At 39.2% G+C, this 72,089-nt stretch overlaps 1 protein-coding gene across 3 annotated transcripts; it reads left to right on the top strand.

Annotated features, from left to right (window-relative positions):
- Positions 1 to 24,961: 24,961 nt before the first annotated feature.
- On the top strand, positions 24,962 to 51,866 carry LOC137944706 (probable methionine--tRNA ligase). Of its 3 annotated transcripts, none has more exons than XM_068790426.1 (18): positions 24,962 to 25,065; positions 25,160 to 25,333; positions 25,917 to 26,061; positions 27,562 to 27,715; positions 27,850 to 28,005; positions 28,150 to 28,380; positions 28,582 to 28,725; positions 35,961 to 36,051; positions 36,193 to 36,299; positions 36,447 to 36,561; positions 36,647 to 36,765; positions 36,849 to 36,914; positions 37,013 to 37,141; positions 37,451 to 37,591; positions 37,671 to 37,785; positions 39,294 to 39,529; positions 39,638 to 39,736; positions 51,341 to 51,866. In XM_068790426.1, the coding sequence occupies exons 2-18, from the start codon at positions 25,222 to 25,224 to the stop codon at positions 51,569 to 51,571; spliced, it is 2,391 nt and encodes a 796-aa protein (XP_068646527.1). In that variant the 5' UTR covers positions 24,962 to 25,065; positions 25,160 to 25,221; the 3' UTR covers positions 51,572 to 51,866. The 3 variants fall into 3 exon arrangements, with proteins under 3 accessions (XP_068646527.1, XP_068646529.1, XP_068646528.1); XM_068790428.1 differs by having other exon boundaries at positions 24,968 to 25,065; positions 25,141 to 25,333; XM_068790427.1 differs by lacking the exon at positions 24,962 to 25,065 and having other exon boundaries at positions 25,095 to 25,333.
- The last annotated feature ends 20,223 nt before the right edge of the window (positions 51,867 to 72,089 follow it).

The following is a 72,089-nucleotide window of genomic DNA, read 5'->3' as shown; positions in this document are numbered from 1 at the left end:
GATGTAATTGCCATACATAATAGTGTCATCCCGGATAGCCCACTTGGAGTCCATGGTTCCTGCAGTGATCTTTTGAAATAGCTCCCAGAGAGTTGAGTTAGTCCATTGGTCCTCTTTAATGGAATCGAGCAAGAGAGATCTAGCCTGGCTACCCACATAGACTTGTGGCGGTTCCTCTAGACGTCGGGATAAGGCATCAGCCACCTTGTTCAATTTTCCCGGCTTGTGTTCCATGGTGAAGTCAAACTCCAATAATTTGTTGATCTAGTGTTGTTGTGGAGACATCGAGATGCGTTGTGATAGCAAAAATTTGAGGTTGTAGTGGTCAGTGCGAATGAGGAAAGTGTGTCCCCACAAGTAGGGCCGCAAGTGTTGAACCGCCTTGGCCAACCCAATCAACTGGTGATGTGCTACTAGTTGGGGGGTAAAATATGGAATGGGGCGTTCTGCTTGTTGTAGGACCACCCTTGAACCGTCACACTCCACCACAAATAGGGTCTCAAAGTCCGGTAATTGCAGGATCGGAGTGGAAGCTAAAGCCTACTTGAGTGCCATGAAGGATTTCGTTGTTGCATCCTCCCAGACGAAGGCGTTACACTTGAGAAGATTGGTCAATGGACTGGCCTGTGAGCCGTAATTCTATAAAAATTTCCAATAATAGCCTGATAGCCCCAAAAATCTTGGTAAGGCCAAAATGTTGTGTGGTTGAGGCCAGTTAGTGATTGTTGTAATTTTTATGGGTCCATTGTGACGCCTTCTGCTGAAATGATGTGGCCAAGATAGGCGACATGGGCCTTCCCAAAGAAGCATTTGGAGCGTTTGACGAAGAGGTGATGTGCTCGGAGGAGTTGGAAGACAAGTCATAAGTCTTCAAAATGTTGTGCTCTTGATTTGTTGTAAATAAGAATATCATCAAAGGAAACCAACACAAACTTGCGGAGATAACCACGGAATACCTCATTCATTAAAGCCTAAAAAGTGGACGGTGCATTGGATAACCCGAAAGGCATCACCACGAATTTGAAGTGTCCATGGTGAGTATGGAATGTGGTTTTATTGATATCTGGCGGGTGCATTCTGATTTGGTTATAGCCCGATCTCAAATCCAGCTTGGTAAAAATGGTTGATCCAAGTAATTCGTCCAAAAGCTCGGCCACCATTGGAATGGGAAACTTGTCTTTGATGGTTCTTGCATTGAGCTCCATGTAGTCCACACAGAACAGCCATGTGCCATCATGCTTCTTACTAGTATAACCTGCAAAGAAAACGAGGAATGGCTGTTGCAGATAAGGCCCTGTTCCAGCATGGTCTTGCACTGTCATTCAATTTCATCTTTTCTGAAGGTGTGGATGTCAGTAGGTCTATCCACCACTGCATCTGATCTGGCTTTTAAACAAATCCAGTGGTCACAGTGCCTCAATGGGGGAAGCCCGGACAGCTCCCAAAATGCGTCAGTGAACTCCTCTAGTAACTTGTCCATGTTGCTGGCCGGTGGTTACTGCTCGTGTAATAGGTGGACATGGGGCCCGACTTTAGCATGACTGCCCTTTAACATCACTAGTTTGCCTTCTGACACAAAGCTCATTGTTAACGCCGGGAAGTCCCACAAAATGGGGACTGATGTTTGCAACCACTTAACCCCGAGCACCATATCAAATCCGACGAGAGGGATGACAAAAAATGCAGTGGTAAAGTGAGTGTTACCAATGGGAAATTGTACCTCCTTACTGACCCCATAGCTCGGGACCTTCTCACCATTGGCGACTGAAACTATGGCAATTGGGTGACGTTGGATCCCAAGTCGGAGGTGTTTCGCCGATGTCACAGTGAGGAAGTTATGTGCACTGCCCGAGTCCACTAATCCCACCAGTTCTTGGTTAGTGACCTTGGCTCGCACTTGCATGGTTTTGGCCGACTTCTGTCTGGTAATGGCATGTAAGGAAATTTCTGGTTTGGCCTCCTATGTAGTATCCACGGGTGGTTCTTCTTCCTCTGCCCATGCTTCCAATTCCAACCAAAACAATCGTTTACATTGGTGGCCAGCCGGTAAGGTTCGTCACAATTATAGCAGAGGTTATTCGCTCTTCGGTCAGCCATTTCCATCCCTGTTAATTTTCTGATATATGGGGATGGGGAGTTGTTGCTTCTAGTGGCTGCTGCCACAGTATGGACAATCGTATATTTGGATGGTGGTGCTGGTGGCCTTGTCATCGGAGGCGAATAATTCCTCCCCCCCCCCCCCCCCTTGCTAGCCACTCCTCTTATTCTAAATATGTTGTCTTGCTTCCATTGCCCAAGCCAAATTCATCACTCGCCCCAAATCAGTAGGCACGTGGAGCTCCATCTCCAGTTTCAACATATAAATAAGCCCTGCTGTGAATAGATTTACATGTTGGTCTCTTCTAACTAGGTGGCTGGATCGAGCTAGTTTTTCTTGAAATTGAGTCTGGTATGCTTCTGTTAGGTTCTCTCACTGTAGATCGAGTCACCCGACAATCACTCCTACCTTCCAGGTTGACGTGCGATGTTGAAGAAGACTTTGAGTTTCTTGATCGACCAATAGTTGGAGCACGGAACTTACTACAGAAAGAATAATTGAGCTTACAAAGGGAGCTCAACCTGGACCTCGTTAGGGAAAGGGAGAATCCAACCTTGCTACAACTAATTGGATTAATGCTTGATTCCATACAGACTACCGTTCTTCTTATAACAAGAAGGGTCCATGACATTTACATTTTTCAAGACATACTCTTCCCAAGCCATGACGTTTTACACTCGCAAGCCATACACTTCCCACTATGACATTTACACTTCCCACACCACACACTTCCCAGCCATGACGTTTATACTTCCCAAACCTTGACGCTAACACTCCCTCGCCATGATGAGCCCCACACTTACCACTCAAAATTACATTAGACCCAACCCTTAACTTAATTTGAAAGTAACACCACTTAAGTCCTACATCTAGCAATGACTCTAGATGCTATGGAGTCCATAACATCACTCCCCTCCTGGAGAAAGAGCTTGTCCTCAAGCTCAAAGTTAGGGTAGAGGGCCTGAAATTCCACCAATGGTTCCCACAAGGCTTCCACCGGATCCATCTCCACCCACTGGACTAAGATTTCCCAACGATCAATGACGTGACGAGCCTGGAAGACGTGAGATGGAGTGAGCAAGACGTGACCATCATGGAGGGGCGACAGAGGAGTGTGCAATATAGGTGAATCGCCCTTGAATGGCTTCAATAGGGAAACATGGAAAACATCGTGAATGTGGGCATCGGGGGGTAACTGGAGACGGTAAGTCATGCTGTCGATGCGCTCCAAGACCTGGAATGGGCCATAGTACTTGGGTGAGAGTTTGTTGCGTATGGACACAGGGAGGGACAATTGGTGATACTTATGAATACGCAGTCACACATAGTCTCCTGGGGAATAAGATTGGTCACGATGGCCCTTGTCATACGTGTTCTTCATGAGCGCTTGAGCCTGTTGGAAGTTGGCTCTGACTTGGGCTATCATGCGGTCTTTTTCCTCCAATGCCTGATCGATAGAAGCAACCAGAGAAGTACCAGCAATATAAGAGACAAGTCGAGGGGGTTCCCGACCATAAACCACCTGGAAGGGAGTGGTCTTGAGAGTTGTGTGGTAGAAAGTATTGTAGCAAAAATCGGCCCACTCGAGCCAACAGACCCAAGTTTTGGGATGATCGCCCACCAAGCAACACAAATACACCTCGAGATTGTGGTTGACTACCTCTGTTTTCTCATCAGTCTGGGGGTGGTAAGCTGAGGAGAAAGCCAACTTGGTGCCCTGTAGCTTGAAAAGCTCCTTCCAGAAGTTACTAGTAAATATTGCATCTTTATCACTGGTGATGGATTCCGAAAGGCCATGAAGTCGAACAATATGATCCATGAAAATTTGAGCTATATGAGAAGTTGTATATGGATGTGATAAGGGAATGAAATGCCCATACTTCGAGAAATGATCCACCACCACCAATATGCTAGATTTACCAGATGACTTTGGAATACCATCAATGAAGTCCATGGAGATATCGGCCCAAATCTGAGTAGGGAGCTGTAGGGGTGGGAGTAAGCCTACTGGGCTTAAAGTTTCTGTTTTGTTGCATTGGCAGACTTGGCAGGTGGATACATAGTCAACTACCATTCTTTTCATACCTTTCAATAAAAGTCACGCGACTAAGGTGAAAATATGTCTTCTACTATCCTTCATGGGTACTGTCGTGATAGGTGTAAAGGATGGTGGGCAATAAGGCCGAGGTGGCAGGAAGATAAAGCCATTGCTTGTACAAGATGAGGCAGTCCTGGATTGCCCAATTGTTGTCCATGGCCTGCTGTTCAATGTTGTACAATAAGGCTAGGAGGTCCAGTGTTTGTTGAATTTCATCCCGAATCAAATCCAACAGCAAGAATCGAGGTTGATTGATGGCATTGAGTTGTGGCACTGGCACATCTCTACTAGACAATGCATCGGCGCCTTTGTTGAGCTGGCCCGGTTTGAACTCCACCCGAAAATTGAACCCCATTAATTTATTGAGTTAGTGTTGTTGTGGTGAAGTGGTAAGGCATTGCTCCAACAAGTACTTCAGGCTGCAGTGGTCGGTTCGGATGAGGAAGTGGCGGCCCCACAGATATGGCCTCCAATGCTGAATGGTTTTGGCTAAGCCAACCTGTTCTCGCTCATAGGCAGCTAATTTGTTATGATGGGTGGCTAGTTGTCTGCAGAAATAGGCAATGAGATGCCCCTGCTATTGCAACACCCCACCGATGCCGCCCCCAGATGCATCACATTCAAAAATAAATAGATCTTCAAAATTAGAAAGATGAAGCACTGGGGCGGACGCTAAGGCTTGCTTGAGTTGTTCAAAGGAGGAAGACGCTGCCTCAGACCAAATGAAAGCATTCTTTTTCAGCAAACTCGTCAATGGAGTTGCTATTTGGCCATAATCTTGTATAAATTTTTGGTAGTATTCGGATAAGCCCAATGTTATGGTCCTGGGGTTAAGTACCTATGTCTTCCGCTCCTAACAGGCCGGTCTTTTGGGTAGTATTGGCTAAGTGCTTAACATTTGGTATCAGAGCTAGCGTTGCGTCCCGACTTCGAATCCCGGCGCCCCAAAAAAAAACGGATGGGGGTGGTCACGCTCCTGGACTGACCTGGGTTCGACCCGGCTCCGGTTGCTCTGTTGTAGTAGCCTCCGCGGTCGTCGGCTCGGGGAAGGGCGGGTACTGTTATGGTCCTGGGGTTAAGTACCTATGTCTTCCGCTCCTAACAGGCCGGTCCTTGGGGAAGGGCGGGGTACTGTTATGATCCTGGGATTAAGTACCTATGTCTTCCACTCCTAACAGGCCGGTCTTTTGGGTAGTATTGGTTAGGTGCTTAACACCCAAGAAGCCTTTCAACGCAGTTGCTGAGTGGGGAGGGGGCCAGTCAGTAATGGCCTGAATTTTTGTATTGTCAACCTTGACGCCAGAGGCTGAAATAACATGGCCCAAATAAGCGACCTCCGAGCTGCCGAAAGAGCATTTGAGTGCTTGAGAAATAAGTGATGAGCATGCAATATGTGGAACACAGAACACAAGTGCTGCAGGTGGCCTTCCCAGGTTGGGTTGTGTAGAATTTAGGATCTCATGAAAGGAACTTTAGATCAACAAGAAAGAAGATGAAGAAGAAGAGAGAAGGAGAAAAAAAGAAGAAGAACATGGAAGGAGAGAGTTTGGATTAAGGAAGAAGAGGGTTGTGTCAAAAAGAAAAATGAGGGTTGGACAAATTTGTGGAAAGAGAGGAGAGTGCTTCAATGCCCTACCTCTTAGCCAATGCCTTTATTTATAGTTTTACAATGCCCTTAGGGCTACAACTTGATAAAACAAAAGACATAAAAGGAACACATATTTACACTTCTATGCCATCTTTATGGAAAGTACCATATTTTACATATATGCCACTCCTTTGACGTGTGGGCTTCTTGTCTTGAGCTTGTGGGCTTGAGCCCATCTTCCAACACTCCCCCTCAAGCTGGAGGAGAAAAGACATCATAAATACCCAGCTTGCCACATATAAACGATAGGATTTTAGATATAACAGGTTTAGTGAGAATATTAGCTACTTGCTCTTGAGATGACACATGTTTGAGAGAGATTATTCCTGCTTGAAACTTCTCCCATATAAAATGACAATCCACCTCAATATGTTTAGTTCTTTCATGAAAAACTAGATTTGAAGTGATATGAATGGCTGCTTGATTATCACAATGCAGATTCATAGACCCCTTTTTATAAAAACCTAGTTCGGTAAGAAGGGTCTTGATCCATAAAAGTTCACTAACAGTATGGGCCATAGCTCTGTATTCTGCTTCGGCGCTAGATCTTGCAACCACATTTTGCTTCTTAATTTTCCATGTAACCAAGTTTACCCCAACCAGAGTACAATATCCTGATGTAGATTTTCTATCATCAGGAGATCCAGCCCAATCTACATTTGAGAAGTCTTCTATGTTGAAGTGCCCATGTTTTTTATACAGCAATCCTCTTCCTAAAGCTCCTTTTAGATAACATAATATTCTCTCTAAAGCCTGCCAGTGGGTAGTTTGTGGTTTGTGCATGAATTGACTCACCACACTTACAACATATGATATGTCTGGCCTAGTTACCGTGAGATAAATTAGTTTTCCCACTAGCCTTTGATATTTGCCAATATCAATATCTTCTGCATTTGTGGATAATTTTACATTTGTATCCATAGGTGTGACAACTGGTCTACAACCCTTCATTCCTATTTCTTCAAGGAGATCTAAGACATATTTTCTTTGAGACAATATTATCCCATGTTTGGATTGAAGAACTTCTATACCCAAAAAATATTTAAGCATACCAAGGTCTTTAGTCTTGAATTCCTGACATATCATCTGCTTCACCTCTTGTATGCTCAAAGCATCAACACTAGATAAGATAATATCATCCACGTATATGGCCAATAATATTTTTCCTTTGACCGTATCTTTATAATATACGAAATGATCAACTGAGCACTGATGAAAACCAAACCGTAGGAGTTTGACTAAATTTATCAAACCAAGCCTGTGGGGACTGCTTAAGCCCATATAAATACTTTTTTAATCGGTATACTGACTCCCCCTCAACCACATAACCAGGTGGTTGAACCATATAAATTTCCTCACTGATATGACCATTTAAAAAAGCATTTTAACATCCAACTGATAGATGGGCCATGAAGAGTTACCAGCAATAGATAAGATGATGTGTACCGAATTCAATTTTGCAACAGGAGAGAAGGTCTCCTCATAATCTATCCCATAGCACTGCGTATAGCCCTTAGCAACCAGTCGAGCTTTAAGACGAGCAATCGATCCATCCGGATTATGTTTCATCGAAAAAACCCATCGACAACCAACCGGTCTTTTACCTTTCGGGAGTGATGTTAAGTACCAGGTTTGGTTTTCGTATAGGGAGTGCATTTTTTCATCCATAGCTGCCTTCCATCCTGGATGTCTTAGAGCCTCCTGATATGACTACGGAACGGAAGTAGAAGAAAGGGACACAAGAAACTGAAAACACTCGGAAGACAAGCAATGGTGAGACATAAAATTTGAGATAGGATGTGAAGTAGTACATGAGCGACGTTCTTTTCTTAAAGCAATAGGCCGGGTATCAAATTCAGGCCCATACATAGGAGGAGAAGGACTTACCTCGGGTGGATCCGACAACTCCACAGGTGAAGGTACGATCAGTGCATCAAGGGATGGATCCACTTTAAGATTGAACAGCACAAACGGACAAGGAGTAATAGAAGGACAAGTCCATCCTGGAAGAGCATCATGGAAGGAGTAGAAGGGAGTGTCCTCAAAGAAAGTCACATCCCTAGAGATAAACATCCTCTGAAGGGTAGGATTGTAACAGACATAACATTTCTGGGTGCAAGAGTATCCCAAAAAAATACACTTCATAGACCGAGGATCAAGTTTATTTTTATGTGGAGATGTAACATGAACAAAACACGTACATCCAAACACTTTCAAAGGAAGAGAAAAAGGATCTTCACCATTAAATAACACAGAGTGAGTTTTATGATGAAGGACTGATGAAGGTAACCTATTAATGAGAAAGCATGTTGTAAGTATAGCATGAGGCCAATAGAAATAGGGTACCTTCATGGAGTAGAGGAGGCCCCAAGCAACTTCAAGAAGATGACGATTCTTCCATTCAACAACACCATTTTGTTGAGGAGTATAGGCACATGATGTTTGATGAATAAGCCCATTACTCTCACAAAATGATTTGAAGTCATGAGACATGTATTCCCTAGCATTATCAGATCTAAGGGTTTGAATTTTTTTCCCAAATTGTATCAAGACCATAGCATGAAAATTTTTAAACAAAGGAAGAATTTCAAAACGCTCTTTAAATAGATATAACCAAGTCACTCGAGTAAAATCATCAACAAAAATGAAAAAATATTTAACTTGGAAAATATTTGAGACACATAAAGGGCCCCATACATCAGAATGTATTAGCTCAAACGGAGCAGTACTTGTGGTTGTAAGACGAGGAGAATATGTACTCCTGACATGTTTACTTAATTGACAAACCTCACAACTAAAATTAGAAAGTCCTTTTAAAGATGGAACTAAATAACGAAGTGAAGGGGTAGACGGATGACCAAGTCGGTTGTGCTAAAGTTGGGCCTCAGATGTAGTGGACGATAATGCAACTAATGGTGGAAAAGTGAAGTAGTACAAACCCCCTTTTCATGGCCGCCACTAATCACCCGCTTTGTAGTGAGATCCTGAAAGACACAAGAAGATGGGGAGAAGGTGATAAAGCAATTTAATTGTTTGGTCAATTGGCTAACCGAGAGCAAATTTAAAGGAAATTGAGGAACAAAAAAAACATCTTGAAGGGGAATAGATGAAGCAAGAGAGGAGGAACCTTTGCCAAGGACCTTGGTTTGGGTACCATCAGCAATAGTCACGAATTTATGAGGATAACAAGGAGATAAGGACTGCAGCAAGTGTTTGTTACCTGACAGCTGTTCGGAGGCCCCAGAGTTGATGATCCAAGAGGAAGAGGAAGAAGAGGAAGAAAGCATACTTGGGGCAATAGTAGTGGCAGTAGTAGATGATGAGGGAGTAGAGAATTCCATGAAGGACTTCATTTTCTAAAATGCAACATAGTCCTCAGTCGTAAGAGTCACATTTTCGGATGATGATTCAGACTCATCTTCATTTTTCTCAACGTTAACCGAGACTGAGTTAGCTGTGGCTCAATCAAGCTTGCCATGAAGTTTCCAGCATGATGCCACAAGGTGGTTCTGACGGCCACAATAAGTGCAAAGTTGAAGCTCAGTACGAAAAGAATTCTGACCCGTTCTACCACCTCTATTTTCAGCCCCTCTCATAGTTCGACCCCTTCTCATATTTCTGCCCCGTCCTCGGGATGAGAAAGATGTTCCCCGATTGCCAAAGAACATCACCGATGGAGCAGCAATAGGAGAAGGAGGGGATGGATCCGGTATTCGAAGTAATGTAGCACTAATATTATCGAAGGATGGAAGAGCAGAAGAACTTAGAAGCTGAGTTTTGGCTACCTCAAGGTATGGTTTAATATTCGATAAGAAAATGGTTGCTGCCAAAGGTTCTCTTTGTCGTTCTTGAACGACAATATCAGTGGAATATGACTGAGCTAGTTTCCATTCTTGAAGAAAACCTCGAAACCGTGACAAAAATTCGTGAATATTATCTCCTTGTTTCGTATGCTGCATGTTTTGTAATACAACATATATTTTTTGTAATGAAGCAATGTTTGAGTAAAGCTTGGCACAAGTGTCCCATATGTTCTTGGCGGTTTCCAAGTGGACCACATTGTTGGCCACCTGCTCTTCCATGCTATTAATGAGTCAACTTATCACCATGTTATCATCCTTAACCCACTTGTGGTAGGACGCATCTTCTTCGTCAATCGGAGGAGGAAAGTTAACAACGTGGCTCAAGAGGTCACGAGTAATAAGAACCCTCCGAACCGATTGTGACCAGCTCATGTAATTGGAGAGACTTCTAAGTGGAATTGTAGTAATACGGAGTATATCACTCTTATTACTATTGTATCCAATCTCCATGATGAGGCAAGTAAAATATGGAGGTCAAGGGAAAAGGTCTTCTTCAAAGAACAATTACTCAATGTAATTTGAAGAACCTGTAGACCAAATCAATCACCAACAAAAGAGAACAAGAACCAATTTCTTACACAAGGGCAAACACCAAATTATCAACAAATTTGTGCCTTTAGAAAGTGATAATAACATCCAGCCATCACTCAACTTCTCTTGTATTCATAAGAACAAAGAGAATAAAGTAGATGCAACCGATTAGGCCTTAATCCAAACTCCAACACAAACGAGCAATAGACAAAAATTTAGAGAAGATTTAACGACAAACCAAGACACTTGGAAGAGATTTATCTTCAGCTCATGGGAGACTTCAACGTAAAAAAAAATTCAATTGTTGAAGTTAAAAAAAAAGGAACTACAAAGGGTAAATGACTGCTAGAATTTCATCAAACATATAATGGGTATCCAACAACATAACACAAACCCGTGAGCAACCTTAAGTAGGAGAAGATACAGCAACATATGCTGGAATTCTACCTCAAATGAGATGGATCCAAATTACATAAAGGTAATTGAATTTCACCCATCAATCTTAATAAAATGCAAATAACAAATGATCTTGATCACTCTTGTAATTGATTTACAAGGAGTCAAGATTATAACATCAATTTAGTCATAAAATAAATCTTTACAACATATAAAGATTTATCTTGACTTGATGTGACTCAAAATTCAAGAAGTAAAGAAAAACAGTAAAAATGAGTATGTAAATAAGAAAAGGAAACAAAAAAAATGTAAATAAGAAGAGTATGAACTTATCTCTTCATGACTGAACTCTTTTTACAACTTCTTGAACAGATTTCATAATAACTCCATGAAAAGATCCTAAATTCCTTACTCTGATACCATGTAGAATTTAGGATCTCATGAAAGGAACTTTAGATCAACAAGAAAGAAGATGAAGAAGAAGAGAGAAGGAGAAGAAAAGAAGAAGAACGTGGAAGGAGAGAGTTTGGATTAAGGAAGAAGAGGGTTACGTCAAAAAGAAAAATGAGGGTTGGACGAATTTGTGGAAAGAGAGGAGAGTGCTTCAATGCCCTAACTCTTAGCCAATGCCTTTATTTATAGTTTTATAATGCCCTTAGGGCTACAACTTGATAAAATAAAAGACATAAAAGGAACACATATTTACACTTCTATGTCATCTTTATGGAAAATACCATATTCTACACATATGCCACTCCTTTGACATGTGGGCTTCTTGTCTTGAGCTCGTGGGCTTGAGCCCATCTTCCAACAGGTTGTAGATAAAAATATCATAAAAGAAAACAACTACAAAGTAAAAGGGGCCGAAATACTTCGTTCATGAGCTCCTGAAAGGTGGAGGGGCGTTGGAAAGCCCAAATGGTATGACCAGAAACTCGAAATGGCCATGATGGATACAGAAAGTAGTTTTCTCCACGTCTGCAGGGTGTACATGGATATGATGGTACCCGGAGCACAAATCCAACTTGGTAAAGAAGTTGGCGCCATGTAGTTCATCCAAGAGCTTGTCCACCACTGGAATGGGGAATTTATCCTTGATGGTGTGAGCATTTAATTCTCTGTAATCAACACTAAAACGCTAAGTATGGTCCTTTTTCTTCACTAAAAACACTGGAGACACAAAGGGAGACCTGTTGGATTGGATGAGGTCTTGCTCGAGCATTTGTTGGCATTGTCGTTCTATTTCATTTTTTTGTAAATGTGGGTAACGGTATGGCCTCACCACTACCAGCTCCGTTCCCATTTTTAGACGAATCAGATGGTCACAATTGCAGATAGGAGGGAGGGATTGAGGCTCCCTAAAGAAATCCCCAAATTCTGTAATGAAAGAGTGTAAGTTACTGCGGTCAGAGTCAGCCACTTGAAGTTGCTGGAGTGTGCACAGTGAGGGTGCATGAGTCCCATGAAGGGTGATGTGGTGCTGGTCCAAAGTGAAACTCATAGTTAATGAGGTGAAATCCCACAATATTGGCCCCAACTGTTGGTGTAAGCACGTAACCAATACAACTCGAAAAGACTAGTCGTTTAAGGTGCGAAAAGTCAAGTTTTAACACAGACCACAAACACTAACACCCACCCCACCAAATGCAAATGCAAAGTCCCCGTGCCAAACTTGCGAACGTGGAACGTGGGACAAACCTGTTCTGATACTATGTAAGCACTTAAACAATACAACCCGAAAAGACTAGTCGATTAAGGTGTAAAAAGCCAAGTCTTAACACAAACCACAAACCACAAACACTAACACCCACCCCGCCAAATGCAAATGCAAAGTCCCCACGCCAAACATGCGAATGCACGGGGATTCGAACGCGGGACGTTGGACAAACTTGCTATGATACCATGTATGCACCTAACCAATACAACCCAAAAAGATTAGTCAATTAAGGTGCAGAAAGCCAAGTCTTAACACAGACCACAAACACTAACAGTTGGAACCATTTAATTCCCAATACTATATCAAACCCAGTCAATGGAATAACCAAGAAATCCGCTGCAAAGTGATGGTCCTCAATAACAAACTGCACTACTAAACAGATGCCAACGCTGGTGAGCTTTTCCCCATTAGCTACGGAGATCAATAGTCCAGAATTCTACTGAATTGTCAATCCCAATTGATTTGCTACTGTGTGGCTTAGAAAATTGTGGGTGCTGCCCGAGTCAACCAAGGCAAGTAACATGAATTTTTGAATACCGTGTGGACTTGCATAGTATTGGAGTTGTGTAAGTCAATCATTGCATGGATGGAAATGGCCGGTTCTTCCATTTCAGGGGCTTGCTCATCTTCTAGTTGGGGGTTCTCCTCTGGGTCTTCTACTTCTAACCAAAAGAGTCGTTTGCATAAGTGACCAGGCAAATATTTTTCATCACAGTTAAAACAAAGCCCTTGTGCCTTGCACTGGTCCATTGCGGATTTTGAAAGGCGCTTAATGTATTGAGGTGGGGGAGTGGACCGGGGAAACTCTGAGGTCTAATTAGGATTTGGCCCTTGGCGCATAGGGGAGTTGTGGCCGTAGGAAGTTCCAGTAGTTGTTCGGTTTGGCCATGGTGGGCGACGCCCCATAGAGTCTTTCAGAATTCGTTGTTTGGCGTCCAACGTGCGTGCCAAATTCATAGCATGGGCTAAACAAAGGGGGGTCATGCAATTCCACCGCGAGGCGAAGTGCCTCCCCTAGGCCAGCAGTGAACAAATGGATATATTGATTGGGACACACATAGGGACTGGCTCGGCCAAGGCATTCCTGAAATTGTTTATGGTAGGTCTCTATGGAACCCGTCTGTTTCAAATTGACTAAATCACCCAGAGGATTGCTGCTGGCGGGGTGGACCGAATCTTAACATACAAAAATCTCGAAAAAAGTCCCAATCATGCACCGGATGTTCAGACTTAAATTGATGATACCACAGGTTGGCTTCATCGAGCATGTGGAATGCTGTTAATGAAATCTGGTCCTCTGGCTGGGTTCGTTGGTTCCAAAAAAATTGGTCACACTGGTGCAACCAAATCAAAGGGTAAATGGACCCGTCATAAGGAGAAAAATCCAACTTAGTGTACCTGGGCACCGTTGAATGGCTGTTGGAGTGAGGTCCCCCTGGAACAGGGTGGGCTGGGCACAAAGGAGCCATTGGTGGTGGGGGGGAAGGTGGTTGTTGGTGCTGGCGGTGCAGGTAAGCAGGAGGGGTAGAGTCCCTTGTCATAAACTCTTCCATTCGAAGAGTAAATTGTTGGAAGGAATCCCGTAGCTCCATTAGTTCTATGCAGACAGTGGCGAAAAAGTGTTGTGTCTCCATTCTGAATTCATGCTGGCGGTGCAGGTAAGCAGGAGGGGAAGAGTCCCTTGTCATAAACTCTTCCATTCGAAGAGTAAATTGTTGGAAGGAGTCCCGTAGCTCCATTAGTTCTGTGCAGACAGTGGCGACAAAGTGTTGTGTCTCCATTCTGAATTAATCCATCTGATTTCTCACATCCATAGGGGAAGAGGAATTGTCGAAAGTAGTCTTGTCTGATACCACGATGTTAGGTTCCCTCGCCATAGATCGAGTCACCCGACGATCACTCCTACCTTCCAGGTTGACGTGCGACGTTGAAGAACACTTTGAGTTCCTTGATCGACCAATAGTTGGAGCACGAAACTTACTAAGGAAAGAATAACTGAGCTTACAAAGGGAGCTCACCCTGGACCTCATTAGGGAAAGGGAGAATCTGACTTTGCTACAACTAATTGGATTAATGCTTAATTCCATACAGACTATAGTTCTTCTTATAACAAGAAGGGGCCATGACGCTTACATTTTTCAAAACATACTCTTCCCGAGCCATGACGTTTTACACTCCCAAGCCATACACTTCCCACTATGACGTTTACACTTCCCAAATCCCACACTTCCCAGCCATGACGTTTACACTTCCCAAACCCTGACACTAACACTCCCTAGCCATGAGGAGCCCCACACTTATCACTCAAAATTACATTAGACCCAACCCTTACCTTAATTTGACAACCCCATCCTCCCTAGCCATGATGGGGAGGAGCCCAAAGTGAGAATCGGGCGGCGTTCAAAGTCCCATGGAATGGAGTGCTGGAGAGATTGACAACCCCATCGTGCTCGGACCCTATTGCATCACGAGGCGTTGTCGGCGAGTTGGGTTGTTTGCGAATGCAACCCAAATAGAAAGGTAAATTCCGTCCAAGGCTAAATAGCTGCAAGATACTGATATCGAACAAGTATCGCGAGGGAAAGATGAAAAAGACTTTGAAAAGAGTCAAAGACTGCTTCCTTAAAAGTGATTTAGAGTGAAAAGAGAGACATACACTTTGAAAAATCCTTATTCTCTTTCAATCATCCTTGCATTCATGTAGTCCAAACTCCTTGATCATTTCACATCATGCTATAAAGGAGGAAGAAACTTAATCTCCTAAGGAGAAGTATCTCTCCAAGTACAGGTGTAACTTTTTTTCTTTCTTTTTACTTGTATTTATGAAAGGTCATTTAGAACTTGTTTAATTTAGATAAAAAAGTCTAATTAGAGCTAGAATCTAGCAACAATCTCTTGGGGAGATTGGGTTTGTACACATCATGTATTGAGCTACACATGGCCAAAGAGAGCCGAAATCTCTTTTGTAATTTTCCAACTATTAGAGTATATAGTAGAAACACGCAAGAGTTCTTGGGTAGTGACTACCATTAGAGGAATATGGATAACAAAAATTCTATTTTGTCCCTATGGTATGTGCATATTATACTTTATATTGCATTACTTTTATGCATGAATTTTTAATTATATACAACTCGTTTTTTAATTTGAATACTTCAATTCATCTTAAGAAGTCACCTTAGCCAGCAATTAATGTGCTAATGAGTATTGGAATCTTTCTTTAAGAGAAGTATGTTACTTAGGAAACAAGTGGTTGGAGAGGCCATTTGTAGTGCTTCAATAGAAATAATTCAATTAAATAATTCATAATTGAATTATTTCCTTCGTTTCAAGATTCAAACTTATAATATTTATTTTTTACTTTAAATTAAAGACTACCAATCAAATATCATTTGATAAAAGAAAAATATGTTGCCCCTTGAAAACTAGGAAGAGAGTTTGCCCATAAAGCCTAGTGCAGAATCTACGCGAGTATCATCACTCAGCGAGCCTGCCCCTTTCTGCCCAATTGGAGAAAATATTCCTCCGCTTCATTCTCGATATAACTTTATATCTTCGCGAGCAATCAAACTGAGGGGGGTCACTGTAAGAATCAAATCAAAACCAAATATGCAAAGATCTAGCCTAGTCTAATATCTTAGTAAGACGGTCTTGTGCATCTCATTCTTAGAAAATCTTCCTATACACTTCCACAACAGATTCCACTATGTTTGCCCTAAAATCTTCCTGTAGACGGCGTTGCTTTCTGCACTCGCTACGTCAGATCAGGTTCACCCGTGACATGGCAGCAAATATGGTCAAAGGAGGCACTTTCATGGTCGGTTTCTCTTTTTCCCACTCCACGGTTTCACGGTCAATTTCCCCTTTCCTTCTCCGGCTTCCCACTTCGGCCCCCCTTCTCGTGCCGTTTCCTGTTTTTTTGTTTTTTTTGTTTTTTGTTTTTGGTGAACTAGTGGAGGGGGCTGAGAGAGCGTCCCTCCTCCCCTCCAGCATCGCTTCATTGGCCCCCGCCCAGATGCCTTCCACAGCTACGCTCAAAGCATTTCTGCAGCCACCGACCGCTCGCACCTGCAACAGTCACTTTACTCAATCAATTACGGATTTCAACTAACTTGGTTCCTAGAGAAAGCAGACACTCGAGTCCTTCGGCATCTTGGCTGTGATCACTACCTGAATGAGTTGCTTCCCCAGTAAGTCTTAAACATGAATTTCTAATACAATATGAAATTCATTATAAATTAAATGGAAGATAAATTATACCTTCGTCCATACGCTTCAAATTCCTTCGCTTCTGTTTTCTCGGTGCTTCCGATCTCTTGGCACTCACGGCGATGGCACTGAACTGAAGGGGAATGAGAGTGACGAGACAGGGGACCGAAAACCATTCTTAACCGAAAACCAACCTCCCATCAAGGTTCATGGTTTTGTGTTACCGAGGGAGTTGCAACTGCCAGAAGTTTGAGACCACGTAATGAGAAAACCGTTTCTCATAAAAACGGTTTACATTCTCCCACTTGGTCCAAACTTCTAATATAATCTTAAACCCATCGATAATCTGAATTTAAGTATTAAATACATGAATCATGGCGATAGGTCCTCTAATGACGAGTATTATCTTCCATGTATTACTATGTATGTATTACTTATACTTTATGAATAAACCCTATGTTTACTCTTGGTCTAACACAGATGAATTTTCTCACAATTAAAGTGCACATAAATATGAGAAAAAAAACATCACATTAATTAAGAATTTCACTGAAATAACATTGTTCATACAATGAAAATATTTACATAATGAAACCAAGTCCCATATTCACAACATGATCCTTGAATTTAAACGGTGGCATGCCCTTAGTCAAAGGATCTGCGATCATAAAGTCAGTGCTGACGTGCTCAATGACCACTTTCTTTTTTTTAACACGTTCTCTTATGGCCAAATACTTAATGTCGATGTATTTACTTCGACTTCCACTTTTGTTGTTCTTGGCCATAAAAACAGCAGCTGAATTATCGCAATATATTCTTAATGGCCTAGAGATAGAATCTATAATTCTAAGCCCAGAAATGAAACTCTTAAGCCATACACCATGTGAAGTCGCCTCAAAACAGGAAACTAACTCGGCTTCCATAGTCGACGTGGCGGTCAAAGTCTGTTTGGCACTCCTCCATGATATTGCTCCACTGGCCAACAAGAAAATGTATCCTGATGTTGATTTGCGGGAATCAACACAACCAGCAAAGTCAGAATCTGAGTAACCAATGACATCTAAATTGTCCGTCCGCCTATACATCAGCATGTAGTCTTTGGTTCCTTGAAGGTAGCTCATGACTTTCTTTGCAGCTCTCCAGTGGTCTAACCCGGGATTACTCTGATATCGCCCCAACATCCCAACAGTAAATGCAATATCAGGTCTTGTACAGACTTGAACATACATTAGGCTTCCAACAGCAGAAGCATATGGAATGTCCTTCATTTGTTCCCTTTCAAGGTCGTTCTTCGGGCATTGGTTCAAATTGAACCTATCACCCTTCACAATGGGAGCTACACTTGGTGAACAACTTTTCATCTGAAATCTCTCTAACACTGTATTAATACAGGTTTCCTGAGACAGACCTAAGATACCTCGAAATCTGTCTCTATGAATCTTAATTCCAATGACATAAGATGCTTCACCCATATCCTTCATATCAAAATTGTTAGAGAGAAATTGTTTCACCTCATGTAGAAAACCCTTATCATTGGTTGCTAGCAAAATGTCATCCACATATAAAATAAGAAAACAGATTTTACTCCCACTGACCTTCTGGTATATACATTGATCCATAATGTTTTCGACAAACCCGAATGAAGAAATTACATTATGGAATTTCAAATACCATTGGCGGGATGCTTGTTTTAATCCATATATTGACTTTTTTAACTTGCAAACCAATTGGTCACCATCACTAGAGGGGAATCCTTCAGGTTGTTTCATGTAAACCTCCTCCTCTAGATCTCCATTGAGAAATGTCGTTTTCACATCCATTTGTTGCAACTCTAAGTCAAAATGGGATACTAATGCCGAAATTATGCACAAGGAATCTTTCTTAGATACAGGAGAAAAAGTTTCCTTGTAATCGATTCTTTCTTTCTGAGTGAATCCCTTAGCAACGAGTCTTGCCTTGTATCGCTCAATGTTGTCTAATAAGTCTTTCTTTGTTTTAAAGACCCATTTACATCCAATGGCTTTAAATCCATTAGGCAACTCAACCAGATCCCAGACTTCATTACTCTTCATAGAATTCATCTCTTCCTTCATGGCATTGTACCATAATTCTGATTCTTTGCAACTCATGGCTTCTGAAAAATACATGGGATCATTTGTGGTTCCAATGTCAGATTCTTGCAGATACACTATATAATCATCAGGAATTGTTGATCTCCTGAGTCTAGTAGATCTTCTTAATGTAGAACCATCATTTTCCTGAGAAGTATGTGGTTCAACTAGTTGTTCAAAAGTGTTTGGCAACTCTTGAAGAACTTGATCTACTGGAATGTTGTCAGCAATTTGTGGAACTTCAATGATTGGTTGTTCAACACCAGTTTGTACTTGAGGGGTGCTGTGAACAATAACCAATCTATCACTTGAGGTGAAAGGTTGAGATTTTGAATAATCCTTCTCAAAAATTATGTTCCGAGTTGGATCCCTCCCACTGATCAAGTCATTTTCAAGAAATTTTGCATTTCTTGATTCCACAATCCTAGAGTTGTGAGATGGACAATAAAATCTGTAACCTTTAGACCGTTCAGCATATCCAATGAAATACTCACTAATGGTCCTTGGGTCCAACTTCTTCTCTTGTGGATTATAAATTCTCACTTCAGACGGGCATCCCCAAACGCGCATATGTAGCAAACTCGGTTTCCAACCTTTCCATAATTCAAATGGCGTTTTTGGAACAGCCTTGGTTGGAACTCGGTTTAATATATACACTGCCGTCTTAAGTGCTTCAGACCACAAGGATCTAGGAAGATTGGAGTTGTTAAGCATACTCTGCACCATGCCTAATAATGTTCGGTTTCTTCTTTCTGTGACACCATTTTGGTCCGGAGAACCAGGCATGGTATATTGGGCAACTATCCCATGTTCCTGAAGAAACTTTGCAAATGGCCCAGGTGCTTGTCCATTCTCAGTGTATCTACCATAGTATTCTCCACCTCTATCTGATCTCACGATCTTAATTTGCTTACTGCATTGTGTCTCTACTTCAGCCTTAAAGATCTTAAAGGCATCTAAGGCTTCATATTTGTTATAAAGCATGTAGAGATACATATATCGTGTTGAATCATCTATAAAAGAGATGAAGTATTTCTGACCATGTGAGTCCATGTCTAGACTACATATATCAGTATGTATGATCTCTAATATGGTTGAACTCCTATTGGCACCTTTCTTTGACTTGTCAGTCTGCTTTCCTTTTATGCAGTCTACACAAGTCTTAAAATCAGTAAAATCCAGAGTATTAAGTACCCCTTCATTCACTAATCTTTTAATTCTATCTATGGAGATATGACCTAATCTCTGGTGCCATAATGTAGAGGAATCCTCATTAATAACACTTCTTTTATTACCAGTGTGAACATGCATTGAATCGTAAGTGGCATTGTTTTGTAAATTAATGCTATAAAGACCATCAGACAATGTACCATTCCCAACACAATCAGACTTATAATATAAACTGAAAGATGAGTCTGAAAAGTTAAAAGAATATCCATAAGGTACAAGCCGTGAAACTGAAATCAAGTTTCTGAAGAAACTTGGAACATAAAAGGTCTTTTCTAATTTTAAAACAAAGCCACTACTTAAAGTTAAATAGCAAGTTCTTATAGCTTCCACATGTGAGCTCATCTGATCTCCTGAGAAAATGTGATGCTCACTTCCCACTGGTTTCCTTAGGTTTTGCAAACCCTGCAAAGAATTTGAGATGTGGATTGTTGATCCAGAATCAATCCACCAAGTGTAATTATTGACATTAACCATATTAGATTCATAACAAACAAATGAGGTTGGTGTACCTTTGTCAGCAAGCCATTTCTGAAACTTGGCACATTCCTTCTTCATGTGTCCCTTCTTTTTATAGAAAAAACACTTGGAATCTTTCTTAATACCAGCTTGGGGGAATATTTTACCCTTCCCTTTTTGTTTGGCTTGATACTTGCCCTTTCCATGTGTTGCCATCATGACATTTTCTCCTTGTTCCATCACCAGTCTCCCTTCCTCTTGAACACACATGGTCAAAAGTTCATTAACTGACCATTTATTGTACGAGATTTTGAAGGGTCCATATTGGTGCGGAAGGGAATTCAGAATGTAATGCACCACGAAAGATTCTGACATATCAACCTCAAGATTTTTTAATTGAGCCGCAATATCCCTCATTTGCATGATGTGCTCACGCACACCTCTCATACTGGTGTGCTTTAGGGATGAGAACTTCATGATTAGGGTGCTTGCTAATGCCTTATCTGAAGTGACAAATTGAGCATCAATGCCTTTCAGCAAGTCTTTGACATTTTCATACTGCTCAATAGAACCACGAATACCAGCAGCAATTTTAGTCTTAATGAACATTACACTGAGGCGATTAGATCTCTCCCATTGTTCATAAAAGTGTAATTGCAGCTGTAGTGCTAGTATCAGTAATTACAGGTGGTTCGTCTTTCCTAATAGCATAATCTATGTCCATCCACCCTAAATGAAGAAGTATTCTCTCTTTCCAGACCTTATAGTTATCTCCCTTAAGATCAGGGATATCACAACGAAAATCAGAGAAATGTGCAAGTTGTACAACTGCATAAAAGTACAAATTACATGCTGATGTTAAAATTGAGGCCTGAATAAAATATTATGTTTTACCAATGTAAATCATGCTTAAAACTCAAATCAACTAACATAAAAAACATTGCCTATGGGCTAAATGTTTTTAATTCAAGTAGATTCAAGATTCTTTATGAGTAAACTTGATGATAAAACTATCAAATTATTTATGAATTCATAATTCCTATGGGTAAATTATGAATAATTTGATATTTTATCCTAATTAATATACTCAAATATAATAAAAAAATTCATGTGGGATAAAATTTATTATATTAAGTATAATTAATTACAATTAATTTCTAATTTTTCTTTATGATAAAACTATCAAATTATTTATGAATTCATAATCCCTGTGGGTAAATTATGAATAACTTGATACTTTATCCTAACTAATAAACTCAAATATAATAAAAATTCCTGTGGGATAAAATTTATTATATCAAGTAAAATTAGTTACAATTAATGTCTAATATTCTTTATGTGATCCTAATCATAATATATAATTTTTATTAAGTTAAAGATGTTGTGGCTACTCTCTAATTAATAAAAATTATATGAATCACTAGACATTAAATCTCATAAATATATGAGAATAACATGAATTGCATAATTGTAACTTACACTAACATGTTATCATTATGCACCAAATATGCTCATAAGATATGCATAATTGAAAACTATAATATTATGCATAACTTTAATTTCATGCATTTACATATAAGCAAAAAAAAATGCATAACTGTAAGAGGAAATAAATTTATAATTTCCTATATATTGAACAGCAGACGGCCGGTGGCCTAATGGTCACTGGCGCAAATAAATATGCGACCGCACGGGTTCGAATCCCGCTGGCGCAAATACATTTTATGCACCGAATCGGCTCGGCCCTGGAATGGCGAGCCAACTCAACTCGTCCGAGTCGACTCGATTTTTTTTTTTTTTTTCGAGTCAACCCGACCTGAGTCGCGGTTGCCGAGTAGGAACGGCGAGTCGAAGAAAACTCGTCCCGAGCCAACTCGATGGTATTTACAAAAATACCTTATAAATTTAATCAACATGATTCTGCGTGCTGGAGGTCGTCTTCAACCTCCAGCCGCGCGCAGAAAAATTTTTGCCCGGCGTTCCGTCGGCGTACTTTCAAGTCGTCGACGCCGAAAAACAATTCGGAATTGTTTCCGGCGTCGTCGCTGCGTCTCCGACGCTCTCAGGCATCACGAGAGACAACCGCCGCAGTGAGCTCACAGAGAGCGTTGTGCGACAGCCTCCGTCGGCGGTCGGCGCCAGCAACCGTGCGGAATGGTCGCCGGCGCCGGCGTCATGCTCGACGCTGGCTGTCGCCGATGCCAGAGCTCCGGCGCCCGTGAGCGCGGAGTTTGTTTTTAAAAAACAAAAACAGAAACAAAGACCGAACAGAGTCTCTCGGAATCAAAACGTTGGATCAGAGGTCTGCTCTGATACCAACTGTAAGTCTTAAACATGAATTTCTAATACAATATGAAATTCATTATAAATTAAACGGAAGATAAATCATACCTCCGTCCATACGCTTCAAATTCCTTCGCTTCTGTTTTCTCGGTGCTTCCGATCTCTTGGCACTCACGGCGATGGCACTGAACTGAAGGGGAATGAGAGTGACGAGACAGGGGACCGAAAACCATTCTTAACCGAAACCCAACCTCCCATCAAGGTTCATGGTTTCGTGTTACCGAGGGAGTTGCAACTGCCAGAAGTTTGAGACCACGTAATGAGAAAATCGTTTCTCATAAAAACGGTTTACATCCCTGCCATCGCCTCGAGCTATGCCTTCCTCCCCTCTCTATTCATACTCCAATGGAGATGATATGTGTGATGTAGAATTTAATTACATCGGCTTTAATACCTCGTAAGCGTACGAATCGTTCATGTAATTTAGCGGAAAGCGAGGGTCATATCCACAGGAAGGACTGAATTTTGTGTATCCTTCAATCAACTAGCCTAACCAAATATGATGAATTAATCTGAACTAAACACTAATTATATCCTAAATTATCAAGTAATAATTTAATTAACTACTTACATAACAGGAAACGTCAACTCTGGATTTTATCGTGATTCGTGCCTCTCTCGAGCGCCACATAACCACGAATCCAGATTCTCAATCCTTGCGTCTAGCCCCTCTCGGGCGCCTAGAGTTAATGACAAAGATCGGATTACAATAGAATACAGAGAATCAATTTCCTATTGTGATGATGCTAAAATTATAACTCTGGATTTTATCGTGATTCGTACCTCTCTCGAGTGCCACGTAACCACGAATCCGGATTCTCAATCCTTGCGTCTAGCCCCTCTCGGGTGCCTAGAGTTAAGGACAGAAATCGGATTAAAATACCAAAATCCAACCTAAATTATAATCCTACCCTAACTAGCCAATTTAATAAAATATCCGGAAAACAAATATTCAATAAACATTAATTATCAAATCACATTTAATAAACATTCAAAACCTAAGTTCAAACTATATAAAAGATGAAATTCAAAAATGATGAATTACTCCCCTTCTCTCGCTCGGGCAGCAACTCGTTCTCACGGGTGCTGCAATTTCCCGAAATTGGTGGCTTCGGGGTGGCAAGAGTGAGTGGCCGGAGGTAGAGACGACGCCGACGATGAAGGTTGGAAGCCGACGGACGGAGGTAACGTCCGGTGAAAAATGAAACAGAGCTGACGTTCTCTAACCGGCTCTCTCGAGTCTCGGTTGGAGTCGGAGTCGCTCCGGGAATGGTCGAAAATACGTAACCGACGCCGGAGGATGGTCGGAAAGCGGAAGTGGCACCGGAGAAGCCCTCTCGGATCACTTCTCGGCCTGGCGAGCGACGACTGTCGAACTCACCTCGACGGAGACTCTCTCGAGCTCTCCTCGGGTTTGTTCTCGGTTGCTGGACGATGGTGGACGGCGGTGGACGATGGTGGCGTGGTGAAAGGTATTGGCCCGACGAACGACGGTGGGGAACTCCTCTCGGGTCCTCCCTTGTTTCCGGTCAAAGTCCTTTGTTTTGGTCTCCGTTTCTGTTTTCTCTTCACGCTTCCCCCTCTTGGGTCTCCCCTCTCGGGTTTTCCCTCCCGAGTCTCCCCTCCTCGTTCGACGCCCTCTTTCCTTTAATACCATCCTATTTATTTTAAAACGATTTGACCTAAAAATCACCTCCATTTCACTAAGGGCATTTTGGTAAATATCTCCTTCTCCACCAAAATTCTCCTGAAATTCCATAATTAAATCTATAAAAAGCATTTCAGGAAGAAATAAACCTTAAAAATAATAAAATATAATTCAAGAGAGAAAAATATGCAATATCGACAATGATTAATGCCAAATTCAATAAATACTCATTTCATTTGAAAACCGATAAATAACCACCTATAACACAATTATAAAAGTTATTCTATTATAATTAACTTAATTCTCATGTCAGACATATATCAATGCGCTCGTGCAGCTCGTGATTGAGGTCACGACCAATGCAGTGGAGGGTTTTGTTTCTTTGTTTTTCTTTTTTTTCCCATTATATCAGGGAGTTGAGGTAGCAGGGAGCAGGAAGCTCCACCCTCTCTCGCCTCCCTCTTTGCAGTAGAACAAAATATAAATATTACACCTGGCATTTCCTGACGTAAACACGTCATAGGTTATTCTTACATGAGACGTGTAAGTGCACTTAGCATTTTTCTTTCCATTATTCCCTTTTGATTCTTTTTCAGTCGTGGCTTTCCCTTACTGCTTCCTGTCTTTACGCTCTGCTTTGTAACCGATATTCGGTCTCTGTGCTTCTGGCGACTGGCCGTCTAACCTGCTGTCCATCCTATCGGTTTCGAAGGCGAAGTATTTACACGCAAGGCCTTTCTGTAGACTTTATTTTGTTTGTTGGTGTTTTTTTCGCTGAAGTGAATCCCAGAGGCCTTTTCTTCTTATCTAGGTTCCGCAGCTTCTTGTTGTGCGCCGTATTAGTCGGGATAAGAAGCAGTAACAGAGGAAGTCATGGGCGACGCTGAAGTTCCGAGAGTCCCTATACCGGGACGCAGAAATATCCTGATTACAAGCGCCCTACCTTATGTTAATAATGTTCCGCATCTCGGAAACATCATCGGCTGTAATGCTCGATCTTACAGATAATTGTTTGGCTCTTTTTTTTTAATGATTTAGGGTTTGGTTTGTTTTTTTCCTCTTGCAAGTACTTCCACCATTTATATGACGAGCGAGTGAAATGTTTCTGTATATTGATTCTCTTGTTGCAACTCTTTCCATATGCATGCAAGATAATCAGATTAAGGATCTGCTTTAAAGAGCTATCAAACAAAAACTGCAGCGTCGAGAGAATTGTATATGGATGCATGCTTAATCATCTTCGTTCAACACATGAACTCCTATCAGCAGTCATTTCTGTCAATCACATGCAAGATAACCAGATTTAAGGATCTGCTTTACTTTAAAAGAGCTATCAAACATAAACTGCAGCGCTGAGAGAATTGTATCTGAATGCATGCTTCGTCATCTTCGTTCAACACATGAACTGTCATTCGAATCATCTCTTTAATAGCAAATGACTACTGTATCTGTGTTGCATCTCTTGCATATTCAAACCTAATAGTTTTATTTCTCAACCACTCTCTATCTCTCTCTTTTAATTTTTCTTTTCCCCGTTATGAGTGATCCCATTTGCTTTACTGTTTCAGGCGTTTTGAGTGCTGATGTATTTGCTCGTTACTGCCGAAATCGTGGCTACAATGCCATCTACATATGTGGAACTGACGAGTATGGGACAGCCACAGAGACCAAAGCCATGGAAGAGAACTGTACGCCTAAGCAGATTTGTGATAAGTGAGTTATCAACTCCCTTGCTAAAAGAACTTTGCACAAAATCTTTACTAGCCTCTTTATTACATGAATAGTCAGAAATGTGCATTATACAATATCCAGTTGTTGCACTATCTGGATTCATTTTTGGGCTATCTTTTTCTTTGAAAGTTGTCGTGTTTGCTTATGTTAGCTGAACTGTTGAAATATAGTTAATAAACTTGGTTGGAATATGAAAAACCCAGCCACTCCTGTATTAGTGGTAGGGAATTCTTGGTGGTCTCTGAAATATAGTTGATAGACTTGGCTGGAATATGAGAACCCAGACTACTGTCTCAGTGGTAGAAATTCTTTGCTGACTCTAAAATACCCATGGATTTACTAGAATAGATTCATTACAATACTAGCACTTTCCCAGGACTAAACTTTCTAAGTACAATACTTATAAAAAAAAACTTTCTAATTACAATTAAATCGGGACTTGCTGAACTGAAAATGCCTCGTTGAGAAAGGATTCCCAATAATTTACTTAAGAATCTAAACACCTAAGAATAGACTTACTTTCTTTAACACTTTCATAAATTGACTACTAATAAAGGAGACTTACCGGCCAAAGGTTTTCCTAAAGACAACCCTCTTAATTGGGACCGATGACAAAGTAGGAAACTACTAAAAGTGGAAAAAGCTGGTTTTTTTCTGGATAGAAAGTACTAACAGAGTTCTTTCTCAAACCAATAACTTTCCAAAAAAAGTAAGATGCGGTCTTACGGTCTTCCTCTCCTTTTCTGCTTCCTTGTTTTATAAACCTTCAATGGTTTGGGATGGCCTAGTCTACCCTCAGTGTTTTCCCACAATTTTTTTAACATTAAAACTATGTACCATCTCATCTTCATCCTCTGTGGATGAATTACTTTGCCAGTGTGTTTTCATCTTGGGAATAGTTATGACATGGAATGTCTTGTGTTACTTCTGCATTATCTCTTACCTACTTCTTGTTCTTTACTTCTTTTACTTATCTTTTTCCAAAACGAATATCAGAATATCTATAGAATATATATTTATTATTTATTTTTTAAAATTGAATGTCAGAATATCAGTTAAGAAATTTTTATGCTAAAACTGCCACCCTGAAAGAATGCCTTAATGGATTTTTTTTTTGGTTTTCCTTATAAATGCTCTTGGGTTTTGGTCTCCCCTATAAAAATCTTGGTACCTTTTAGTTCTTATAATACCCTCTCAATCAATTGGATATGCTTCCTCACATTTTTTTTTCTGCATTGTGTCCAGTGTGTATTTACTGTTTTGAAAATGGTGAAAGCTTTTATTGAAATAAAATAAATAAAGAGTATATAGTACAAGGAAGTCCTCTAGATTGCAATTGGAGGCAGCTCCCAAAGGCAATTTGTCCTCTTTAGCTAACCTATGTGATGAAAAGTCCTATATTTGCTTTGTGAAGCTGTCCTATATTTTTAGTGGATCCTTATCTTCACAACTTTCTCATGTTGCTTTCTTTCTATTACTCAGATATCATGCAATCCACAAGGAGGTCTATGAATGGTTTGGTATAAGTTTTGATGAGTTTGGGCGTACGTCAAGTCCCCAGCAGACTGTAATTTGCCAAACAATTTTTCAGAAATTGATAGAGAACAATTGGTTATCTGAAAACATCATGCAACAAGTATGCATTATATAATTTGTACTTAATGTGTTTTCATTTCCTTTAAGAGTTGAACCTTTTACATATTGTTGAGATTGCTGTACTTCTAACAAAAATGGGGCTTTTATTTTTCTTTTGATTTGTCTGTTCTGCAGCTATATTGTGAAACATGCAAGCGCTTCTTGGCAGATCGGCTGGTTGAGGGTACATGTCCAACTGAAAATTGTAATTATGAGTCTGCACGAGGGGACCAATGTGAAAAATGCAGTAAATTGTTGAATCCAACTGAACTGAAGGACCCTAGATGCAAGGTACATACTTCCTCCTGAACCACTGGGTCTAAGCTCCCGAAGTCTTGATTATTATCAATCCGAACGTAAATGGAAAGAACAAAACAGGAAAAAAAAAGTCACTGCTTTTTGGAGTATGTCATTGTCAGTTCTTTTGTTTCATAGGTATGTCAAGCAACTCCACAGATTCGTGATACAATCCATCTGTTTCTTGAGCTCCCACTGTTGAAGGATAAATTAGAAGAGTACATCAACAATATGTCCGTGGTCGGATTGTGGAGCCAGAATGCCATTCAAGCAACGCATGCGTGGCTAAAGGAAGGGTTAAAACCTCGTTGTATCACCAGGGATCTTAAGTGGGGGGTTCCTGTCCCTCTTGAGAAGTTTAAGGACAAGGTTTTGTTAGAATTTTGATTTATTGTTATTATTGTTTTTTTTTTCATCCAGTTTTCAAATTATAACTTATCTTTTACCTGCTCACTGATGGGACCTTCACACTTCCAAAAAACAGCCCGCCATATTGCTTAACATGCAGAGAATGCAATTTACATAGATTTTATTGGAAACTTACATGAGGGAGCAATTTGTCTTCTGCAGGTCTTTTATGTGTGGTTTGATGCCCCAATTGGATATGTGTCAATAACTTCATGTTACACCTCTGACTGGGAGAAGTGGTGGAAGGATCCCGAAAATGTTGAGTTGTATCAGTTTATGGGCAAGGATAATGTACCATTCCACACGGTAGGCATGCTGCAGTGACTCTCATTTGTTTGTATGGCCTTTATTATGTTTTTAATAACCTTGTAAAATAGATAGATTGAAGAAGAATTAAGAAGAAACAAGAAGAAACAAGAAGAAACAAGAAAAGGATTGAAGAAGGGAGGACTGCGATGAGCAGCCTACTCGATGGGGAGAAAAGTCAACCCCCATCATTTTTAATTAATCTCACTTAAGTAATCTTTTACAACTGGACAGAAATGCTCCTCATAAGAGGACTTATACATCAATAGATAAAAAGAATCTAAGCAACCAGAATTTACAAGTTCAATCACGCGAAGCATAAACTAATAATCTGGACAACCTTGACTGCAGTTTTACTGAACTACCAACACGTGAAATTACTGAATTATCCCTGACCTCTAACAAACCTCTTGAATAATGTTCTTATTTATCTTAATAAACTATTTACTTTGTTCGGGTTGCAATTAACAACATATTACTTTTCAAAGTAGAGGGTTACATCCCGTTGGAGCTAATTTTGACAGGCAAACTCTTTTGGGGCTGTTTGGTTTTCATCATGTAATCTATGGTTACTCTTTTAAGAGGGTTTTCACACTATCAATATTTTTCATTTATTTATTTATTTTGTTTTGAAAATGGGCGCATTCATTCAACAAGCCCGAAAGCAACAACTATGCCAAGGAGAGGGAGTCCCTTACAATGAGACATTGGTGGGAAACCCCCTATTGAGCAAGACATCAACTAAACAATTAGCTATGTTAAAACATGATTTCAACAAATTACATTTTCAATTCCTCTTGTTCCCCTTCTTTTCCTTCTCCATTTTGGATTGTGGCTTTGATACCATTTTACAATCCAAAAATCTGAAATTCAAAATAAAAGTTGCAGATATTGAGAAAGAAAGATAACTTAAAGTATAGAAAGAACTGTAAATGAAAGATGAGGGATAGGGAGAGGGGGAGAGAGTGAATAGGAGTGAATGAGAGAGGTGACAACAACAAGGAAGCTTTAAAGATTTATTCTTAGAGTAGAGATGGATTCTATTTGGTTGTAGGGCAAGGAGGAAGCAAAGGTTGGAAGATTGCGATGAAAAGGAGTAGGAAAGAGACATCTCAAGAGGCGACGTTGTCAAGGATCTCTTGGTATGATGGGACTATTTTGCGGATTGATGCTCAAGCAAAAGAAGGATCGTTAGCTTCACATTTCTATCATCAATGGCAATAAATGATCCTTCGTTCCAATTTCATACTATATTGGTGGTGCATTCTTGAAGCAACTGCAAGCAGTATGTCAATGCTTGGAAGGACGAACACTTAGGTGTTATGTGCAAGCATGTCACAATTTGTCATGTTGGTATTTAATTATTGGCAAATGGAGTGTAAGTCAGCTCACTCCTATTATGCCAAGGTGGCATCTCAAAAGGGGAGAGGGGTGAATTGAGTTTTTAAATTAAAAATTAAGTGCATGAAGTGCCAAAATAAAATACGAGACAAGTAATAGAAAGTACACACCACAAGGACGCAATGGATTTTTGTTCTCGATGTTTCCCTAATGGTAGTCAATGTCTAAGAACATTTGCTCGAAAATTTTCTACTAATATGTTCTATTAGTTGAAATTTACAAAGAGGTTTCAGGCTATTTTTAAGCCAAGTGTAATCCTCAATTACAAAATTTGATCCCTCCCCAAGAGATTCAATACAAACTAGATTTTGACCCTAGTTGGCATTCCTTTTCTAGATTCCAGGCTCTAGAATGCCAATTCTTCTAGCTTTAAGGCACTAGAATCTCTACGAATTAAAGCTTTAAATACAAAAGAGTAAAATTAAATTCGCAACTTTCTTTCGGAGAGTGAGCCCTTATCCTAGTAAGATCTAAACCTCCAAATATTTAAGCACGTGAACAAAAATGTATAGGAGTTTGATGAAACTTTGAATGTAAAAAATATGAAGAGAAAAAAAGGAGAGTTTAGGCAAATTTGAAGTTTTTCTTTTCAAAAGCGTAAAATTGGAATATTAGACCTAAAAAAATTCTTCCAGAGGTTAGGTATGCCAATGTTAGCTCAACTATAAGTCTTTTATGAGCTTGGGGGCCTAATTATAAGTTTTCCAGCCAAATTAACTGTTTTTTGCTCGTTTACAAAAACTACAATAAAAATTACAAAAAAAGTATGATCAACCATGTATTACGCTTTATAAGATATGCCAAACTGCATTTTGGATGATCAATCGAACTCATGTAGATTGATTGATAGTGCCATATGATACTATACCATTTTGACATTTAAGCATGATATAAGCTACTCTAAGGGATTTACTGATTATAAAAAAATTGTATGCATCGGTTAAAATATCGTTTTGAAATGTTTCTTGCCCTAAAGTTCCATAACATAATTGTGGTTAAGAATCTGAGTTTGGTTGGTTATCTATTTACATAGCTAGAGTTCTTAAGATTTTCTCTTTGATTTTGATACTAGGACTTTAAGTTTTCAAGCTTTCTTTTTGTGTAAATCTCTATCTGGTGACATGGTGGTCTATATGGACCTTCTGGATATGGGCGAAGGGCAGAATTTTGGAATGAAATGACTCTAGCTATTAGTGACTAGCTCTACTGTTGGCTTCTTGAGAGTGACTTTTATACAATTTGATTTTGTAATGAAAAATCCTTCCCCTTTGGTTAATGTCACCTCCATGATAGGCCACAACATTACTGATGGCTTCAAGTTGGAACAGATAGCCACATCTGAAAAAAATCATTCACTTGGAGTAACAAACAGCTTAACCTAGTTCTGTCACAATTGGACCTTTTCCTCATCACCGATGGCTGGCTTCACATCTATTCGGAAGCCTCGGGGCTTGTTTTGAGAAGGATTGTTCTTAATCACTTGTCAATCCTCCTTGGCACTAAATCGAGTACTTGGCGGAGGAAGCCATTTCAATTTGAACTTATGGCTAGAGGACAAGGATTGCTGTCGTCTTATGGAATCATGGTGGAAGGAAGCTGTTGTGTAGAATGTTTTAATTGCTATGAAGCTGAAGGTGTTGAAAGATAAACTTAAATCCTGGTCCAAGGCCCTGAACACTTCCATCTTTGCTCAATTCTTCATTTGGAGTTCGCTTAGCAACAACATTCTGACCATTGATAATCTCCATCGGCGGGGCAACTTGGGCCCCCCTCTTCTTTCCCCCTTTGCAGTGCTGAAAACGAAAGTGTGTCCCACATCCTCATCCATTGGCCCTTTGCCTGGGAAATCTGGACTTGCCACCTCTACATGATTGGCCTGCAGCCGTGCCTCTCTCATGATCTACACTACTTAATGCCTTATGATGGGGTCTTCGCTTCCCAAAATGGGGAAGATCATCTTATCTGTCTGCATTGCATTTATTTGTTGGGGCATTTGGATTGAGAGGAATAACAGGCATTTTAACTACAAATTTTCTGATGTGGATGCCGTTTTAGCGACATAACTAACTAGATCTCTACTTGGCTTCACTCTCGCAAGGAGTTCACAAGCCTGAGTCCCCCTGCTCTTAGCTTCAACTAGCGGGTCATTGTCTAGATGTCTGGCCCCTACTGTAGCCCTTCCATGCAAGAGTGGGTGCCCCCTCCCTCTAGTTTATTGAAGCTCAATTTCGATGGAAGTGCTTTGGGCAACCCGGGTCCTACGGGCTTCGATGACCTTTTTAGAAATTTTGATGGTGACACCCTCATATCCTACTCCGAGCCCAGGGGCATTTCGGACTCTACTTCTGTTGATTTTATGGCTCTCCTCCAGGGCCTGGTTATCTTCCGTATCATCTTGCTGCCCCCCTTGTCATTGAAGGCGACTCTAGCGTAGTTGTTCCCTGGTGCTCTTCTCCTTTCCTCGAGCCTCCTTGGCGTCATTGGGCTACATTTCGTGATATCAGAGATATTACATCCATGTTTTCTTGCTTTTGGTCCCATGTTCCTAGGTCAGTCAATTCTGCGGCTGATAGTCTTGTAAAAAAATGGAGCTTCTTTGCAATCTCTTATTGTAACCAGATTGCTCCTTTAATTTTTGTTTGTTCTTTTAAGGATTCCTTAGCACATCACTTTTAAAAAAAAAAAATCGACTCTCAATCCTTTTAAAGTCTGCAAGTTCATCCAGGACATGATTTTTCAATTGCCTTTTGCTTATTGAACTCAAAGGTCAATTTGTTTATTCTTCTTCGTGCCTTGACCTAAGGGTTAATGGCTTGTGCTGCTATCTAAAGCAGTTATAGTTTGTTGTTGTGATCCTATAAGGATTGTATGAAATTCCGAAGTGTAATCTGGAGACTTGCTACTTGCATCACCTAATGTAAGACACAGGTTGGCCTGCACAGACTTCACTGGGCTCCTTAGTGATGTTATTTCATCCTCAATCTCTGTAAGCCTTATTACAAGAGAGTTGTAGAGTATCAAAAAGGATTTTTTGTGAACCCTAATTCAATTTTAAGAAGTGTGGGGCCCATGGGTATCTGCACATACCTATATTTGAAGTTCAAAGGTGTTTATCATGAGGTGTTTATCAGGTGTTTCTTGTTTAGTTTGATTAGTGTTGTTGTGGCTGTAAGAAAGAATTATTATGGCTGATTTTGGAGAGGTTATTACTCCTAGAACCACTGAGTTTACCAAAACCAAGAATTATATTCAGATTACTGTTGTTAAGATTAATGGGGGCAAATTACCCGAATTGGTCTCGAATAGTCAAGAAGTTTTTGAATGCAAAAAGGAAAGCTAAGTAAATAAAGGAGAATCCTCCTGATCACAAAATCAAAGATTGGGAAGTGGAGGATCACTAAGTTCAAAAATGGATGTTAAATTATATGCAGCCTCATGTTAATAATCAAGTTATTAGTTGTGACACAACAAAGGATATCTGGAAGACACTTATGTCTATCTTTTATCAAGAAAGCAACTTGTCTTTTGTTTATGAACTGTATGTGAAGTTTTTCAATAGGAATAGGGGTGACAAGACTCTTACAGAATATTTTATTAAAATGTGTGGGGTGCTGTAGAAGATTGTGGTACTTCATCCTTTTACTATAGATCCTGTGAAACTACGAGAGTAGGATGGCCAAATACAAGTTGCCAGGTTTTTTTATGGATTATGAATTGAATATGAGGCCTTAATATCACAGATGTTAGTGGATGATGATGTTCCTACTTTGGAAAAAGCTTACACATAGTGATTAGAGCTGAAATGTGTCTGAAACTAGTAGGGATAATAAAACCTCAAATGCGGCAGCCCTTAACTTGTTAGTTGAAAGAGTAAAAAGCAAATCTGGTTAATGACATACTGTTAGGGAGCTCATGTGGATACAGTTAATGTTAAAAGAGTAAAAACTTGCGTAAGAGGGCCTTATGGTACTTAATTGTGACAATCAAATTGTCATCTTTATCATAAGCAATCCGGTTTTCCATGAGAGACCAAAACATATAGAGGTTGATCAACACTTTGTAAGGGATGCAGTGATAAGTAGTAACGTAGTTACCCATATGTCAGGATCACTGAGCAAATTGTTGATGTATTCACAAAATCCCTTGGAAAGCGAGACTTCAATAAGTTTTGTACCAAGCTGGGATTAGTTGACATATATGCTCCAGCTTAAAGAGGAGTATTAGAAGTCTGGGGTATTTAAGTAAATTTTCATTTGGATAGGTTTGTAATTTGTTAGAAAAAAATGGTCCAGATTAAAGTTTCTAAAGTGGTGTGGCTATTATGTAAATTCTGTGGGTACCAAGGGTGTTTTACATTCTTATGTTTAAGTCCTTATGTTAGGGACTTGTGAGCTTTTTGTAAAACACTTTGTGTAGTAATAAAACATGATGGGGGTCGACTTTCCCCCATCCTGCAGGCTGTACAACAACCATATTTCTCTTCTTCCATTGCTTTTTCTCTAATTTTTCTTCTATCTTCCTATTTCACAATAATATATATTTATTATTAGAACATGTCATATAAGTAAATCTCATGAACAATAATATAAATTATATATAATAATGAACAATCTATCTAAAATATATATTTGGAGTGACAAGAAAAAGAGGATTATGTTAATTTAGCTAAAAAATATTTTATTTTCTATTAAAATATGGAAATGTACTCTTATAATTTTAAATTGCTATATAATTAAGTTACCATAGTATGTTTCTTACCAAAACGATTAACATAGTACCTTATTTCTAGTTTCCAAAATAGCTGTAGTTTGTTATCTCTGCTATTTCTTCATATACAAAGTTTCATTATAGTTATTATTATTTTATCAAGTAGACCTGTTATCAGGAAAAAAAATTATTACTTTATCAAGACTTTGTTTACCATATTGGAAAAAATGTTTTATGAAAGTGGTGAGCAGCACCCTTCTTTGAAGGGGGATGGGGCCTTCTGCTCTCAAATTTCTACTTATTGGCGAAATGTGCATTTTTTTGGATAAACTAGAAACATTGCAATGAGGAATTCTTTTGAAATCCTTGTGCATCTATAAACTGCAGGTCAACATTGATATTTTTTTATAAGAAATGCTTTCATTGACTCTGGGTGCAATGGTAACTGGGATTCCCTGTGATCTGCTGTAGTCATGTGCACATTGTATGATGAAAAATAAGATTAAAGATCTACCTATTGGAGGAAAGTGATAAGAAGTAATTGCAGTTAAAAGTTTTGGATGGGAAGAGCCAATTCATGTTGGAAAGATATCCGGTCAAACGATTGTGGTGTGAGGATTCCCGAGGGTTGGGTATATAGGCTGTGGCAGAAACTTCAAAAGAGCACCTTCATACTCTCTGTTAATATAAGCAAATCAAATACAAACGTAAATCTAACTATTCCTTGTTTCAGTCTTGGCTGTCAAAGTGATGAGGACTAATATGGTTAAGATGTTACTTGCTGACCTGTATTACTTCTTTGTTGAAGATCGTCATTTTTCTGTTAAGAAAAACTAAGATCCCTTCTATTTTTTCCCCTCTCAAAATCTTCTGCAGCTGATGGTTCAGTAATCTTGTAGAGGTGTGTGTTTATGTTATTGCTTATGTATTAGACAGGATATTTAGTATTCCACTTTGCTCAAATTGCTCAGAGTAAGTTTAGTGGTTAACTTAGTTCAAATTCTCAAAGCAGTGCATGTTTATTTATAAATTCATTATTTTTTGGTGATTTTTGTTGATTTATCAGAACAGTTGAGTTTCAGTTTCCTCGACTTCATCACGAGGGTCAATTATTTCCATTTTTCTAGGTGATGTTTCCTTCAACACTTCTTGGAACTGGTGAAAACTGGACATTGATGAAGACCATTAGTGTTACAGAATATTTAAATTATGAAGCAGGTTTGTTTGCTGTCTAATTAGTTATATGCTCAAGATGTGTGATTGTTGATTATATGGTTTTCAATTAAAGTTATTTCACTTCATCAAAAAAGTTAAAGTTGTTTCTTAGTTGTTGGGCTGTGTTGTAAACTATTATTGCAGGGAAATTCTCCAAAAGTAAAGGTGTGGGGGTCTTTGGAAATGATGTGAAAGATACAAATATTCCTCCTGAAGTTTGGCGATACTACTTGCTTACTAATAGACCAGAGGTAAACTATGTTTGCTTGTTGCTTGTTACTTGTTTTTCCAGTTGATATACTTCTTGATACGTGAGGTGGTATCATTAAAATTATTCTTATTTTCAGCCAATTAATCTGCTCTTATATGTTTGTTCACATGGCTTTTCTGTTATGCAGGTTTCAGACACATTATTCACTTGGGCAGACCTGCAAGCCAAACTTAATAGCGAGCTGCTCAATAACCTAGGCAATTTCATCAATAGAGTTTTGAGTTTCATTGTAAAAAGTCCAGGTTGGTATGAAATCTACTATTTGTTGGACAACAGTGACTGGTTACTATTGGGTTCTCCCTTATCGGATAGTTGCACTGTCGCCAGGATCTGGATATGGGTCAATCATCCCTGATGCTCCAAATGCAGAATCACATCCGTTAACTATGAAATTAGCTGACAAAGTTTGCAAATATGTCGATCAATATCTTGAAGCTATGGAAAAGGTGATTACATTGCATGACTGGGTTGTCGTCTCCCAGTGCACTTGTTTGGAGTGATAATAGTTTGTTTTCTCCATGGGACTTAGGTTAAATTGAAACAAGGTCTCAAGATTGCAATGAGCATTTCAAGTGAAGGAAATGCCTATTTACAAGTAAGCCTCTAGTCTTGTATATAATCCTCTTGCTGTATCGGATGCTTCTTGGCTTGATACTGAACTCTTTAACTGCTTTCTGCCAATTAATACTACAGGAAAGCCAATTCTGGAAGCTTTATAAAGAAGATAAGGATTCTTGCTCTGTTGTCATGAGGACTTCTGCTGGGCTTGTATGGCTTCTTGCGTCTCTCTTAGAGCCCTTCATGCCATCTTTCTCAATAGAGGTAATTTATCGACATCCAGTAGTCAGGTGATTCACCCACTTATGTCCTTTAAGCCCATGTTGAAAAATTGAACTCATGCTATTGGTTTGATCAATTTTCTTCTCTCTTTATCCTTATCTCTATGGAGAGCTCAAGTGGGCTAAATTTTGAGTGATGGTTCATTGATATAAAAAAAAAAAAATCTCTTAGTGAAATCCATGGAGCTTATGTTCGCTTGTCTCGCCTTCTGTTTTAGTTGGCTTAGCCAACTGTTTTCCTTATCAGTTTAATTACTAGGAGTTGACTGGTCTTGTTTCTGTGACTTATAAGGTGCTGAAGCAACTTAATGTGCCTCCAACACAAATTTCAATTTCTGATGAGAAAGGGGATATCGATAGGGTAAAAGCACCTTGGAAAATCCTACCTAGTGGGCACAAAATTGGGACACCAGAACCATTATTCAAGGAAATGGTATGCAAATTCTTTGCCTTTATTAATTGAACTCAGGAAAATGAATACTTATTATTCATATTAAGATCATTTTCTGCAGAAAGATGATGCGGTGAAGTACTTCCGTGAAAAATTTGCTGGAAGTCAGTCTGAGAGGATTGTGAGAGCCGAAGCAGATAAGATTGCTGAGCAACTTAAGAAAACTAAAGTTCTTGGTAAACGATTTCTGTTCTCATCTTGCTTTCAGTCTGTGTCCTGTATCTGAATGATTTCTTCTACTCACTGTCATCTCACTGTGGAGATCCTTTTTTCAACTGTTCCACATCTTGTTTAGTAGGTACTTGTGTATCAACATGGAGGTTGAGTTAACAGTCTATTCCATAAAAGCACAATAGATGTGGCAGCTGTCTTGTCTTGACCATTTTTGCAAATGCATAGGCATGGCAACCTGAATGCTAGTTTCCGTTTTAGTTTCTCCACATATTTTTTTGTGCTAATGCCACAAGCCATCCTTCTTACTGGACAATTGAGCCTAGGTAATGAAATGAGTGGCTTTGGCATATAACTTGGCCCACAATCCTCTGGTAATGATTTGTTTTTTTTTTTAAATTTGCCCACTGCATTGTCTTACATTAGTTTTGAAACCTTTGGGTTCTAGGGCTTGCCTCCATGGCTTTAATTTTTTATTTTACATTCTAGATTGTGACAGTTAACTCTATATTATCGATGAAGAAGCTAAACCAAGGTTATTTCTTGAATACAAGTCAGAAGCTTGTCCATGATTAAGGTTGAATGTTGTGGCCTTAGACCTGAACTTGGTTGATCACTATTATAAGAAATGCATTTCAGTTCCTTCTATTTTTTTCATACCAGTTACAACAGTAATTCTTATCTTTAATTTTCTTCCACTCGGTATATTTGATCAAATTCTTTAATTTTTTTTTAAAATTTCTCATTTTTTTATGTTACTTTACCAAACATTTATCTTGTGAGACAATGTCATTGTTATTTTTTCTAATGTGGTTAGGGATTCTTTAAGCTTAGATCATCAAATAGAATATCCAAAGTGTGGATTCTTACCTTATATAATTCATTTGAGACCTGTACTAATCGAGATAGCAGGCTCGTGATTTGATACAAACTAGAATGTTTAATATTTGACAAAAAATGTCAAAGTTGAATTTAGCTATCTGATGTTTTATGAATGATGGAAAGGAGGCTGGATTGAAGGCCAACAAATCTTGGCTGTGTCTCACTGTTTCTTCCTTAGTAAAGCCATATCATTTATAAGAATGCCTTTTTTTTTTTTATGAAGGATGTAAAAACATAAGAATGCTCTTTACTTCATTACATTTAAAATAATGCTATTATCTCAATTTTTCTTCAAAATTGATCAAAATAAGAAAAAAATCAAATCAACAACATCATGAAGGCAAGGCATAAGAAAAAAAATTAGAATAAGAAGAAATCAGGTTTTAAATCATTTGATTTTTCAAAAAAAATTCATTTGATTTACATTTGATCCTTAAATTAAAAATTGGGTCTACCTAGAGATGGAATTCAGTCCATATTCCCTTTTCCCCTTATGAATTGGGTTCCTCATGTTTCTAATTTGAACCAACATTTTCAAAGCTTTAATAATTAGCATAGGTAGTGGTTCCCTAGATTTTGAGTTTGCTGTGCAAGTCTTATTCCAAATTATTGGTATCATTTTGAGGAACAGATACAAATCAAGGGAAGAAACCTAAGCAAACTAAGCAAGCGGGTGAAGTGAAACCAAAGAAGGATGAGTCAGAAATATCAGTTTCAAGGTTGGACATTCGTGTGGGCCTCATCACCAAAGTTCAGAAGCACCCTGATGCTGATTCACTTTATGTTGAAGAGATAGATGTGGGGGAGGCATCCCCCCGCACTGTTGTCAGTGGCCTTGTCAACTACATTCCTCTTGAACAGATGCAGGTTTAGATATTTTCTTTCAGAGGCATAGATTCTTTAAGTAAAAGAATTTCAAATTTTTTAGTGGATTTACATAACAGACATATTTCTGGTGATTGACATAATTGGCAGAACCGGAAAGTTTGTGTCCTTTGCAATCTTAAACCAGCAACTATGCGGGGCATCAAATCACATGCAATGGTTTTGGCTGCTTCAAGTGATGACCATAAAGTAAGTAAACGTGGTGACCTTATCATTATCATAATCTTTGTTATACTTGATGCATATGAATAAACCATCATTTCTCGCTTCAGTAGTGTTATTAGGGTTTGTATACTCTTTACCTGATGAATTTTCTGTTGTAAATTTTAGAAGCAACCAAGCCTTTTGTTGGAATGACTTTAATAGTGATTTAGTTACCGTGTTTGGAGGATAACACTTCTACAAATACATCACAATGTTTTTTCTCGTGGTCTCTATAAACATTCTTATGCAGTGGACCTTAATTATTAAGAAACCTCCCGACTCATGCTTCCCAGTTATCATGGAACTTGCTCCACTATAGTAGTGCCTAGTATTCTGTACTAGTTGGTTGGGCCAATTCCATTCTATTTTGGCTGTAAAAAGCGAAAATGAAATAATAAATATTTAACATTACAAAACTGAAACTCAGATTGGGACGTGCTTTTGGTTTATGTTTCTTGACTAATACCAGTCTCATGTTGCCTTATTTAAAGCAGTCTTTTCACATCTCATTGGTTGATCAAGCCTTGTCATAATCTGCATGTGTGGACATTGACTAAAAGTAAAGAAGACAGTAACTACTTGAAGGGGCAAGAGAAACATACCAGTATTTTTTGTCCATATTGGTATCATCTCTTAGGACATTCAAAAGAGAAACTTTAACAAGTGTCACCATGCCTTCTTAAATATCTGTTAAATGGGCTACAATCCATCGTGATTGACTGGTTACTTTGGAGACCTATTAAACAAAATTGTTTTCTTTTTCTGAAATGTTTGTTGAACAAACTTATGAATTCAATAAAATCTGTAAAAAAATTGAAAATTGGGGAAAAGAAGAAAGAAGGAAGAAAGAAGGAGAGAAGAAGAGGAGGACTTCGTTGAAGGCACTCGATGGGGGACAGTCCACAACCTCTTTTTTTTATTCCTTCCAAGTAACTTATAGTCTAATTACATAATTACTCCTCTAGACACATCTCTATAACTCCCTAACCCTTCAAATAACATGTAACTTTAACTACAAACTTCTCTCAATGAAAACACTCTTACAGTCTTACTCAAATAAGGTACAATGACTAAAATGCCCCTACTTGACATTTAACACTCAAGTTGGAGCATATATGTTTATAAGACCTAATTTGTTACAAAATATCCTAAACTCATATTTACCCAAAGCTTTAGTAAAGATATCGCCAATTTTGTCACTGGACCGAACTCAAGGGGTAACAACTTCCTTGCTCATTTCTGCATCTCGGATGAAATGATTGTTTACCTCTATATGATTCATTCACTCATGAAACACCGGATTGCTTGCAAAGAAAATAGTTGTTTGGTTATCACAATACATGGTCATGGGTTCTATAGAGATTCGACTCTTGGAGAATTGACTTGACCCACATCAGCTCACTTACAAAATGTACTATAGCTTTGTACTCAGCTTTTGCACTTGAACGAGTCGCCATATTTTTCTTTTTGCTCTTCCAACTGATCAAATTACCTCCTATGAACACACAATATCTGGTAGTATACTTCTTTTCAAGCTTAGATCTTGCATAATTTGCATATGAGAACGCCTCTATCCTTGTGAGATTCAAAAAGTAACTCTTTTCCAGGTGATCCTTTTAGGTATCTCAATATCCTTTGAGCAACTTCAAGATGAATTTTGCATGGACATTCTATGAATCGACTTACCAAATTTACAACAAAGGATATATAGGGATAAGTAACTATTGCATAAATCAACCTTCCAACTAACCTTTGATACATTGTTTTGTCTTTTAAGTTCATTAGTTCTCTAATTGTAAAGATTATTGCCAACTTCCGTTGGTGTCTCTTTAGGTTTAACACCTAATAATCCATATTCTTGTAGCATATCTGTTATATACTTCCTCTGTGTTGAGACAATTTCTACCTTATTTTTAGCAACTTTTATCCAAAGAAAGTATTTCAATGAACCCAGATATTTGGCTTGAAAATGTTTAGCCAAGTGCTCCTGCACTTCAATTCCCTTTTTGTCACTTCTTGACAAAATGATATCAACAACATACACAAGTAGCACTACAATTCTAGATGCTCTTTTCATAATAAAGAGAGACTGATCACTATGGCAATACTTTGGGCTGAACTTTTTAAGCCACACCCTAGGACTACTTCAGTCCATATATAGCCTTCTTTAACCTACACATTTTCCAATCTCCCCCTAAGCAGCATATGTAGGAGGTTGCCCTTTTTCTTCCAAATCAATATAGAAGAAGGCGTTTTTAATTCAAGCTATAACAAGGGCTCCCTAATTGCCTGCTACAGACATGAGAATTTTGACAAAGGTCAATCTAGCAACATGTGAGAAGGTCTCAAACACATCCACACCATAGGTTTAAGTATATCCTTAGCCACCAATCTAGCTTTATAGTGATCAACAAACCCATCAGTTTTATATTTCACGGTGAACACCAAGCGACATTCGACAATTGTAGCCCCAGGAGGTGGATTATACAATATCCATGTGCTTCTGTCATGTAAAGCTTGCATCTCAACATCCATAGCTTGCTTCCGCAGGAGATACCAGAGTATCTTGCATTGAAGAAGGAATGATACAAAAAAACAAAGAAATAGCAAATTTCTTGTATTGACTTGACAGAGAATCAAACGACACAAAATGAGACAAAGGATGTCTAGTGGACATATACACAACTTTACGAAGTGTAATAGGAAGATCTAAATCATTTACCTCAAGAGCAACAAGCGAAGAACATTTCAATATAGGCAAGAGAGGGAACTTTTGTAGGTGTTTTAAGAGTCCATCTTTGATACACCTATAATGGCTTCGGTGCTCGAATATGAGATGGCTGGTTAGGAACATATTCCATAGTAGTAGTAGCAACTACATTAGTATCACCATGAGATGGATCGGACTGCATGTCAGAGGTGGAGAAAAATGGAACGTCCTCAAAGAATGTCACATTTGCAAATATAAATGTTTTTTGATGGATGGACAATAATATTTATAGCCCTTTTGTGTACGTGAATAATTGAGAAGCACACATTTGACTGTGCAAGGAGCCAGTTTATTAACAAAGGAACCAAACAAATAAATGAAGCACACACAACCAAAGGTATGAGGACAAAAGGGGAAATAGCTTAGCCTATGGATTTAGTATTTGGAGGGGAATTGCCCCAATAAGTATTGAAAACGACATCTTGTTTATAAGAAAGCATGTAGTAAGTGCAACATTACCCCAATTTGAGTTGGGACGATGCATAATCAACATTGTATTGCAACCTTAGGAAGGTGACAAATTTTCCTCTGTTACTCCATTTTTTTGTGGAATAAACACACATGAAGATTGATGAATCATCCCATGATTTTGATAAAAGACATCAAATTTTTATTCATAAATTGTAATCCATTATCAATGCAAGAATAAAAATAAAAATAAAAATAAAAATAAAAATAAAAATAAAAATAAAAATGAAGAGATGCATTAAAATCGTTTTTTTTTCATTATAAAAATTCTGAAATACATGGAATACTTTTGATTTCTTTCGTAGGAGGTACACCTAAGTAGAATGACTAGAATCATCAATAAACAAAACAATGTACCTATAACCTAAAACATGAGGAACTAGACATGGTCCCTGAACATTGGAATGAGCTATCTCAAACAGACTACTACTTGTTTGATTATGAAGTCTGATGATGTTTTCCAGGTTGACATGACTCACATTGAAATAATAAATTGGACAACAATTCATGAAATATTTGAACCAGTTTTGCTGAAGAAAGATGTTATAACCATATATGTGTTATGGTCCTGGGTTATGTACTTGACTTTCCGGTACCTACTAGGCCAATCTTTTGGGTAGTATTGGTTAGGTGCTTAACATTTGGTATCGGAGCAGGCACCCACGTCGCGAGTTCGAATCCCAGAGGGGGCGACCTAGCGGTGTCGCTAGAGTTAATGTTTGGTATCAGAGCCACTGGAAGGGTGAAACTGCAATATGGAGAATGGATGGAGTTTGCTGTGGTGATCCTTTCAAGTGATATAGTCCTCCCCTCTTGCGTGCGGAGCCAATTATCCTCATCTTGAGATTTTGAAAATACACAATAAATATGATAGGACGTCATAGAGCAATTCATGGATATGGAAGTTGACTAATTGACAACAAATTAAGAGGAAACTTAGGGAGCAAATAATACAAATTTAAGTTATAAGGATTGTGTAGACTGAATGTCTCCGACTCCATGAACTAAAGAGATATATCCATCAACAAGGATAACATGTTTAAAAGAGGATTGATTGAAATTCGAGAACAAGGATGATGTATCTGACATGTGACGAAACACCTGAGTCAATAACCTAGGAAGACGCAGGGCTCACATGTAAAGCTGACATACCTGAACTAGCAAGAGTAGCTGTAGGAGTGTTGGTTGAGCTATAGATGTAGAAGAGGAGGATGTTCAAGGTGTTGGGCAATTTGTTGAAGCTCATCGAGGGCATCAAGGACTATACCAATTGCTTGAGTGGAAGTAGTCTCTGAAAAATGATTTATGTGTTCATAGTGAACACACTTTCTATCACTTTTCCCCATCACTTTGGCCTCTACCTCTACCAGAACTATCACGACCTTTGCCTCTTCCACTTCCACTACGGCCTCATACAGATTCTGAATGTCCTTGACTGTTAGGCGCAGTTGCATCAACACCTTTAACTTCTTTGTTATCCTTGGATGTGATTACTGTTTCTGCACGCATAACTCTGTTAAAGGCTTTGAAAAGTGATGGAATGTTATTGGAGGCAAGTAATTGAGCTTGAACAGCTTCAAATTCTGGTCCCAACCCATGCAAAAAGTTATCTACATTTATCTGCCCCTATTCCTTCCGAAGCTCCTTTCCATCTGTGGTAAATGGATGAAAATACTCATCTTCTGCAAAATGCTTTGCAACTTGTTTTATTATTCAGTCACTATTCTGTCGACTCTCTTAGTACTAAACAACTTCACATATAGCTTATAACGTCTAGATAAATTACTTTCACAGACATCCATATTTCGTGAGCTATTTCACAGATCATGATTTTGACTTCTCAAATTTGTGTATCCTATTGCTTTGATACCATGTAAAAAGAAGAAAATTGGAGAATAAAGAAGAGAGAAGGAAGGAAGGAGGAGGGAAGAAGAGAAGGAAGTGTGCGATGAATGTACTTGATCGGGTAGTCCATGACCCCTCTTTCTTTGTATTCTTTTAAGTAATAATAATGATTTTCAAGTTAAAGAAAAGTGATCGACAAACCTTCACTGTCGAAATCGAAAGAAATTAACTCTCCTCGAGTCGACGATGAATCCTTGACAGCGCTAATAAACCCCCGATAGCCGTAATCACTAGGCACACTTATAATAGAGATAAAAATGGAAACTCTGTCGAAATTGATGTAGAACTCACCGGAAATAGTCGCTGATAACCACTGGTATTCGAGAGACCAGTTTTCTCCCTGAGCCATGCTTTGAAGACAAAACGACGCACCCCATCCTCTCCCTCTGTTCTGCCTCTAAATTCCCTCCTGAACCAATTAAAACTATAAAATTCCCAAAATGCCCCTGTCCACATTAATCACTCTCTAATTATCCTCCCAAGTTCTGTTTACTCCTTCTAGAGTTGGTAACACTTATTTGGGGTCTATCATTACCCCCTGCCCAAACTTTCACCTTGTCCTCAAGGTGAAAAGTAGGAAACTGAAGCCTCATTGCCTCAAAATCTTCCCAAGTGGCTTCAAACTCGGGTAGGTCCTTCCATTGCACCAAAACCTCTAATTGTTGCTGCCCATTTTTGTCTACTCTTCTTATATTCAAAATGGCAGCAAGTTCAACCAACATTTCTAATTCAGCAGTCAATTGTGGAGGAAGAATTGAAGATGAATGTGATATTCCTTTTGCTCGACGAAGTTGGGAGACATGAAACACCGGATGAGTTTGTAAGCAACTCTTCCAACTCGTGACACCACCTCAAAAGGTCCATAGAAACGTGCTGCCAACTTTTGATTGCGCCAAGTGGCCAAGGAGCGTTGCCGATAGGGCCTGAGTTTTACAGACACACGATCCCCTACCTAAAACTCTTCATCCCTCTTTTTAAGATCAGCCGTGGCCTTCATTCTCTACTGAGCTTGTAGTAATTGCATCTTCAAATCGTCAAGATACGCATCCCGTTCCTCTAAAATCTGTTCGACTTCATAAACTGTAGCTGTCCCGGACTTAATAGTGCAATAAAGACGGAGGGTCACGTCCGTATAAGACTCGGAATGAAGTGGTACCCGTAGAAGAATGGAAGCTGGTGTTATACCAATATTCCGCCCATGACAACCATTTTGCCCAAGTTTTTGGTCTATCAGAAGCGAAACATCGAAGATAGGTCTCCAAACACCTATTAACCACTTCAGATTGACCATCTGTTTGAGGGTGGTAGGCGGTGCTGTGCCGCAAATCAGTCCCTTGGAGGTGAAAGAGTTCCTGCTAGAAACCCTAAACCCTAAACCTTGTCCCGATCCGAAATAATAGACTTGGGCACCCCATGCAATCTAATCACCTGTCTCACAAATAAATCCGCCACGGTTTTGGCTGTAAATGGGTGCCACAACACCAAAAAGTGAGCATACTTGCTCAACCTATCCACTACCACCATAATAGTATCAACGCCCTCTGACTTTGGCAACCCTTCAATAAAATCCATGGTCAAATCCTCCCAAACCATCTCTGGTAAGTCAATAGGCTGTAGAAGACCAGCTGGGGACCTTGCCAAGTGTTTGTTCTTTTGGCATACCTCACAATTTTGAACGAATTCAGTCACTTGTTTCTTCATACCCGGCCAATATAAGTCCGCAACCATTCTTCTATATCTTTTAACCTCTCCCGAATGGCCCCCAATAGGTGTACAGTGGTATTCACGCAATAAGGTTGGAATTAAGGAAGTCGTAGATAAAACCAACCTACCATTGTAAAAGAGCTGCCCATGGTCAACTTGAAACCCTACTACCTTGTCACCAGCTGCCAATCGTGTGATAATTTGTTGTAAGAATGAGTCCGCTGCCACTTCTTGATGTAAAACATCCATATCCAGCCATTGCACCCCAGAAACTGCAGCTATATTCATCATGTCCGGTTTGCAAGAGGGGTCATCCGCCACTCTATTACTTGCCCCCGGTCGATATTGAATGTCAAAGTCATAGCCCATCAATTTCACCAACCAGCGTTGATATTCCTCACTTACGAGACGCTATTCGAGCAAGAATTTTAAACTTTGCTGGTCAGTTCGCACCAAAAACTTCCTTCCTAGCAGGTAAGGACACCATTTCTGAATAGCCAACACAATGGCCATGAGTTCTTTTTCATAAATAGACTGGATATGGGCTCGTTCACTCGGTACTTGACTAAAAAATGCAATCGGCCGTTGATCTTGCAGTAGAACAACCCCTAGCCCATATCCAGAAGTGTTGGTCTCCACAATAAACAACTTCTAAAAATCAGGTAGAGCCAAAACTGGTACCGTAGTCATGGCTTCCTTCAAACGCTCAAACGCCCCGGTGGCTTCATCCGACCACCCAAACCTATCTTTCTTTAACTGATTGGTCAAGCGTCTCGCAATATCTCCATAACCCGAAACAAATTTCTGATAGTATCCTGTAAGACCAAGGAAACCCCTTAGTTCTTTAAGTGTGGTTGGTGCGGGCCAATCAACCATAGCCTGTATCTTACTCGGATCAACTGACACCTCCTCTCTAGAAATGATATGTCCCAAGTATTCTATCTGTTCTCTCCCAAAAGAACTTTTCGTAGAATTAGCATACAACCTGTGTGCTCTTAATTTCTCCAAAATGGCCACTAAATGATCACAGTGAGCACTCCAACTTGGACTATATATCAAAATATCATTGAAGAATACCAATACAAATCACCGGAGAAAGGGTTTGAATACCTCATTCATAAAGGATTGAAATGTAGCCGGTGCATTGGTAAGCCTAAAAGGCACGACCAATTATTTGTAGTGTCCTTCATGTGTTCGGAAAGCTGTCTTGTGCACATCAGCTGCTTTCATTCTGCTTGGGTGGTATCCCGACTTCAAGTTCAGCTTTGAAAAGACCTGTGCTCCATGAAACTCATCTAACAACTCATCGATCACTGGGATGGGAAACTTATCCGGAATAGTCTCCTTGTTAAGGGCTCTATAATCCACACAAAATCTCCAGCTTTCGTCTTTCTTCTTGACTAATAGCAAGGTGCTTGAAAAAGTGCTAGTGTTAGGCTGTATGATTCCAGCAGCCAACATTTCTCCCACCAACCTCTATTTCATCTTTTTGTATTTGGGGGTACCGATATGGACGAACACTCACCGGTGACGCTCCCTCCTACAAAGTTATGGCATGCTCCTTTTCCCGTTTTGGTGGTAACTCTTGGGACATGGCAAAAACATCCCCAAACTCCATCAAAACTTTCTGCACCATCGTTGTCGTGTCCTCCTTCGGTTGTCACGTTGCCACTGTGGTACTGCCCAACTTCACAAGAACCCCATGTCCCTCATGCTTGATAGTTCGCATCATCGCCTTGAGTGAAACCAAAGTTTTGTGCAAGGAGGGATCTCCCTGTAACACCACCGTCTCATTACCCAATCTAAACTTCATAACATGTGTTTTCCAATTTGTATATATTCCTCAGGTTTCCAACCATTGTACACCTAAAATCACATCGGTGCTTCCCAATTCCAACGGCAGAAAATCCTCCATGACCTCTATTTCTTGAAGAGTTAATTGAACCCCCTTACAAATTCCTTCCCTGGGAAGTGCCGCACTTGTACCCAATTGAATGCCATACTTTGCTATTGGAGATAAAGGCAGGCGCAATTTTTTGACCACTGTAGTGGAAATAAAATCATGGGTTGCTCCTCCATCAATAAGTACGACGACTGGTTGTTCTCCAATGCTTCCCGCAATCTTGATAGTCTTCGAAAGTATTAATCCAACTACCGAATTCAACGACACCTCCACTATTTGAGCAGCCGCTCTTAACCTCTTCCTCCTGCTGTTCACACTTGCCGTCGTCGCCATCATCCATAACTTCGTCTTCCAGCTTTTGTAAAATCAGCACTTGTAGATCCTTGTTTTTACATCTATGCCCAATTGAGAATTTTTCATCACAACGGTAGAACAAACCCCGCTCTCTCCTGTATTGGATTTCGGCTTCCATGAGTTTCTTGAATGGCGTCCTCTTCTCCATCCCATGTTTTGTCGTGTCTGCCATGGACATGGTCCTCCCATTACCCCCAACTATGGTCCCCACTGGTTTTGGAGTACCCAGCCCAAACCGAGTCTGCTTAATAACTTTATTTTTTTCTTCCAACTTTTGGGCCAACTCCATGGTCCTTCCGAACCCATTGGGCTCCAGCACCCTCACCTAGGCCCGAATTTCGGGCTTAAGCCCATTAACAAAGTTGGACTCCAACACCTTTTCTAGAATATCTTCCAACGTGGAAGCCAAATCCTCAAATCGCCTTCCATAATCTCTCACGGTGGTCTCTTGCTTCAACGCCAAAAATTTCTCATAAGGAGAGCCGTCTTCTAAACTTTTGAATTGTTTTAGCAATAAGGACTGAATTTCTTCCTAGTTCATGATCTTCCTCTTGTTATTTTTATACTTGAACCATTTTAATGCCTCCCCTTCTAGACATACTACGACAACTTCCAGTTTTTCACCGTGAGATACCCTGTTAAGCGAGAAATAGCATTCAACTCTGTAAATCCAGTCATCGGGGTCTTCTCCCTAAAAAATTGGCAACTCTAACTTCCTGGGTCGCACTTCATATCGGCTTTGCTGATTCCGGTCAACCCCGCCACCGTCTCTTCTGTGTTCGATACCTCTCTGGATCGAGTTATCGCCCACTGCCGAGTCCAGCCCCTGTCTTGCAGTCGCGGACCTACTCTGCACATTCAGATTTCGGTTGAGCTCCTCTTGGGTACGCTGTTGTTCAACACGCCCAATCATCGCCGTCAACCCCTGTTCCATGGCCGGAATCTTCCGAACTTCTTCCTTCATTGAGCTCACCTCCTCCCTTACTGAGCTCACGATTCCTTCCATCGATTCCACTCTCGACTCCATTCTGGTAGTCGCCATGAGGATCGTTTTGTGCTCCTGATAGCGCCGCTGTCCTCCGATAGAAATAACGAAATCTTGTGCGAATCCAATCAACAGAAAGAAACGGAAACTCCACTTCACTGCCGATATCCAGAGGCGAACCCAACCTCGCTCTGATACTAGATCATACACCCCGATAACACTAATAATGATTTTCAAGTTAAAGAGAAGTGATCGACGAACCTTCACTGCCGAAATCGAAAGAAATAAACTCTCCTCGAGTTGATGATGAATTCTCGACAGCACTAATAAACCCCCGATAGCCGTAATCACTGAGCACACTTATAATAGAGATAAAAACGGAAACTCTTGTGTCGAAATCAATGTAGAACTCACTGGAAATAGTCGCCGATAACCACTGGTATTCGAGAGACCAGTACTCTCCCTGAGCACGCTCTGAAGACAAAACAACGCGCCCCTTCCTCTCCCTCTGTTCTGCCTCTAAATTCCCTCCCGAACCACTTAAAATTATAAAATTCCCAAAATGCCCCTGTCCACATTAATCACTCTCTAATTATCCTCTCAAGTGCTGTTTACTCCTTGTAGAGTAGGTAACACTAATTTGGGGTCTATCATATAATTACCCCTTTTGACAAACATCTCTTGAACTCCCTAACCATACATCCAAATAATGTGTAACTTGAACCACAGACTTCTCTCAACTATCTAATCTAAGACCGTACTGTTACAGACTTACACAGATAAGGTGAAATGACTAAAATGCATCTACATGACATTTAATAAAATTTTATACTATTATAGATGCATGCCTATTCTTAACACTCAAGTGTGGGGTTTCTTTGTAGTTCTAAATGATTTGGGTGGAAGCTCATTGAGCCTACTCTAGTACCAAGTTGTCATTACTTTACGGACTTACACAGATAAGGTTAAATGACTAAAATGCACCTACATGACATTTAAAATTTTTTTATACTATTATAGATGCAGGCCTATTCTTAACACTCAAGTGTGGGGTTTCTTTGTAGTTCTAAATTATTTGGGTGGAAGCTCATTGAGCTACTCTGGTACCAAGTTGCAACTAAAGTAGTCCCAAAACGACTTTGTCACTATGGAGCCCTATTCTAAACCTTTCTACCTTTTTGTTTGTTTGTTCGTCTTGTTTTTTTTTTTTTTTTTTTTTTTTTTGTTTTTTGTTTGAATCTGCATCTAGATTAAAATGTCAACTAAATCCCAACTCTAGATATCTTTAAATTTTAAATTGAGTTGGTTGAGAAGAGATGAAAATCTTTTGAGGATTTGTCAGTGGGAGTGAGTTTATGAGTGGCAGTTTTCTTTCCATTTTTAGTGCATTTTTTGTATGGCTAAAAGACATAAAAAACTTTTTTTTTGGTTCCAAATCATTAAACAAATATATACAATTTTCTTAAATCGAATGTTAATTCTTGAAAAATTGGATTTCAGGTTGAATTGGTGGACCCACCCGAGGCTGCAGTAGTGGGTGAGAGAGTGTCATTTCTTGGATACTCTGGGGAGCCCGATGAAGTACTCAATCCAAAGAAGAAAGTTTGGGAGACTCTGCAACCTGATCTACATACTAATGAAGAACTGGTTGCCTGCTACAAAGATGTGCCACTCACTACATCAGCTGGAGTTTGCAAGGTTTTATCCATATCTAAGGGAGTGATTAGGTAGAATTGAACGAAAGAAAACGTAGGATTCATAACCTATTGTACGCACGTGGGGAATTTGGGGCGTTACCAATATTGAACTCCTCTTTTTCCCATGTCGGCCCACAGGCATTGTTGGTGAAAGCTCATTCTCATATCAGGACTCGAAAAGTCATGAGAATAATTCGTTGTGAAGTGAAAAGTTGCTGGAAGAAAATGGCCAATAGTGTTTACTGTTTTTTAAAAATTGGGTAAAAGTATTTATTGACATGTCTACTGGGCCACAGTTAATGAAGTAATGATCATCTGAGAACGCAAAAGCTTTTGTGTGCGTTGAATGTCAAGGAACTTTCAAAAAGAAAAAAGATTATGATGGTAAAAATAGGCGTTTAAAGCTAGAATGTCATAGCAATAAAAAGGATATATGGATAATACATGTCTGTAAGCCAAGTTTATTTGGCAGATTATTTTGCATTGCACTGTACTCAGGGGCATAAATGGTATTTAATTGAAATGGAATAAGTTATATTAAATAAACATTTTGACTTTCGTTTATGCTTACCTGAATATTTGTCTTAGATTGTATACCATTTATTATTAATAAAACACTATAATAAATTTACAAAAAAATGTTTGTAAAAAACTTATTAATCAATATAAGACGTGATTTTCCCAGAAAGGGCTTGTTTATTTGGCAAAAAGCTATATTTGAACAGTCTTATTTCTAGTCACTCGTTAACCTAATTACATTATAAAATATATAAAAGAGTAACAAGTTTATAAAAAGGAGAAATGAGTGAACTTTTATTATATCCATAGGATCTCCAAAGAACACAAGGGGTAGAGTCCCTTCCGTTTGCAATGCCTATTCCACCCTCAGTCCCTAATTAGAGATAAAAAACAAAAAGGCCTTGGCATTGGAGAAAGGTGTGGAGTTTTTGAAAAAAATAAATACTTTATTAATTTGATGTAATTTGAGTACAATAAGGTTCTATTTATAATAGAGGAAACAAGTAGAATTCAATTAGAATTAAACTATACTTACCTTATTTACACCCAAAGTTAACCACTATAAGATAAATTTTAGAACAATTGAACAACTAAACATAAATAGATGACTAACATAACTAAAACACCTTTAACTGAGACTTTTTTGTGACCTCCTCATGTGAGACTCTTGTAAGACTCCACCAAATTAATTTTGCTTTGTGAGGCTTCTTACTATGAGAATCATATAAGATTCTTTCATAAATGCTCTTCAACAAGTGTGGACCTTTAATTGAGGTTCTTTAGTGAGATCACCTCCTGTGAGACTCTTGTAAGACTCCACCACATTAATTTTGGCTCTATGAGACTTCTTATTGTGAGAGTCATGTAAGGCTTCCATATTTGTTATTCAAAACTCCCTCAAGTCGGACTTTATAACTTCAACTTGCAATGAAAATGATTCTTGGTCTTTAATCTTCATTGGCTACAACTTTTTCATAGATGTTAAATCTTCATCATTTGTTCTTCCCCCTTTTTTGAATATTTTGGTCACATTAAAATTACCACAACATGTGGAACAAAATACAACTTTCTCATACTTTTTATTCTTCTTCTCTCCCTCATGCAGGGGATAAAAAGGGCATATAGACCCAACTTAGACAAAACACAATGTGAGAGAAGAAAATCATTTCTAGTAATATGACAAAGTTCCATACACTAATCAAAACGGCCAGTCTAAAACACACTCCACTCAATCTTAAAAGCGGAAAAACTGCCAAACTTTAGGGTTTAACAAAGAGATACTTATTTTTAGATAAATAATCTGATAGATTTCAGACTTTTTAATTTGGCCTAAGTGAGTACTATTTCTTCTTTGGCCTACATGACCATTGACTTTTATGAGATCAATATCTCATTTTAGAAAAATCAGATTGAAAATTGTTTGGATACGTAAGAAAATAGGCTTATAAATATTTATTTTGATATATAATTCTCCATATAAAGTCTCTTTATTGATGTTTTGAAATGGATCAAAATTTGAAGTTTTCTGCTACTGCTCAAACCTCTTTTGCAGTCTGACCTTTACTACAAATATCAATTTCTCTTTGTAGAAAACTCCGATGACCAAAATTCATTTTGAGTTGTAAAGTACGCGCGAGTATATTTGCATTCATATATAACTTGAAACATGAAAAGTTCAGTATTGAGGTGAGAACAACAACAGAGATTCAAATCCAACAATTTCAGTACCCAAATTGAGTACCCAGAAATTCAACAAGTAGAGGAAACAAGATATAATTTGAGAAATTTATGGAAAAAAGAAATACTTCTTTGACTTGATGTAATTTGAGTAAAATGAACATATATTTATAATAAAGGAAATAAGTAGAATCCAATTACAATTAAACTAACCTTATCCGAGTTACACCCAAAGTTAAACAATAAAAGATAATTCCTAAAATATTTGAACAACCGAACATAAATAGAAAACTAACATAAATAAAACACCATTAACTGAGACTCTTCTGTGAGACCTCCTTCTGTGAGACTCTTATAAGACTCCACCATATTAATTCTGGCTTTGTGAGACTTCTTACAATGAGAGTCATATAGGACTCTTCCATATATGCTCTTCAATAAGTGTATACCTTTAACTGAGACTCTTTTGTGAGGCTTCCTCTTGTGAGACTCTTACTCCACCATATTAATTCTAGCTCTGTGAGACTTCTTATTGTGAGTCATGTAAGACTCTTCCATCTTTGCTCTTCAACAAAAGGACAAATAAGAAAAGATTTGTCAAGAGAGGAATACGAAAGATGGTATCGGTATAAAAAATGCCTCAATAGTGAAAAAGAAACAAAGCGAGTGAATAAAGAATTGGGGATTCTGTTATCTTTTATTCCTCTTTATAAAATTTTAAATTACCCCTAATGAAACCTGAGTAATTGGGTACAAAATAAACTTATCTAAGATCCTAAGTTTTAGATAACGCTTAAAATTGATGAAGTTAAAAAATTAAATTAATCTTAAATATTTAAATCATAATTAATTATAGTCATAATAATAAAATTAAATTATAAATTGAAAATATCCAAAAAAATTGTAGCTAAAGTGTAATACTAGTATTAAAGAATGTTTATTAAATAAATTAAGTAATTACCTAAATATTAATCTTAGATTATTCAAATATTTAATTAAATAATGTTCACTTGGATCTAACAAGGGCTTTAGCACTTTTAGTGACGATAGTGAGGCGGTTTCCATAAGATGAGTATGCAATTCAACCACATGAGGAGATGCCTAAGTAAGCTCAACATGACTCTAGTGCACCATAGTGTGATTGATCATTAAGATGTTAACTTAGGTTGACCCACATTGATATAAATCAAAATTTACCCCCAAAGAAACAAGAAAAGAAGACATGTAGAAGAAAAGAAGAGAAAAAGAAGAAAATAGAAAGAGAAACCACTACAAAACAGAAAGTACCACCTCTAAGAAGAAAAGGCGTGGAGCCTAAGAGAAAAAAGAAAAAAATGTCTAAAAGGAGCGTGGGACATGAGGGCAAAAAGAGAGAAATGTTCCTTCTTGATAAGATAAGATCCTATTAGATTATATTTATCTTTAATTGATGTAATGTTTCAATTCTTAGAATCTTTCCCACATTGCTGTAATCCTTTCAATTTTTTAGAATCTTTCCTTGAGTTAACCCTTGTTGATGAAGGAATTTCCAAAATAATACTATAAATAGGGGTGTTGATTGAAGTAAAAATCAATCAAGCCTTTTTCAAAATCTCTTTTGGCTCTCTTTCCCTTCTCAAATTCGTGCCCTAGTACCTCTTTTGTCTTCTCTCCTTTCTTCTTCTCTCTTTTCCTTTTAGTTTTCTCTCTATCTCCCTCTTTTCCTCTACTTCTATCTACTTTCCTTTTCTCTTGTTCCAAGTCTCTTAATCTCTCTCTTTCAACTCTTCCTTGCAATTTTAAGAAAATATAATGACCTTCCAGAAATGGATTTATTGAATTTAGAATCCCCTGATTAGAACCTCAAGCAAAGTAAGAGAGGAAGAGGAGAAAAGAAGAAGAGAAGAGAAGAAGGGAAGAGAAGGCTAAGAGAGAACTCGAGTAGAAAAGAGACAAAGGAAGGGAGAGACAACCTTGAGGCTAAGAGAGAGTTTGGATGAATTGAGAAAAAGGGAGACAACTTGAATGTTCTATCCTAAGCCCAAGACCTCTATTTATAGTTTTTGAGAGGATGTTACAATGTCTATAACGCCCTTAGGGCTACAAGATTTACATAAGAAAAGACATAAGTAGACATGTTCCTGCTTGATTAATTACATTCATGTACCATCTTTATGAGAAGTCTTCTTATTTACCATGATGCCACCTCTCTTGGACGTGTGAGCCTCTACTTGACTGTGTGGGCTTGAGCCCATCTTCTAACACGCCCCCTCAAGCTAGGGGTGTTGAGAAAACATTGTAAATGCCAAACTTCCTGGAAATGGTGGATAAGATCTTGTGAGTCTCTAGCTTTGTGTGGATGTTTGTAACTTGTCCTTGTGATGAGATATATCTGAGAGATAATATGCCAACTTTGAATTTTTCCCGTATAAAATGGCTGTCCACAATTACATCATATCTTTCAACACTTCTCCTTAAGATGGGAGGTAATGGCAGTGATCCCAACTTGAAACAAATAACATAGATGTAGTAATAAGCTTCTTCATTATGGTGTCCCACATATGAGTACGAACTAGGCACCGGCACTTAAAGGGTACTGATAAAACATAGGTCGAAACCAAACTCAAAGGATTTCGAAAAAAAATAGTGATTGTAATCACTAAAGTGGGTAATGCATGTCATTCACAAGTTGGTGATAAAAAAAAAAGGTAACCAATAAAAAGTCTCAATGGACTTAAAAAAACACCCATATATAAAAAGAAGACCAACCAAAGCAATGCTCAAAAAAAGGTCTGGCTAAAGGGGTAAGTGAGAGTCAAATAAAGGACGGTAGAAGTAAGGTTGCCAAATAATAAGAGGGTAATATGAATCAAAGGAAGATAAGATGCTGGGGGCCACCATGTGCTTCATTCAAATCTTCATGAGAATAACCAATGCTGACAACAATAAGCTATCGAGGAGTCCTTCAATAATAAAGTCTCAGGCAAAGATACACAATAGCAACATCGGATATGGGCAAATGCCCAAATAATAGGTACCAAGTAATAAAAGTCCATTATAAAGACACATGAAATAATTCACAATGAGTCCATCCTTGAATAAGGAGAATGTGCACCAAATAATAAACTGGAACAGAGTAATAAGCTGCTTGTGAAGAAAGTAATACCCAAGGCTTGGTGAACTTCAAGCCGAGAGCTATTGATCCTCTTAGGATTGGCAAGGGCAAATAATCAACTCAAGAAAGAATAGATAAGTACAAGCTCACTAGAAATATTTGTGAATCACCTTATCACTAGACTTTGCCTGAGATGTCCTTCCTTAAAAAATTGAGCTAGCCCGAGTTGATGATGGGTTAATTTTCCATCTCAATTTTCCATCAACTAATTAAGGAGGCTTCAATAACCAAACATCAAGTGACTCTTGTATGATCAAGTAAAAGAGGCTAGTATCAATAATTTCACTTTAAGTAGAAACCAGCTCAAGAGAAAATCAAGCCAAGCCAATAATTTTACTTCTTTGATAAAATAAACCAGCTTGGGCAGGATAAGAAGCAGCCTGAGTTTTATTATTCCTTTAGTCAATTAAAAATCCACTTGACAACGACAAGTGCTGGCTGAAAAAACAATTTCATCAATCCTCTTATCTTCCTTTTTTTTTATTAAGAGGAAATATTCAATCAAGCACACCAAATCATCAAAGAATCAATTCCTTTTCTTTCTTGCCGAGAGACTAAGATCATCCAAAATCTTTCCAAAAATAATTTTTGATGCCAACTTGTAAAAACGAGTCTAGGTTCAGTCCTTTTTTGTTCAGGCAAGATATGATTGATTTAGGATAAATAAATCAGGCCTAATGAAGGAGATCTTGAGGTGGCTTGAGGTCTCTAAAGAAAAGAGAAACTTTCCTCAAATATGTTGGCGCTACCTTGATGTTTCCAAAAATCACTTCCTTAATTCCTTTTTTATTGATCCTTCTTTTGTAAAATAATATTTCAAACTTGGTTTCATGTGGAAAACATTCAAAAAGAAGTAGCCAACTCGTGGCTTTGAATAAAAACACAATAGCTCAGCCTCTTATCAAAAAAACTTTCATACAAGTTCTTAAAAAAAAACTTCTTCTTTCAACTTATCCACTCATCAAAACTGATGAATCTTAGCACGTTAAATCATTCATACATGAGCTTGTTAATATTAGTATAAACTCATAATAAATCTGAGATCATGAAGAAAAAAAATCTCCTTTAAAAAACTTAAGCCAAGTTGAGTTCCAACTCCTCAAATATCAAAGAATTGGCTAGTGAAAGAGTAGCATAGTAACCTAGATAATTTTTGTATGTATTATCAATGTAAAACTCACAATAGGCTCAAGATGATTTCTCTTCATTAAAACAAACTTTCATCCACGAATAATAAATACCCATGCAAAATATTTCAACATAAACTGATTTCAGGCAAAAACTTGCAAACCAATTTGAAAAATCCAGCTTTTGACAAGCTTATTCCAAACCTAGAGATATAAATCTCAATAATTTCATAGGATAAAGAGAATCATCTCTAACTCATCTTCCATAGATAAGGAACCGAGAGCATGAACCCATAGATAGGTAATAATTATCCAAAACCTCGCTGAAGTTGTGTGAGATTTAGCTTTAATCCAATGAGACACAACAACAACGGAAAAAAAAAACGATGACAGCAATCCAGGAGAGTTTTTGTAGGATCCTGCCAAATCAATCAAGTTGTTTTAAAAAATAAGATTTATACAGGAAGATCCTATACACAATTTGTAGCAAGTTGGGCATTCATGATGTTCTCTCACCCCTAGCTTGAGGGGGAGTGTTGGAAGATGGGCCCAAACCCACATGACCATCGAAGGCCCACACATTCAAGTGTGTTGGAAGATGGGCTCAAGCCCATAAGAGCAAGGAAGGCCCACACATCCGTCAGATGTAGGGAACCTATTACAATGTAGGACCCACCATGGCTACATGAGCTGGTGGGACCCACCATGAGGTCGAGAGATATCAACAAGGGCCCTCATATAAGTTGGCTCTATCTAGGAGATAAGGAACATGACCTGGAATTAAATAGAAGATTTGAAGATCAAGTGGGACCCACAAAGATACCACGAGTTGTTATCTCTATCAACATGAGCTGGAAGATCATGTGGGACCCACAAAGATAAGACCACGAGATGGATTTCTATCTTGGTTCACGTGTTTAAAAAAGAGTTAGAAGTTGAGTTAAATTAGTCTCTTAAATAGATAATGTAATCTTATCATGATAGGCTTATCTTAGAAAGTTCTAGTTGGAATGTAATTAGGAGCCCTAAGATTACTTGTACATGGACTCTATCATCTCCTCAACTATAAATAGAGGTGATTGTAACTCAAAAATTAATCAAGCAAGCCTCTTAGTTTCTCTTCTCTCGAGTGAAGTTCTCTATCTCCAAACCTCTTTTATTTTTTCTTCTTCTCTCTCAACCCGAGAGTCTTTCTTGTTTTTCTCTTTTATTTCTCTCTCCTCTTACTCGAGGTATATTATTCATGGGGTCCTAAATTCAACATGGTATCAAAGCTACCAATTTAGGATCCCCATATGCCCTTTGAAGATATGATTAAAAGTTGTTCATAGAAGGCTCCTTATGAAGCAAGATTGAAACTCATGACATAAGTATTTATTTATGATATTATTGAATTTATGCTACTGGTTTTTGGTATAAGGAAGTGGTTTAGAGAGGTCCTTACACATGTTTTCATCATATGATATTATGAAAATATATGCATTTCGGATTATCTTTGATTAGAAGAAATTATCAAGGCAGTTTTTTGTCGGTTTGCACAATACTTAGACCGAGACCAGTGCATATTGATTTTTTTTATATAACTCTGTGGAAAAAATATTCCCGGATAAAGAAGGATGATGTTGAGCTTTTTATGAGTCATTTTACATTAAAATTAATTACTTAGCTTTTATGCTAAGCATCTCGATTAACTGAGTTGGTTAAAGCCTTCCACTTGGTCATATTTTGATTATTTGATTGGAGAACTATTTTACAAATTGATTTGTCTACTATGGCTGAAGATAATATGAGTCACAAGAGTAACATACTCAGAATCACCACTGTACCCTTATAGGGGTATCAAATTTTATGAACTGGTCCACATCGGTTCGTCGGTTTCTTACAACAAAGGACCTAGTTGGTCATCTCACCAACCATGGACGACATATTGATGAAGATGATATATTCTATGCCAAATGGTTAAAGGAGGATACATTGGTTATTAGTTGGCTTATCAACAGTATGGAAGAACATGTCTCCAATTATGTCATTCACCTAGAGATGGCTAAACAAATTTGGGAGGCATGTTCCAAGTTGTATTCAAGCTCCGACAACTTACAAAGGCCATATGCTATTTTACAACGAATGCTTACCACCAAACAAGGAGACAATATACATGAATATTTGGCCCGCTTTCGAGGCTTTCTTCAAGAATGGAAGCTTGCCCAACCAACCTCTACTGATATCTTTGTCCAAGATAAATAGAAAGAGGCCTTGATAACTGCCATATGCCTTGCTAACATTAAACTGCATCTTGAAGTTGCTAAGACTCACCTTCTTAGCTCTTCCGTGGTTCCCACTTTTGATGATGTATGTGCTACGTTTCTCTGTATTCTAGATGCTTCTCCCTCTACTACTAAAATACCATCCGCTATGTACTTTGGACATAGGGGAACACCATCTGACCAAGGCCGAGGCCGAGGCAGATTTTATAGAGGAGGAAGAGGAAGAGGTGGAAGGACTGGTTTTGATTGAACAACTGGGAAGGAATGCACCCATTGTAAGGAATATGGATACACTAGATACACATGCTTTCACCTGAAGGAAAGCTCTATGTGTGCATATTGGGCCACTCTCGAGAAAGATATTATAAGGCTAATGAGAATAAGGCTTACCAAACCTTAGTAAGTGATACAAAAGTGGAGTTGTCTACAACAACAACTGAAAAAAATGCATTTACTGATGAAGACTATGAACTGTTCCATAAAATGAAGACCACGATGGGGTCCTCCCAAAGTACTTCTTCACCAACCGCTGCCACCACCGCTTCAGGTATGCTTTCTGCCTCCTCTTCATTCTGGATAATTGACTTTGGAGCCTCCGAGCACCTTACAGATAACATACATCTACTATACTTAGTTTCCCCATGTGTTTCACATAAATTTTTTACCATTGCTGATGGTTCACAAACTAAAGTTCAAGGAAAAGGGCCCACTTCTATTACACCATCACTTTCGCTCACTGATATCCTTTTCGTTCCCACATTCCCTTTGAATCTTTTATCTGTTAGTTAGCTCACCAAACATTTTAATTGCTCTATCACTTCCTCACCCACTTCATGTGTGTTTCAGGATTTTACAAAGAAGTGGGTGATTAGTGGAGGCCATGAACAAGGGGAGCTCTACTACTTGGATGTATCACAAATAAATACTGCATCCACCTGTGACATTGAAACCAGGTTATGGCACAACCGGTTGGGATATCTGTCTGCCCAATCTCTTCATCATATTTTTCATAAAGCGAGGTCGGACGTCAAATGAATAAACATCAGAGGTCTACATACCCATCTCATCTAGGAATTAAAAGTGTCTCTCCTTTTTCATTTATTCATACTGATGTATAGGGACCCTTGAGTGTCTCCAACATTTCTCAAGTAAAATATTTTATTACATTTATTGATGACTTAACTCGTACTAGGTTATTTTTGTTTAAAGAGCATTCTGAAATACCATTGATATTTAAATATTTTGATGCAATGGTACTCACTCAGTCTAGGTAGAAAATTAAAGTCCTTCGGTCGGATAATGCCAAAGAATACACATCCAAAGATCTTGACTCATTTTGTCAAGAAAATGGCATTATTCATTAGACTTCATGTGCATACACCCCTCAACAAAATGGTGTAGCAGGATGGAAGAACCATCATATTCATGAGGTAGCTCGGGGATTACTATATGCCATGAAAGTTCCATACTTTTATTGGCCTCATGCAGTCCTTACCACATGTTTTCTTATAAAACGGCTACCCTCTTCAATTCTTGGAAAAAAATCTCCCTACTCTCTATTTTTACTTGATGATGATCCTTTTTCACTGCCCATTGAGAGTCTTCAGCTATCAATGTTTTGTCCATATTTCCTCCCCAAGACACAGTAAACTTGATCCAAAATCTATCAAGTGTATGTTAGGATCCTCACGAGCCATGGATCTTGTCACCCTCCTCTCTTCTCTTCCTTCCATCACCTTGCTTGACGTTGAGATGGAATGAGGGATTGATGGGTATTGAATTTCGGAAAGGAGAATTGGGGAAAAAACGGAAGAGAGCTTGAAGGAGCTCTTGACCTGTTTATCTAATTTACTCTAGCTAAAGTAGACTCAATTCATACTTGTCATTACCCTAGCCGTCCCCTTAAATAGGGTTGAGGACGTCCAAAACTAAAGACCTCTTGGGTCAATGGTTCAAACCAATAAATGCTAAACTAACCCAAACCAAAGACAAAACCAAACCAAGAAACAATTACATGGAAATTGAAAAACACATTCATTAATTCCTACGCCTGTTGGTAACTCGTGATTCTATAGAGTCCATAACATCACCCCCCTCCTAGAGAAAGAGCTTGTCCTCAAGCTCGAAGGAAGGATATAAGAGTCGAAATGCTAATAACGGCTCCCATGTGGTGTCACTGGGGTAGGCATCGGCCCACTGGACAAGAGTTTCCCAATCACCTTGAATGTGGCGTGCTTGTACTACCTGAACTGGAATAGCAAGGACTCTGCCCTCATGTAGTGGCGGCAGTGGAGTGTGCAGTAGGGGCGAGTCACCCTGGAAGGGCTTCAATTGGGAGACATGAAATACATTGTGGATCTTTGATTCCGGTGGTAGTTGCAAACGGTATGCCACGGGCCCAATTTTGTCCAATACCTGAAATGGACCATAATATTTTGGAGACAGTTTATGGCGCTTGGATGCAGTCAGGGACAGCTGGCGGTAGTGTTGAAGCTTTAACCACACATAGTCTCCAGGGAAATAAGATGCCTCCCGGTGCTTCTTATCATAATAGCGTTTCATACAGTGCTGGGCCTCTTGTAGATGAGTACGTACCTCAGTGAGCATAGCGTCTCGTTCAGCTAACGCTTGGTCCAAAGTGACAACTTTGGATGCCCCAGGTTCATATGGTAACAGACGAGGTGGATCTCTGCCATAAACTACCCTGAAGGGTGTAGTTCCCAGTGCTGTGTGGTAAGATGTGTTATAGAAAAATTCTGTCCATGAAAGCCATTTCACCCACCTTCTAGGTGCATCCCCCACAAAACAACGAAGATACATTTCAATCGTGCAATTGACAACCTCTGTTTGTCCGTTCGTTTGTGGATGATATGTAGACGAAAATGCCAATTGGGTGCCCTATAATTTGAATAATTCCTTCCAAAATATACTGGTAAAAATGGCATCCCTGTCACTGATAATGGATGAGGGAATTCCATGTAATCGGACAATGTTGTCCATAAATAATTGAGCGACCTGAGCAGCAGTATATGGATGCGCCAAAGGAATGAAGTGACCATATTTTGAAAACCAATCAATGACGACGAATATCACAGATTTACCTGTTGAAATGGGAAGTCCAGCAATGAAGTCCATGGAAATGTCAGACCAGATTTGAGACGGTAGTTACAGAGGTTGCAGTAGGCCGGCCGGACTTAAATATTCGGCCTTGTTTTGTTGACAAATCTGGCAAGCAGCTACATAATCAGCAATTGTGCTCTTCATGCCCTTCCAGTAAAAGTCCCGACTGATTCGGAAATATTTTTTCTGTTGACCTCATGTGTGCTATCATGGATAGAGGACAGGATGGTGTGAAGAAGTGGGGATGTATTATGCAAAAAGATCCTATTTTTGTAGAGTATGAGACGGTCCTGAATCGTCCAATGAGAAGCTGCTGTCCCCTGTTGAATATCCTGATATAATGACATGAGATCCAGATATTGATGTACTTCCTCACGAATCGAATCTAATACCAGTGAGCGTGGGTGACTGATAGCTTAAATTTGTGTGGCAGAATTATCCCGACGTGATAAAGCATCAGCCCCCAAATTCGAACTACCTGGCTTATAGTGAACCGTAAAATCGAAGCCCATGAGCTTAGTTAACCAATGCTGCTGTGGGGATGTGGTGAGGCACTGTTCAAGAAGATACTTGAGGCTGCAATGATCTATACGAATGAGAAATGGTCGTCCCCAAAGATAAGATCGCCAATGTTGGACAGCCTTGGCTAACCCAATCAATTACCTCTCATAGGCAGCTAACTTATGGTGGTGTTGTCCTAACTGACGGCTGAAATAAGCAATGGGGTGTCCCAATTGTTGTAACACTGCCCCTATACCTCCCCCGGATGCATCACATTCCACCACAAAGTCTCCCTCAAAATCTGGTAGTTATAGGACTGGCGCTGAGGCTAAGGCCTCCTTTAACATGTGAAAGGCCTGTTCCGCTGAAGAAGACCAGTGGAAGGCATTCTTTTTGAGCAGGTTGTTGAGTGGTGCTGCTATCATGCCATAAGATTGGATAAATTTTCTGTAATATCCCGCTAGGCCCAAAAATCCCTTTAATGCTGTGATGGAGGTGGGAATCGGCCAATCTGTTACTGCTTGTATCTTGCTCTGGTCAACTTTCACGCCCACAACTGATATGACGTGGCCCAAATATGCCACCGTAGATGTACCCATAGAACATTTTGATTTATTCAAAACCAAATGATGAGAGTGTAGAATGGTAAATACTTGATGGAGGTGGTGGAGATGTTCTTCCCAATTTTTGCTATAGACCAGAATGTCATAAAAAAAAACTAACACATAGTTGTGCAAAAGTGATGAAAAGACCTCATTCATGAGGGCCTGAAAGGTGGATGGTGCATTGGAGAGACCGAAGGGCATGACGAGGAACTCAAAATGATCATGATGTGTGCGGAAGGCAGTCTTCTCCACATCTGCCGGGTGAACTCTTATTTGATGATAGCCCGATTTCAAATCTAATTTGGTAAAAATTGTAGCACCATGTAACTCATCCAGCAACTCATCCATGACTGGAATGGGGAACTTGTCCTTAATTATTTGCAAGTTGAGTTGCCTATAGTCGACACAAAATCTCCATGATTTATCCTTTTTACGTACAAGTAACACTGGTGAGGAAAAAAGAGATCAACTGCTCTGGAGCACCCCCTGAGTGAGCATATGCATGCATTGTCGTTCTATTTCATCTTTCTATATATGACGGTAACGATAAGGCCGCACCACTACTGGATCAGTTCCCAACTTTAAACGAATGCGATGATCACAATGACGCACTGGTGGTAGACCCGTAGGATCATTAAATAAATCCGCAAATGCTGTAAGTAAAGGAGCTAACTGATCATCACCGGTGTGCTAAAGCTGTAAAGTGTGAAGTGCATTAGGTACCTGTGCCACAATACCTTGTAATGTAATCTGGCCCTGTGGTGCTGAAAATGTCATAGTCCGAGCCTGAAAGTCCCATAATATAGGTCCTAATAACTGGAGCCATTTGACCCCGAGCACCAAATCAAATCCAGCCAATGGAATGAATAGTAAATTTTCCTGAAATGAATGGTCCTCAATGGTGAAAGGGGTGTTAGCACATAACCCTACACTAGCAATTTTGGCCCCATTGGCCACTGAAACTGAGAGTCCCCTTTGTTGTTAAATTGCCAATCCCAATTTTTGCGCGGCTGGTTCACTGATAAAATTATGTGTGCTGCCCGAATCAACTAAAGCAAGTAGCATGAGATGATGTAACCTGGCCTTTACCTGCATGGTATTAGAACTACGCAGGCCATGCATGGCATGGAGGGAGAGCTCTGGTTCCTGTTGTACCTCTTCAAAAATTTCATTTTCAAGAAGCTCTTCTGAATCTTCTTCCAACAGGTCAATACTAAATAAACGTTTACAGGTATGTCCTGGCAGGAATTGTTCGTCACAATTAAAACATAGGCCCTTTGCCTTTGGAGCGTCCATTTCCTGTTTAGTCAAAAATTTACATGGCATAGAGTGTGGAGGCACACTGGTAGCCTGATCTGCTCGGTTAGGGGCAGAGGACCCAAAACATGGACCAGATGCAGTACCCTGTATTCTGTTGTTCCAAAATGGTTTTCGTTGTAAAGACTCTTTTAGAACTCTCTGTTTGTGTTCCACAGCTCTGGCATAATTTATTGTTGAGTCCAAATCTGTCGGACCAAGTAATTCCACTTCCAATCTAACCGGCTCTGTCAATCCAGCATTAAAAATCGGAACATGTAGGTGAGGAGGAACAAATTCACTAGCTCGGGCCAACCTTTCTTGGAACATTTTTTGGTAAACTTCTAAGGTGCTTGTCTGTTTATAGTTGATCAATTCCCCCACTGGGTTGTTGCTAGCTGGAGGTCCAAACCTCAACTGGCAAGCATGTTTAAAGTGCAGCCAATCCTGAATGGAATAGACATTTTGGTAGTGATGGAACCACATGAGCGCTTCATCGAGCAGGTGGTAGGTGGCCAAAGTAACCTTGTCCATTTCCACCATTTGTTGATGATAGAAGAATTGTTCACATTTCGTGAACCACAGTAAAGGATCTTTAGAGCCATCATATGTAGGAAAGTTAAGTTTAAAGTACCTTGGAACCGTTGATGGTCCTTGTGCGTGAGTTGCCATGGAACCCATTGGTTGGCACAGGGGTGGATTTGGTGGTGGCGTGAATTGTTGGTGGGGTACTGGTTGTGGTTGAAAATTGGTTGCTGGTGGTGGCGTTGGTGCTTGAAGTGCAGCAAGTTGTCGGATGACGGTTTGTAGAGATGATTCCAGTGTTTGTAATGTATTATTGATGTGAGAAATTTCAGTACCTTGAAGAGTGGATCGTTGTTGAAGTTCTGAAAGTACTTGACGTATGTCCTCTGGAGAAGAGGAATCACCGAGGGTGGACCTGTCTGATACCATGTTGTTAGGATCCTCACGAGCCATGGATCTTGTCACCCTCCTCTCTTCTCTTCCTTCCATCACCTTGCTTGACGTTGAGATGGAATGAGGGATTGATGGGTATTGAATTTCGGAAAGGAGAATTGGGGAAAAAATGGAAGAGAGCTTGAAGGAGCTCTTGACCTGTTTATCTAATTTACTCTAGATAAAGTAGACTCAATTCATACTTCTCATTACCCTAGCCGTCCCCTTAAATAGGGTTGAGGACGTCCAAAACACTAAAGACCTCTTGGGTCAATGGTTCAAACCAATAAATGCTAAACCAACCCAAACCAAAGACAAAACCAAACCAAGAAACAATTACATGGAAATTGAAAAACACATTCATTAATTCCTACGCCTGTTGGTAACTCGTGATGCTATAGAGTCCTTAACAGTGTATCTTCTTAGGATACTCTCATACACAAAAGGGTTATGTTTGCTATAAGCCCACTCTTCAGTGTTTATTTGTGTCTAGGGACGTCACATTCTTTGATGACTCTCCATATTAGTCTGATAATGCTTCTCTAGGTTTATCTTTCGTACCAGGTTCTCCTCGACCGGTTGTGCCCCGTGCTACAAAAACTACTCAACCCCCAAAAACACTGGCTGACACCACACCTGCTGAGTTTTCAGATCCTACCGAGGTAAGTCCATCTTCTCCAGTTATTTTTGGCCCACAATATGATACTCGTCCTATTGCAATTAGGAAAGTACCCAGATCATGCACCATGCCCTCTACTTCTCATCCCATAACAAACTTTGTGTCTCATCATTGCCTATCCCCTATTTGTTGTCAATTTTTGTCCACTATTTCCTCCATTCCTGTTCTACAATCTTATCAGGAGGCTCTCAAACATCCATAGTGGAAGACAATATAGATGAAGAAATTTAGGTCCTTTACGAAAATCAGACATTGACTCTAGTCCCACTTCCATCAGATAAGAAACCTGTCGGTTGCAAATGGGTGTTTACTGTGAAACACGGTCCGGATGGGTCCTTAGCTTGGTTGAAAGCTCGTCTTGTTGCTAAAGGCTATACACAATGTTATGGCATTGATTATGAAGAAACCTTCTCTCCAGTGGCCAAATTGAATTTGGTACGTATGTTATTATCTCTGGCAGCTAACTCTTTCTGGCAAGTATATCAACTTGATGTCAAAAATGCTTTTCTCAATGGGGATATCAAGGAGGGAATTTATATGTAGCAACCACTTGGGTATGTGGTTGAGGGGAGTCCGTTTGTCGATTACAAAAATCTCTTTATGGTGTTAAATAGTCGCTTCGTGCATAGTTTGACAAATTAGCCAAGCACTCATACGAACCGGATTTCACAGATGCTCTGGTGATCACTCCATATTTATTAAAGACACACCGAAGGGCAAGGTGATTCTAGCCGTATATGTTGAGGACATTATTATAACTGACAGTAATTTCAAGGGCATCTAGAAGACAAAAGAACGAATATGTGCTGAATTCAAGACAAATGATCTCAGACTGCTTAATATTTTTTGGGCATTGAAGTGCTACAATCCATACATGGAATCATATTATCTCAAAGGAAGTATGTCCTTCACCTACTGGAGGAGACCGAAATGCTGGGATGTAGACCAACAGAAACTCCCATGGACTCGAAAAAAAAATTATGTGCAGGTACTAGAGAAGAGGTAGATGTCGACAAATATCAAAGATTGGTGGGATGACTCATTTACCTCTGCGTAACGAGGCCTTTTTCATATGTAGTCAGTGTGGTAAGTCAATATATACACAATCCACAACTCAGTCATTGGCAAACACTAGAACGGATATTATGATATCTCAAAGAAGCACCAGGAAGAGGGCGTCTCTATAAAAATCATGGACACTTCAACATCGAAGGTTTTTTAGATGCAGACTGGTCCGGATCCCCAGATGACAGGAAATCTACTTCAAGTTATTGTATGATGGTTGGAGGAAACTTGGTTACATGGAGGAGCAAGAAACAGAATGTAGTTGCAGGATCTAGTACAGAAGCAGAGTACAAAGCCATGACACACACAATTAGTAAACTCCTATGGATCAGATCTCTCCTTACTGAATTGGGATTTTACAAAGAAGCTCCTATGAACCTATACTACGATAATCAGGCTGTAATACACTTCACATCGAATCCAGTCTTCCATGAGAGAACAAAGCATATAGAAATAGATTGCCACTTCATATGAGAAAAATTTACTACATGCATCTTATCTCTTAAGCATGTATCTTCACAAAACTAGGTTGTAGACATTCTCACCAAACCAGTCACTCATAAAACTTTGTTCATCGTCTACAGCAAGCTGGGCATCTACGATGTTTTCTCATCCCAAGCTTGAGGGGTAGTATTACAATGTGGAACCCACCATGGCTACAAGGGCCCTCATACAAATTGGCTCGAGCTAGGAGATAAGGAACATGAGCTGGTGGGACCCACCATGGGTTGAGAGATGTCAACAAGGGCCCTCATACAAGTTGGCTCGAGCTAGGAGATAAGGAACATGAGCTAGAATTAAATAGAAGATTTGAAGATCAAGTGGGACCCACAAAGGTACCACGAGCTGGTATCTCTATCAACATGAACTAGAAGATCATGTGGGACCCACAAAGATTAGACCACGAGGTGCTGAAAGAAGAGTTAGAAGTTGAGTTAAATTAGTCTCTTAAATAGATAATGTAATCTTATCATGATAGGCTCATCTTAGAGAGTTCTGGTTGAAATGTAATTAGGAGTCCTAAGATTACTTGTCCATGGAATCTATCACCTCATCAACTATAAATAGAGGTGATTGTAACTCAAAAATTAATCAAGCAAGCCTCTTAGTTTATCTTCTCTCATGTGAAGCTCTCTCTCTCCAAACCTCTTTTATTTTTTCTTCTTCTCTCTCAACCCGAGAGTCTTTCTTGTTTTTCTCCTTTTCTTTCTCTCTCCCCTTGCTTGAGGTATTATTAATGGGGCACTAAATTCAGCACAACCTTTCTTCCAAAGGTTGTTGTAATTCATGAAGAATAGTGGATGAAATAGCAACTACTGGTGGAAGAGTAAAATAGTATAAAACCCCTTTTTCATGGCCACCGCCAATCACCTGTTTCGTAGTTAGATCCTAAAATATATATGAAGATGGTGAGAAGGTGACAAAACAATTCAATTGTTTGGTTAATTGACTAACAAAGAACAAATTTAGCGGAAATTGAGGAACAAATAACACATCTTGGAGAGGAATAGACGCAGTAAGAGAGGAGGAACCCTTGCCAAACACCTTGGTTTGGGAACCATTAGCAACAGTGACAAATTTATGAGGAAGACATGGAGACAATGAATGAAGCATGTGTTTGTTACCTGACAAGTGTTTGGAAGCCCCAAAGTCAATGATCCAAGAGGAAGGGGTTGAAGCGGATGAAAGCATACTTGAGGCAATGGTAGTGGCAGTAGTAGGGCCTTGTGCAGTAGAGGACTGATCCAATAAGGATTTCAACTTCTTAATTGCAGCATAGTCTTCCGTAGAAATAGTCACATTCTCGAAATGAGAATCAGTCCTATCCTCCTTTTTCTCAACATTGGTTGTCGGGCAATTACGCTTGCCATGGAGTTTCCAACATGAATCCACAAGGTGGTTCTGACAACCACAATAAGTGTACAATCAAGGTTCATTGTAGGAATGGATCAGACCCGTTTGACCACCTCTATTGCAGTCTCCTCTTGTATTTCTGCCACGTCCTCGAAATGGGGATGATGTACCTCGATTACCAGAGAACATAGCTGATGGAGCATCAATCGGAGAAGGAGGAGATGGATCAGGAATCCGTAACAACGTAGCACTGATGTCATCAAAAGAGAGAAGAACAGAGAAACTAAGAAGCTGAGTCTTAGCCACCTCTAGATATGGATTAATATTGGTACAGGGCCTCACGCTGTTTTTATTGAACAACTAGAGTAAGGATGAAAATTTTTCTATTCTTGGAGAAGGCCACGAAATCGGGCCAAAAACTCATGAATATTATCTCCTTGTTTGGTAGCCAGCATACTATGAAAAACATCATATACTCTTTGGAAGGAGGCGTTACTGGAATAGAGATTAGCACATGTGTCTAAAATATCCTTGGAAGTTTCCAAGTGGACCACATTGTTAGCGACATGCTCTTCCATGCTGTTAAGAATCCAACTGATAACCATGTCATCATTTTTTACCCATTTACGGTAGACTTCATCTTCTGTATCAATTGGAGGAGGGATTTTTGGTAACATGATTGAGAAGGTCACGAGTAATGAGAATCCTCCGTACCGATTGTGACCAGTTGAGGTAATTGGAAAGACCACTTAGTGGAATTTTAGTAATTCAGAGTATGTAACTCTTATTACTCATATGTCCACTCTCCATGTTGACACAAATCAACTAGAGAGGTCAATTGTCAAAGGTACTCAAATAACAATTACACAACGTAATTTGAAGCACCAGTTGACCAAATTAGCCACCAAAAATAAGTAGAGAATATTTTTCATGAGAATAAACACCAAATCATGGAAAAATTGGTGTTTTTGTCAAGTGATAACAAGAACCAACCACTACTCAACTTCTCTTATATTTATCAAACAATAGAGAGAAGAGAATAGATGCAACTCTTATCCTTAATCCAAACTCAACCACAAAGAGCAACTTTAGATAAGGCCTTTCTTGGCAAACTGAGAGAAATTTCTTGGCAAAATAAATTCCAACTCTTGGGAATACTTTAACACAAAAAAGATTCAATTGTTGAAGTTCAAACATAAAAATAATAGGGATAAGTGAGTACTGGAATTTAATCGAACATATAACGGTTATCCAATAGCATAACACACTCCCATGAGTAATGCTAAATTATAGAATTGACAACAACTATGCTGGAATCCCATATCAACAACGTTTGATTCACGTTACTTAAAGGTAATTGAATCCAAATACCAAACAGAAAAAACAACCTTTGATCAATCATGTAATTTTGCTACAAGATGATCAAGACTACAACATCCTTTTAGTCATATAAGATAGATCTTCACAATGTTTAACCTATCTTGACGTGAATCAAGAATTCAAGAAGAGGAAAAAAAATGGTAACCGTAAAGAGAGAATATGAAAAAAAAATAGATTTTACCTATCACTTCATGGTAGAATGTTATGGTCCTGGGGTTAAGTACCTATGTCTTCCGCTCCTAACAGGCCGGTCTTTCGGGTAGTATTGGCTAGGTGCTTAATATTTGGTATCAGAGCTAGCGCTGCGTCCTGACTTCGAATCCCAGTGCCCCCAAAAAAAGGGATGCAGGTGGT

Source organism: Aristolochia californica, unplaced genomic scaffold (genome assembly GCF_029961685.1).
Source record: "Aristolochia californica isolate CCGP_79_NKW_82.1479 unplaced genomic scaffold, dmAriCali1.0.hap1 SCAF_11, whole genome shotgun sequence".
Taxonomy (NCBI): Eukaryota; Viridiplantae; Streptophyta; class Magnoliopsida; order Piperales; family Aristolochiaceae; genus Aristolochia; species Aristolochia californica.
This window is presented reverse-complemented; position numbering and strand designations above follow the sequence as displayed.

Excerpts from the sequence above, each read along its gene's own strand:
- LOC137944706 (XM_068790426.1), top strand. The coding sequence starts at position 25,222 with ATGGGCGACGCTGAAGTTCCGAGAGTCCCTATACCGGGACGCAGAAAT. Across the intron at positions 37,142-37,450 it reads TGCCATCTTTCTCAATAGAG|GTGCTGAAGCAACTTAATGT; the intron begins GTAATTTATCGA and ends GTGACTTATAAG. Across the intron at positions 37,592-37,670 it reads AACCATTATTCAAGGAAATG|AAAGATGATGCGGTGAAGTA; the intron begins GTATGCAAATTC and ends CATTTTCTGCAG.